A 72,089-nucleotide genomic window follows, 5' to 3' on the forward strand; every position below is an offset into this window, starting at 1 on the left:
TGTTTTTCTATCTTTAAAGTCATTAAATATTTGTTGTTAATATATTAATTTAACTTGTTTGATTCAACCTGTCATTAATTAATAAATTAATATACATAAATACAAACTTTTATTTTGCTCTGATATCATTTGAAAGCTTAAAAACGAAAAGTCACAAAATATAAAATAATTATGAAAATTATAATTTTGAAAGATTGAAAAGAATGGGAATCCTTGTTATATTCAAATAAACATGCTGCAAAGTTTAGTCTTTGATTTCAATGTTAAGTAAAAAACATTTACTATGACATCATATTGAGAGAGAGAGAGTCATATTGTTGACTTTTATTATTTGTACATGGTTGATGCAATTCAATTGTCTTATTTAATATATTTATTTTGACTAATAAAAAATTAAAAATTTAGACAACTTCGCATAAAATTTTAGAATTAACCTTCCACTAAAGCTTATTTTCTAAAATTAGTAACGTTTAATTTTCAATTAGAGATTATTTTCAATTAAGTTATAAATTTTCAGTTTTATCTTCTTTTGTCAAATATCCATATATTTCTTTCAGCACATTTCTATCAGAAAAAACTTTAGTCAAGTCATCGGAACCCTAGCTATATCCAAAGAAAATGTTACGAAACTGCCTATAAAAGGGTACTGATATCATCTCAATTGAGGCAGAACAGAACACATTCTCAAACTACTTGGGAAAGGATTGAAGTTCACATTACCAAATACCACAATTAATTCCGTAATATGGAGAACAAAATGAGCGCAGTGTTTGTGATGGGGCTTGTCTTCATAAGCCTTATCTCAGTTACATCTGCTATTTCTGGAACTGCAACTTACTACACAGTTTACAAACGTAAGTAGCAGCAGCTATTCCTTATGCATTCTGCAGAATTCCTTCGTTTTACTGTCATATAAAATGCATCTTTACCATGAACTTCACTTTGCAGCTTCTGCATGCTACGGGTACCAAGATCAGGGAACGATGATAGCTGCTGCAAGCGACGCAATATATGCGAACGGAGCTGCATGTGGTCAAATGTACAAGATCTCGTGCACAGGTGCCACCAACCAAGGTGTGCCTCAGCCATGCAAGGGTGGCAGTGTTACTGTGAAGATTGTTGATCGTTGTCCTTCCCCAGGTTGCCAAGCCACCATTGATCTCTCCCAAGAAGCTTTCTCTGCAATCGCTGACCTCAATGCTGGAAAAATTCAAATTGAATACAACAAGTAATTAATAGCAACTTAAGTGATTTGCATCTCCTTCAATTTGCTTTTTTTATGCATACTACTAACTTTGCTTCTTTATCGTTTCTTAATTATGTTCAGGGTCTGACACTCCTAGAAGATCGAGATCAATAAGTGCATGAATTGACATTCTAATGTCTATCACTGAATAAATTTCAATATATATATATATATATATATATGGATAGGAATAACTTGCATCAGAATGAGATGTACATTCCTGTGTGACATTTCAGTTGCTGTATCAGTAAAGTAGTACCATAATATTATTTCTCTAATTGTAAAAGCAACCGGTAAGATGAAATGGAGATAAAATGCTGCAGAAAATGAGTTTTGTTTTGATTGATTGTGTGTTGAAATTGAAGTGTAAGATCTATTCGTATTTTGAAAATCAGAAAGGAATCTCTTAACCATGTTTTTCTACCATAACTGCTTAAAAAGTGACTTTTGAAGCCGTTTTAGTACATTTACTCATGTTTCGGCTAAATTGGCAATTGAATTCGGCTAATTGGGGCGACTTGGGGGCATTTTTCTGATCGCCAATTCGCCGCCGGTAACTTCTCCTAATAAATTGTCGGATTATGAATACGAATAGCTAAAACATTTCACCCTGTGAAATTCGCATTACATATAAAATAGGTATTTTTAAATCAATATATTCTAATAGCGTATATTATTGGGAAAGGTATAATAGCGTCTATATTTATGAATATATGCTACGTATTGGTAGTATTTTTTTTAAAATATTCATTTAAGAATTAAATTATCAAAGCAAAAATTACAGTTGAAAAAAAAATAATAAAAGTAGAAGAATTGTTTAGAATTTAATTTTATAAATTTATATTTTTTATTTACACTTATAAATTAAAATCATTCTTGTTTAAATTTACATTTTCAACGAAACTTATTTACATTTATTTTCTAAAAAGATTAATGTTGTTTATTAGTAAAAAATGTAGAATACGCCAACAATCTCTTCCGTTTTGGTAGTGAGTGGAGTTTTGTCATGTAGGATAAAACAAAATAGACTTTACATAGGTGGTCCTAAATTCATTAAATATAAAAAATTATTATGGAAAAAATGTATATTATATATATTAAAATATTAGGTGATAGGTGATAGAAAACAATTTCTGTCTCATTCTAACGCAATAAGTATAACAAACAACTCTAATATAAAATGTTGATCATGAATTTTTTAACATATTTATGATGGATGAGGTCAAACGTTACATGCTCAGGAAAAATGATTTTTGATGTATGTTATTTTCAATTTTTTATTTCAGAAGAAATTCTAACATTTTAACTGAAGACATCAAATTAATATCAGTCTTGAAAATAGGTAATCCAATAACATTGATTATTTGGAAGTCCAAAACATTGGTTGTGTTACTTTGAAGGTGATTTCCTGTTTATGGTGATTAGCGCGGATGGATTTATGAGAGAAGTAAAGTTCGCTTGCACTGATTTGCGGTGATTTGCAAAGAGAGAAAAACATGCGATTTGCGATGATTTAGTTGCCTTGTATTATTTGATCAATTCCATGACAATATTCAGTCATCTTAGAATACCGTATCTGATTCCAACATTTGGAAGAAGTTGCAAAGCAGGCGTATTCGGTTACGGACTTGGCGTATCCGATTCCAGGCAACGTTTGATTCTGCAGCTTGGTCAAGATGCCTCTGCAGCTGCTGCAGCTCGTCAATTGGCCACGCAAAACAAGAATTTGAAGATTATTGAATCAATTGGAGCTGCAGGAAAATCTGATCCCAACAGGGTGAAGAAGTACTTCAGACTAGAGTTTTTGGACAAAGAGCAGGAAGAAGGAGACGAAGATCTTGATTACAGAGCACTTGAAAAGAAAATGGATATATTTGGGCGCGGAATGAAGATTTAATTGTTCCAATGGTGATATATTCAAGTGGAAGCATCTTTGGAAGGTGTTGGCTGAACATTAGTGGGAGTCGAAGATGTCCAAGCTTTCTGGTGTAGAAAGTGTAGCAAGCCTTTTGTTGTGAGAGGGGATCGGACACATGAGAAAAATTGTGGAGAAAAGAAGAAACCCTAGGTTTGTAATCTGAAGGTAAAGTGACTTTGGGCTTGCACCAAGAATATTGTATGTCACCCATGGCTTTCATTCATACACCCCATGTTGCATGTTTTGGTATTGTTAGAAATTAAATCAACATATTTTTCATGCACCTTTTTTTTTTCCGTCCATACATCTCCATTACCTATGTCAATCTTACTTTCATAACAAATAAATTCATACTATTTGGTAATAAATTATATTACAAACAAATATTACATTTAAAAATAAATTTATTTTATTAAATTATAATTTTTTTTACCTTTTAAAAATTAATTTTAATAATTATTTTAAAATTTTTACTCTTTATAAACATTTTTACAATTAAATATAACATTAACAAATATTATTTTATATTACTTTAATAATTAGGGACATTTTGGTAATCTTTAATTTCTATCAATTAAACAAATTTTTTAAATCTGTCACATCAATCAAATCCTACACTAATTTTCACAAACTTTACTTCCAAATCCATTCAAAAAAACAACAAACAAAATTACCCTCAAATCCATTCAAATCATCTCTCCCAAATCATTAGAAAAGAACAAAGCCTTAGTCACGGGTATTACCATAGATGTTCAATTCACATTATTTCTAACTAAAAATTGGAAGCACTTTATGTGTATTAGTGCGCGTCAAAGAATGTCAGACTATGATATAATTCAATCTCCTTTATGTATGTCACTAACATATGTCAAATGCTGTTTTTTTTATATTTACAATTTACCTAAATTTGAAAAGAAAAAAATATTCCATCATAGTTCAAAAAAATTTCACCATAGATTATATTTATCAAATTCAAGCTATTGGCACAAATAACTACTAACACTAAAATTAGCTAAAACTATTAAACCAAAACTAAGACTTTCATAATAAAAACTTATTCTAGATAGTTTTCAAGCAAAATACTATTACTATTGTGGATCCTAACTCCATCTTTTCACGAGATACATTATTCATTTTTTTCTTATTTTCTTTATTGTGTCATCCGTTATAGGTGATGTATTCTTAATTTACTGAAAAAATAACATAACTTTATTATGTATGGATACTAATGTTTAAAGTTTGATGTGATTTGTAATATGTGAAAGGTATATACTTTTAACTTAATCCATTCTTTTCTAATTCATGCTTGAATGATGATTTTTATCCAATACATGACATAATAGTCACATACACGTGAACTTAGTTGTTTGTTACACAAAACATGTGAAAGAAAATAATGACATATCAAGGTCATAAATTGACATGCGAAATTAGTAACTTTAAGATGAATGAGTTTCAACATGTGCTTTGGACTTTGCCACAACTCTAATTAAGATGGAAACATTTGAAACATAGGTTAGTATTAATATAACTAAGTAGATGATATGAAGAAAAAAAAAGCAACACTTACGTTTGTAATAACATGGATTTCAACTCAGGTTTCATCTTCTTGTCTAGGGAACAAAAACATATAATTGTGCATTGTCTTGGTATGATGATCATTAGTTGTCAATGAGCCCTACCATGAATCACAAATTGTTAATCGATTAATTACTATTACTTCATAAAATATTACATTTAGTAACACCTACTCATTAATGTATGGCGCAAGGTACATCCTTTTTATTCACATTCATGTTTGGAAATAAGTTTGTTTGTACTCAAGTGTGTTTCCTGGAGATTGAATGGTCTGAAGTTCAATAAATCCATAAATGGAAGTTCGATTTTAGTCTACAATGATTGTGTCCATGTATCTATAACAAGACAATTAGTATATAATAAAAAGTATCAATTCCAAGATTTAAATATGGATGACAATGAAAAATATTACATGCACATAGTTGTATGATTGAAATATTGAACATTTTGTCTCCTCCAATGACCTCTAGTGCCTCATTTAAAGTAATGTATAATGACACATAACATTAGAGGCCAAATACTCTTAACTCCTAGTTATATCAATCCTTTTATTCAACTTGTTTAATTTTTTTATGAGCTTTCCTAGAGGATCATACTATGCTTCAGTCGTGTCATCATCTTCATGGATAATAGGTTGACACATGACCTGCTTCGTAGGACGAGGGAACTGAAATATATATTTTTAAAGATATGAATCATTTCTTTATAACATGTTACATAAAAATACTAAGAATAACAATATAATATTTATGATGGGTCAAAGTATGACATGATCAATGGTCGCACACAAGTAGTGGAATAGTAAAGGAGCACCATAACTAGTTTGTCCTCCTTCAAGTTGACGTCCACTAGTGCAAAAAAGACCTTTAACGTCACCCTTTAGACGTCTGACCCTCGAATATCCAACATTAAAAATGACCGGTGGCATTTTTCGTAAATAAAACAACTATTTAGACGTCGGTTATGGAAGGGCCCGACGTCTAAATATTCATATACGTCGGCTCCCCCGAATAGACGCCAAAACTAAACGAAAAAGTTAAAAAAAATTAATTTTTTATTCTATTTAGACGTCTGTTATGGAGGGAACCGACTTCTGAAGCACTTTAGACGTCTGTTAATTGGGGATCAGACGTCTAAACCCTCAATCCAAAAATTAAAAAAGTCACTTTTTGACTCTACTTAGACGTCTGATCCCGCCACTCCGACTTCTGAAGCACTTTAGACGTCTGTTATTGGGGGAACCGACGTCTAAACCCTCAATCCAGAAATTTAAAAAGTCACTTTTTGACTCCATTTAGACGTCTGATCCCGCCACTCCGACTTCTGAAGCACTTTAGACGTCTGTTAATTGGGGGAACCGACGTCTAAACCCTCAATCCAGAAATTTAAAAAGTCACTTTTTGACTCCATTTAGACGTCTGATCCCGCCACTCCGACTTCTGAAGCACTTTAGACGTCTGTTAATTGGGGGAACCGACGTCTAAAACCTCAATCCAGAAATTGAAAAAGTCACTTTTTGACTCCATTTAGACGTCTGATCCCGCCACTCCGACTTCTGAAGCACTTTAGACGTCTGTTAATTGGGGGAACCGACGTCTAAACCCTCAATCCAGAAATTGAAAAAGTCACTTTTTGACTCTATTTAAACGTCTGATCCCGCCAATCTGACTTCTAAAGCCTTTAGACGTCTGTTAATTGGGAGAACCGACGTCTAAATTTTGGCATTAAAACACCGTGAACGCGAGACAGTTGTTACGCGCACTCATTGTTCATCATTTTTGTCGTGTTTTCTCTCTACGGGTTATACTTTTCAGGTTCGTTTTCTCACTTTTGCACCGTTTTAAATTAATTTTACTCCGATTACATCACTCTTTGATGCATTATCTTTCATTTGAACCGATTAAAATGCGTTTTCGTTGGGTTTTGGTGCAGTTATTCACGTGTCTTTAGGCGGCGTTCTATGGTGGCGTTCTATGGCGGTGATTTCTTGCGTTTTGTACTCCTCCAATTCCCTCCACTACGTTTTTAAAACCATCCAATAAAAAAAAATGTACAATACATTCTCTTCAACTAAAATATAAAGTTGTAAACTCGAATCACCATGAGTTAGGAACAACCTGAGAGACGTCGAACCTATATGGATCGAACGTCTATATAGAAGTCGGACCTATATAGGTCGGACGTCTATAGAGACGTCGGACCTATATAGGTCGGACGTCTATAGAGACGTCTGACCTAAAGGGCCCGACGTCTCATTAACGTCACCCATATAGACGTCGGACAGAGATTAGACGTTAAAAGCCCAAAATAACAGACGTCTAAAGTCCTTTTTGCACTAGGTGGCCACTCTACGTAAGGGATCTCCGTAAACCAAAAGTTCATATTAACAAGTGTAGTCAGTATGATCTACAACAAAGCATGAGCCTTTTGTGTTCACACGACATCCTGTTGGAGCTTCAGTAGGTAATTTTCACATTCTATTGCGTCATGGACATAAGCTTTTCTTCAAGTACTCTTTGTATTGGTTGTTGTTGTTGAAATTGTTCCATTAAGCGTTGCTTCATAACTATCATGTGTTGGTTGATTCTTTCCTTCATTTGAAGCTCCATCTTCCTCAAGACCTCCTGACTAAAGGATTCATTACTTCTCCATGGAGGACCAAAGTAATCTCAAAGACCAATTGCACCTCCATGGCCACACACACTACCTGATTACATCCAATCTCGATACGATAGAGTTTAGCTACTCTAAAATATTGCAATACAATGAAAGCATCTTTCTCGAGTGTCACAAACGCATTCCTACTCTACTACTACATATTTGATCCTCCACTCAATGAGGTATGTATTTATAAATTGTCTAGGGTGGTGCCCATCTCCAACTTTGGCGCTTGAGCCATAGAGTTTTTATTCCAGATCTTTCTAAACCACCTTTCTTACGGATTAAGCTGTAAAAGTTACATTCCATATCTTTTCAAAGGTGGGTAATTAAGGTTTTCCTTTCATGCTCTTACGGCCTAAGCCTCATGCTTTAGTGCTCTTGTCTTGGAGATAACTTCTTAAAAAGAAGTCTTCATAGCTTAGCCTTAAATTTAATGTTTGAGGTTTTCCTTTGCAATGAGTTTGCTTATCTGACTCAAGTTCCAACTTTATTGCTTAGCTACATGAATGTTAGTTTGATCCAAAATTGCTTGAATTTTATCAATTTTCTTTATTTTTTCAATGTAACTCTATGTGAATATTATTAACGGCAAAACAACTATACAATGGTGAATTAAACATAATCTAAACAAAATAAAAGTGTCAAAATCATCACTTAAATTGAGCACTTATCATGTACACTAATAAAAAAATATAATACATTATTTAAACAAAATTATGAAAAAAATATTAAACCAATAACAATTTAAATTTAACGTCACGTCTTTTAAATTTCAATATATATTATACTGTGATAAACAAAATTCATTTATGATATGCAATAACTAAATTTAATAATTAAGTTAGACAGTAGGAAAAAGGCTGATGTGGTGATGAGCTTATTTGCATTGATTTCTTCATGATCTTACAAACATCTGATTTCAAATTATTCCATCTTATTCCACGCACTCAGAATCGATCAACTGTCTACAGACCCGTACACTACAATTGGGCTTCTAACTTGATGATTTCCATCATCCCAAATCAAAGAAGCAGAGAGTATTTCCACATTGATTATCCCTTCAATTATCACATAAAATGACTTTTTCTGCCCTATAGATGTGAAGGAAAGAGTCCTGGGTTTCACTTGAATATTTAACAAAGATGGAGCAATTACTCTGGCTTTATACGTAGATGTTTTGGATCCCACATTTGTAACAGTTCTTCGATAAGCACTACTAAAATCTGAACTATTTACAAAAAGTGCAAATGATGGGAGGTTTAATTCATATACAGCTTTCTTGCTCTCTTGTCCTTTGCAACTACTATGATCTTCAGTTAGGACTCGAAGCTCTTTATCTGTGTATCCTTCTCCACACAAGAACTTTACGTAATCTGCTTCACTAATATCATACACTAAACCAGGATTTGCGGCCTTAGCAGGATTAATAAGCCCAGCTCCATATGCAAATTCAGCTTCAGGATTAAGAGTGCGACTCATTGGAATAGCTGTCAACATAGTACAAAACAGATGGTAAATTTGGCCAACTAAAGAAAATCATACTCTTTGTATTGATTACATAACCACACTTATATCTTACAAGAATTATGTGGTATTTTTATTTTTATTTATTTTTTCTCAGAAATTTAAGTATGAGTTCAGATTTTTATATTCGGGAGTTGTTGTATCATGTTTTCTTATTAGAATCAGAGGTGGTCAATCTTCTTATATATTATTTCAATAAAAGATTATAACAATAATATAAAGAGCGAATGATTTATTTTAGTGTCCGAGTCAAATATAAACAAGTATTTTTCATTTTTATGGTAAAACACAACCCAACCTTAATTAAGTTAAAAAGAAGTATGTTAAAATAAATAGATAGAAAACATATATATGTCATGTCACCTGACGTAAAACTTAATTCACAATTGGTTGTTAAAATATTAAGTATCAATTAGTCTCACATTAATATAAATAAAAGAGTTAGGTGGTATATAGAAAAATAAACATATAAATATTAAATTTTAATAATTTATATAATAAAAATAGTGTCATACTCAACTCATTGCTAATTAAAAATAATCTATATATATTTCCCCACAAAAAAATTCCAAACAATTTTTGTTTTTAATTTTTTCAAAAACACTTGAAATTGCATATTGTTAGTAGCAAAGTGATTACCAGTGGTCATCAGTGCAGACTTGATCATGGCAGGAGACCAATTGGGATGAAATGATTTGACATATGCAGCTGCTGCAGTAGCATGAGGGCATGCCATGGAAGTGCCTGAGATTACATTATATAGTACTTTTCTTTTGTCACCTTTAACATCTGAAATTGGGTCAATTGGAGACCACGCAGCTATAACTTCAACTCCAGGAGCAGCAATGTCAGGCTACAATATCAGTAATTAATTCCAATGAGAAATTGATATTGGAAAATGATAGATCGATCGGGATTATATAGCACACAATACGTAAGGTTATACCTTTAGCGTATTTGGTGTGATTGGATTCGGACCTCTTGAGGAGAATGAAGATATGAAAGGGATTAGTCCATCGTTTACTTCTTCACTCTTAAATATTGTGGCTGTTGCATTTCTAGTAATTGGTAGAACAATAAATAAGAAAAGGTTGAATTTAATATTTTGAACTTAATAAATAAATAAAAAATGATTTCGAATCAGTGCTACTAATTGTAAGAAGGAAAGGGAAAGAAAAAAAATTCTTCAATTAAAGTATATATATTTTATTACAAGGACAAAAGTGATCTTATTTAGAGTTTTACTTTACTATTATAAAACTTTAAATGTTATGTATATATATAACTACATCTTTTTTTATCTAATAACGAGAGAAAGAAAGTTGAAGATAAAAGTGGATACAATCATTTTAGCATAGAAAAGTGTATGTCTATATAGTTGTGACCATAATAATATAGTGAAGACAAAAGTGGATGCAACCAGAAAAATGATTAGCATGTGGTCACAGTACATTTTTTTCAAAAGCATAAAGGGTTGAGTTTGTGTCTGTCGGTAAGAATTTAAACATGTTTGTATAAACATACCTGTTTTTATTTAAATAAGAATGTATGAGTCTTTGATCCCACTGAGTAACCTCCAAAGCAGGCAAGGCATATGCTCCGGGCAAATCTTTAGGGTAATTATTTCCAAATATAACACCGGCCGCCCCAGACAAAAACCCTACATCAACAGAACTCTGAATGCTTTCACACAGAACAATCTTTCCCTTTACTGAATGTTTATCCAAAGAGTCCTTTACGCAAAACCTGACCAATAACCAACGTATAAAAATTCATTTTTTTCCATTTTCCTTAAAGAAACATAGAATTCATTTGCTGATGATACCTAGATGTCGAGCTGTTATGTCCACCACCAATATCAGGTACATCTCCACCATATACAAGTGGATAAGGTTTTCCCTTAAGATCAAATGTGTTGATTGAAACCCCCTGCACATATATAAATACTCACACTAATCAATAAAAGTAGAGCCTTTATTTGAATATTTCGAGTTAAGATCATTCAAATGATACCTCATATACCGCGCCATTGCCCAGCTTCACCTTGGTGACAATCTTTCTGTCGAAAGCGCTTGCAGCAACAGAAAGTAACCATGGTGGATAGTTTGTCATTGAGGAAAGACCTGGACCCAAATTATTGGCAGAATTTGAGGTTAATATCCCTTTTTTCATTGCATGAAAACTTCCTATATTATTTGAATCTTTGAAATACGGAACGTAGACTACTGCTCCGAGTCCAGTTGAAATAGAAATTACGTCTACTCCATCACTGATAGCTTCATCAAATGCTGAAAGGGTGTCAGCCTCGCCACAACTTCCTGTCTTCCAACATACTTTGTACACAGCGATTCGGGCAGACGGAACTCCTCCACGGGCAGTCCCTGAGGCTAAGCCAAATACACTCACTGAGTTAACCGAGTTTCCAGCAACTGTGGATGCACAATGTGATCCATGACCTTCTGCGTCTCTTGGAGATATTATATCATCTTTTGCAAACTCTTTCTCCAGATTGAAGTACTTTGCGCCAATTATTTTGCTGCATAAAAGTAATCACTGACTTTAATAAAGAATCTACCTTTTACCAAGCAAACATATCCAACTACTGTACGCCATTCATGTCGGAATATGAGATTGTAATGAAAGTGATATGCATTAGGAATTAAAAATTAACTGATGTTAGATAAATATGATAAGTGAGATATAAAGAAAAGAGAGAAAATATAGTAGAAAATGAGAAAAAGAAGAGGAAGTGAGTCTGATTACTTGTTGCAGGTAAAGTTATGACATGATCCTTTCCACTTGGCCGGTGGAGGACCAAACCCTTTGTCACTGAAGCTCTCAGACTCGGGCCAAATACCACTGTCTATTACTCCCACAATTATGTCACTCTCTGAGGTTTCTCTATTAACATTCTGGGGAAAGCTTAAGAAGTTCCACGACCTTGTCGTGTGAAGACGATTCTTGCCGTTTGGGAAAACAGAGACAACGTTCTCCATTTCTGTTGCAATTCCAAAGTAACAACACTGTGCTTTATCTTCCATGAACATATTAATCATGAATTTAACAGGGGTAGAAAGGAGATTATATAGCACCTGCCATTCTTTTAGCCTCCTCTTCTGTTAACTTCATGACGAACGCATTGAAGTTCTTGTAGCTGTGCATTACAGCTTCGGGTTTGAAATCGCTGGAAGCAAGAACGTTTGCATAGTTAATCTTTCCGTATATGACCAACAAAATCAATCTAACTATATTCCATTATTTCAGTGAAGTTACTTTATTATGTAGCAAAGATTATTAAACTGTGCAATTTTCAGAACCTGCGAACTAAGGTGCCAACATAAATTCCACGTTAACGTTGGTTATTATTGGAGCAGGACTTGTCATGAACGAGAATATGATCATCAAACATGAATTAGAAAATAGACATATGTGTGTGTGTTGAACCTGCCAAGGACATTTTGAGCCATGGTGGTATGAAGAGAAGGTACGGAAGTGAGGTCCATGCCCTTAGGGTGATCACCCATGTAGACAATGTAAGTCTGTGCGGAGAAAAATGATATATCATATTAAAGGAGTTGAATTCATGCACCATTATCGTCTAAATAAGCTAGTTAGATACTAAAACAAGGAGAGAGAAATATAAGATATAAGAGGATATTTGCCTTCCTATCATTGTTGGAATGTGCATGTTCAATCATTGCAATGCAGAGAAGAATGAAAAGAAGGCGTGGCCTTAAAGAGACCATATTTGTCACTCCTATGAGATGAAATGCGTAGCAGAATTTGAAGGGGCTAACATAAATTTGTGTAGATGACTGTTCCAGCAAAGAGTATTTATGGTAGAAGAAAGTGAAGCATTGGGTCATGGCTACTTTAACAAAAATCCAATACCACACTGCGCACACTTCATCATTTTCACTCAAGAAGCATTCCCACCACTATTTTACCAACCTTGGTGGATGTTTACTTTAATCACATGTACACATTGTTATGTGGTGGAAAAAGATAGCACCAAAGGAAACAGAAAGCTATTTTTTTATTTTAAGAAAAGATATAAGATATTTATTCTAAAAATTAAAATCTTCTTTTGCATATATTATTTATTGATATTGTAGTATAGACGGAAATGAGTATATTTGAAATCATCATAACCTTTATATGTGTTAATAAATGAGTATATTGTATTAGTGAAAATAAAAAATAAATAAAACTTTAATATTTTAAGGATGAAAATTAAAATAAAATATTTATATCAATTAAACTTTAATATCAATCTATTTTCATGTGATATTAAATTTCTAATTATAGAGAAAAAAATAAGTAAGCTAATACTACTAGTATATGATACTTGACAATAAAAATCTTAACCAAGTTGTATTGACTTGATCGTGTTATACCTTGAGTGAATTGTCTAGTTATATTAATCTAAGACAGTATAGGTTAAGTTTCATTCTTTATAAATAAGTGTTTCTTTTTCTTTTTAAGTCAGTCGTTCACTCGTTCTTCTTTTTTTTCCTATCCTCGTTTTCCATTCTTAAGAGTTTGCTTCCGTGTGATTTTCGGTAGTACCGAAAAATTACTATTGTATCCTGATATTTACACAATACCGTGGATAAATTTTAATAAAATTACGGAAAAATCCTAATTTTTGACAGGTATCAAAACACTAAATTGTGTTAACAAAGTATTTTACTAATTATCATTTTTCTTAGTTACATAGTAAATGAGTTTGATTTGATCTTTATTAATTACGTTTTTTTTTTTAAATAACATGTAAATGATAGACATACTTTTAGATTTTATTCTACTTAATTAAGATGTCAGTACAAAGGTCGAACTTAACTAACTATTGTTCGTGACAAGCCATTATTACTTTAGATAGTCATTAAGACCCTGTTCTTTTTTGAGTGGATATTTGAGGGAGTGGATTTGAGAGGATTTGAAGATAATTTTTTTTGTCATTTATTTGAGTGAATTTGGAGGTAAATGGGATTGAATTTGGAAATAAAATTTGTGAGAATTAGTATAGAATTGTATTGACGTGACAAATTAAAAAAATTTATTTCCAAATTCACTCTCATTTACCTCCAAATTCATTCAAATAAACGACAAAAAAAATTTATCTTCAAATCCTCACAAATCCCTCAAATCCACTCAAAAGAACATGGCGTAAAAGATAAAAACAGCGAAATAATCTTACATGTTCTTAAACATTAATTTATTTATTTTTTTTACAAATCTAAGAAAGTGTGAAAACCCCCATGTTCTACTTTTGCTTTTTGGACAAAAAGAAAAGTTCAAACTTTGAAATCTTATCTGTATTATTTATGTTTTTGTTTCTATTCAAAAAGTATATTCGAAATCAATGTTAACTATATAAAATTAAATATTATCATTAATTTGATAAAATAATTGTCCAAAACTTTATTACTATTATACTTTTAAAATAATTGTCCAAAACTTCATGTCCCACTAACGATACATCATTGAATATAAAACATGAAAGTGAGATCGAAATGATCATTTTTTGGCTGTATATTACATCTATCGTTACAATAATGAAAAAAGAAAATTAATTAATTGAATTTAATATAAAAAAATAACAGTATTTCATTATAGGTTAACTATTATACATTTTATTTATTTAAATTTACTTAATTATAAAATCATATTAAAAAAATTTATAATTTAAACAATTTTAATTTTTTTTAAAACCTTCTGTCTTTGAATATCTAATAAAATAAAAAATTCTTAAATAAATATCTTGTTAATACAAATAATATTTTAATATGAATCTCGTAAATATAAAATTCTTAAAATTAAAACAACATTTTATATAAATATTTTTCTTTAATTTTAGATAACTTATTTTATAATAACTATGTAAAATATTACTTGTTTGATAGAAAATCATAATTTCTTCCATTAAATATATTTGAAGTCTTAGAAAACAAAATTTGTAAATTTATTACAAACATTATTTATATTAAAATATAAGAGAGTTGAATAGTAAGTGACATATAAATCTTGAACCATATTAAAATAGTGTTAGAACTTAATACTTGTTATATCTTGTTAGGATTTAATATCTTGTTTGTTATTATTTCTGTTTTGTATTATTTTATTGATATAATTGATAGATTAGATAGAATTATAACTAATTTTGTTATAATCTTAATGTATAAATATCTGTATCTGCATTATGCAGATTTGGGATAATACACAAACTATTTTTGTTTCTCTATTTTTCTTCCTCTGTATTATAATCTCAATACTTGGTTTGAATGGTGATTCTCATTATTTAAGATGGTATCAGAGGCATGGTTAGAGCATATCCTAGCGATATTTGTTGTTTGCTGAACATATTGTTCCATCCGCTATCGGGCCGCTATTGGACCACCCATTAAAAATGTTTAATCCCACGTTTGAGATGTATATAACTCAGCGTGAATGGGTTGGAAGTTTTACATCAACTAGAGATAAGGCCAATTCAATTAACAATTTATGCATTTTTTTTTTCAAGAATCACATTTTTTGTGTTTTTTTTTATTTGTCAACAAGTGGGATGATGGATAAAAACAAAAGATAAAATGAAAAATGAAAAATGATAAGTGAAGAAGAAAATGCTGATGAGTTAATCAATAAAGTCGGTAATCTAAATTGCTATAACTAATATTAAATTTATCATTTCTTTCTATTTATAACAATTTCAGAATTTGAAATTATATTCACAATATGTCACTTTTTTATTATATTTGAACTATTTATTTATATTTTTTTCATTTTCTAACATTTACTTAATTAAAATAAAAGAAAATACATAAATTAGAATAATTACCTTAAACTACCCAGTATCAAATGTTCTATTAATTATCAAATATTCTATTAACTTAATGTTCTATAACTTTTCTTGATTAATAGCTTCAGTTTTTAACTTGGTTATCTTGATCAGGTTTTCCTTTATATCTTTTATCTCAATCAAATTTTTTTAGATATATTATAACTACTTTGTAGTAGTGAGGCTAGCTGGAACTTTTTTCCTACCAACCAAAACAGAAAAAGATGTCTGCATAGATTACGTAAGATAGATTAGCAAAATGTTACGTCACTTGGATAAAAATAGAAAAATAATACATTATTTCTTTATTCAACTTGTGGAAACTACATTAAATTATGATTCATGAGAAAATAAAAATCTTAGTTTATAAATTAATTTTACAAAATTAAGTTAAATATATATATATATATATATATATATATATATATATTAAAAATAATTTTAAAATCTTAAATTGAGATAATTATTTTAATTTTAAATTCTTATAATTAAAAGAAATAATTCAAAACTCAAAATAAAATAATAGCTCATTAAACTACCACGTTTTGTCACCCTATGTATAAATATATAAACTTAAAATTTGAATTATAAAAGTAAAAAAAAATAACTTTCTATTTTAAAAATATATATATATCATTTTCAATAATTAAATAAATATTAATTATTGTATGTGCTTTGTAAATAATAGTTGGAAAACATCTTAAAAAATTATGAATCATAAATAAATTCACAAAAGTTGAATTAACATATCCTATGACTTTATAACATTAATTTTATAAAATTATAAACGTTCTTTTATATTATAAAATTTTTAATATTGCTTTATGTAAAATTACATATTTTTAAATTATGTTATTTTAATGCAATAAAAAAATATAAATAAATAAGGTTTTTCTAATTGATATAAAATGTGATTTTACCCCGTAAATATAATTCGCATAAACAACTTTCTCACACACTTATAAAACTACCACTGTTTTTCTTTTACAAAATTATTTTTAAATAAGCATTATAAATTGCATTTTTCTTTTTACCAAATGTGAGTAAAAGTAAAAATGTTTAACGAAGACAATTTTTTTTTTTCAAACTGAATTGTTCTTATTATTTCTTAAAAAGTAAAAATCTAAAAAATTGTGTCTATTTTATATTAAATATAGTTGATTAATGGTCTCTTCCATCCCTTTCCAAACTTAATTATCATCATATGTTAGTTAAAAACGTTTGTTTGTATTTTAAATCTTAAGAACTCACCAAATATTATTGTGTCATGAAGTTGTCATATTATTTAATTTTTCTATTACTGTTATATATTATAAAATATAATTTGACAGTAACTACCAACTGAAATTTAACTAATATTTGGAATAGTCAAAGGACATATGAAAATGCAGAAAATAAAAACAGTTTTTCTATTAATTCTTTCACTATATTTAAAATAAATAAAATGACACTTGTGTAATCAACAACAGATGGTCTCTACAAAAATAAATAAAATCATTGGATACTTAATCATTGCTATACATATACATGTGATCACAAACATGTTATGTCGGAAAGTATATATGCTGGTTTTCTTGTTTTCTTCTTCTTATTGGTTGCAGTACTTGATAGTGTATATGAAGTAGACCCTTGACCTACAAGCAATACAAGACGAGTGACTCTTGGATTTGATGGTAAACATAAATGATTATTTGAGCAAAAATCAACACAAAAATGAAAAATATTTGAGCAACAATCAATTCACTAATAACTATGTGTGTAGAAAAAAAATTATAGTATGTCTATATAATTTTGATCCAGTATCATACTGTAAAGAATTATTAGGCATTAAAAAAGATGTACTTATTTCATATATTTATTCAGATAAAAGATAAAAGAAATTTATACTGTGTAGGAGAAAGATAAATTATCACACCAAACATGTAAAAAATAATATCACAAGCTTATATGAATATTAAAGATTAAAATTATACTTACTTTAAATATATTTTCAAAATATTGAGATACTTAATTATTTATTGTAAGTTACATGAGTGAATATAATAAATTCAATATTATTAAATACAATAACTAATTTTATAATATTAGTGGGTTAGTTAATTTAATCTGAGGCAAGAATAATACTTTAAAAACCAAGTGAAATAAAATATAAAAAACATTTGATATTTTAAAAAAATATTACTTCTGAAAAAATACTATATATAAACTCTTCAAACATTAAATATATTTTACTAATTCATGGCAATCAAATCACATTATGTAACTAATCGTGTTGGTAACTGTTAGATGGAAAATGACAACCCTAAATGAGGCACATTTGTTAACCAGGAACTAGTGTGGTAAAAACATTAATTTTAGCATATTCAATTATGAAAACTTAACAAACATATCGTTTAATTAAAACACTAAAATATCAATTTTAAGTTTAGAAGATCAAAACAAATTTATATTGTAACACAAATAATATATTCACTATAAAATAAATCACAAATCAATCAAACCTACGAATTAATATTTATTTTTTATTTAAAATAAATATTTAAATTATCCATTAAAGAGATAAGAAGAAGAAAAAGATTTCTTTTTCCATTTTATCAAAGAAATTTTTATTTGAGAAATTGGGTAAAATATTAGAATTAAGTTGTAATACTATTTTTAGTCGACTAAAAACCATTTATTTAAGCAAAAAGAAGGTCGAGAGCAAACATTGATTTTTGTTCTATTTTCATTTAAACGAACATCTCCACTTCAGCACAAATATTAAAAATCATGCAGTAGATTCAATTATTTTTGCAAAAATTTTATCCGGAATTCAAGTGAATCTAATTCTTGTATTAGACGAAAATGAGAAAATTAAACAACAGTACAACTGATACACTTGTCATTAGTTTTCCGATTAATAGTATACTAATGAAAAGAAACTCATTTTTGAGAGAAAGATTGTTGAAAATTTGAGTATAAATCTAAGTCCCATATTGAATAAAAATGAGAAAGTTAAGTGATATATAAAATAAAAACCTATAAACATATTACCTTAGTTAAAGTTTTGGATTGCAAATAATGTCTTAATCTTTTATATAAACTTGTTCAAACTTAATTGATGTTGAATATCAAAGTATGCCCTTCAGAAAAAACAAATAAGAAGCTTAGTCAAAAAATCATTTGGACAATACAATTTTTAAACAATTTAAAATTATCAATATAATACATAAATTACTAAAACATAATTTTTTCACTCATTTCAATTTTATCTCAATAATTCAAACTGATAATATATAATTCAATTCTCATTAAGTGATTACAAAAAATTTATGAAATTACTAACAAATTTTACCTACAAACTAAATTTATTTAGAAATTTAAATTATTAATAAATTTTAAAACTTTACTTATCAACAAATTTATTATTGACAAAATATCCATCGATAAATTTATCAAAAACTACATATAACTTAGATTTTTTTTACAAACAAATCCATCGGAAAAGAAATTTCTGTCACATTCAATTTCATCATATACCACTACTAAGGAAAGCTTCCTCCATCGTCATGCAATCTTGCATTTAGAGGCTTCACCCAAGAGTGTCTTCCATCCCATATCATCTTTTCACTCAAACTTGTCAGCTTTTCATAGCCAAATATGGTGTATTTACATTCAATGAATATTGTTTCGGTAGGGATTTTTAGGACCGAGAGACTAACCTTTTCTGACGTGGCTCTACTCTCCTTCTCGACCGCTTGTCTTCAATATGATAACTAGCTCTGATCGGCTATCAGCTAGCTCCGATCGGCTGTATTCCTGGCCACTCGGTTATCACCTTGGACCGCTCGGTTGCCTTCAGTCTGGATCAAAGGAGGAGGTATCTGCAAAAGGCGCTCTGACGCTCAAGTTAGGCATGTGTTGGAAGAGCTTCTGCTCACAAGTGAATTATTATCATTGTTTGGATATAATATAATGAGAGTTCTACGTAAGTATAATGTAAGTGGAACGTCCTTGGCTTTTAGCCCCGACCTTAAATTTATAAGTGTCTCATAGACGAAATAATAACAAACTTACCTGGAGATTCGGTTAGTTATTCATCAACAGCTTTATCAATATCTCTAATCAGATATCTTTCGTTATTTTAACCGTCTGCTGGACTTTTGGCCCAATAATAAAATAAGCGCTGACCCAATTGTGGCCCAGCATTAATAGAACCGCTTGCCCTGGTTGGCCATAGTGGTGACCGAACGGTGGTGAGTGGATGACCGTTCGGTCTCTACTAGGTACAATACATATGCTTTATCTTGCCCTGGTTGACGAGAGGGTTTTACCTCTCGGCCGAGAGGGATTTACCTCTCGGTCTTTATCATCAGCTTTTTGGCTGATGAGAGGGATTTACCTCTCGGTCTTTGTCATCAGCTTTCTGGCTGACGAGAGGGGTCTACCTCTCGGGCGAGAGGGATTTACCTCTTGGTCTTTGACATCAGAGTCTTTTGGTGGATGAGAGGGATTTACCTCTCGGTCTTCAACATCATCGAGAGGGATTTACCTCTCGGTCTTCAACATCATCGAGAGAGATTTACCTCTCGACCGAGAGGGATTTACCTCTCGGTCTTTGACATCAGAGCCTTTTGGTGGACGAGAGGGATTTACCTCTCGGTCTTCAACATCATCTTTCTGGTTGACGAGAGGGATTTACCTCTCGGTTTTTGACATCAGAGCTACCTGGGGGACTTCCTTGTGCACGGGCTTTACCGTTCGACTTTGACCTAGGAGTTCCTGGAGAACACCCTTGTGAGAGGGCTTTACCTCTCGGCTCTGTGACTTTGACCTAGGAGTTCTTCCTAGGGAACGACACCGTTCGGCTTTGCACTAGGAGTTCCTGGAAAACTTCCTAGTGAGAGGGCTTTACCTCTCGGCGTTGTGACTTTGACCTAGGAGTTCTTCCTAGGGAACAGGCTTTACCGTTCGACTTTGCACTAGGAGTTCCTTGAGAACTTCCTAGTGAGAGGGCTTTACCTCTTAGCATTGTGATTTGCAGGATCCTATCACCTGCAGAAATATAACAACTCGAATTTTACATGGTGAGAAAAAGAGTAGCCAAACAAACAATGCATTAATGTCAAAATAGGTTGTTATAAGGTCGATCGGCCAAGCAAATAAGATCGTTCGGTCTTTTGTTGAATGTTTGACGGTCAACGACGAGGAATCCGTATTAAGATGTCTTGAATAAGCTATGGGTGCTTTATGCTTTGTGACCGAACGGGAGAGAGAGAGACAAAGACCAAGGTTTGCTCGAGCTATACCTTGAGGTCATGGAAGGCCGAGCGGTTTGAAGCCGAATGACTAAATACCTGATGGCCGAATGGCCGAATACCTGTGAGGCCGAATGGCCGAGCACCTGGAAGGCTGAATGGCCGAATACTTGTAAGGCCGAATGGTCGAATACCTGCAAGGCCGAATACTTGTAAGGCCGAATACTTGTAAGTTAAATTTTAAAATTAATTCACATAGCCCACATGCATATCACAATTTAATTAAATTTTAAGTATAAATTAAATTAAATTTCCTTTTTAATTAATTTACTCAATTAGAATATTAATTTAAGAACATAATCCTTGCACCTTTTCCAAACAAAAGGAAAAAAAAGGTGATGGTAATTTTCTTTATGAAATGTAAAAGAATCGAATATTGGTAAAATGACATATATATTGTCCCAAAGCATTCAACTTGTGGGAAAGTGAAAGCAAAAGAGTATAAAGGGGTGGTTTCAAGTGTAGCTAGAAAGGAATAATAATGAATGTAATATATGTGGGTGCCAATCATGGTGTTTGCTTATTGGTATTATTACATAATGGATGTCATGTCTTAATTGTTGATAAGTCTCTTCCACTAGAGTTCACATCTTAGAAGGAAGCCAAACAATAATGGAAGATGAATAGTGGGTGGAATTCCAAATAGTTTTCCCATTAAGAAAGTGATTGCGAATGAAAATTTTGGTTAAACGTAGAGGGACATCACCTTTTTTAGCCAATTGTGACTTTTCATTTCACTATTGTATGACTTTTAATTTTACCATAAGAGAATTTTTGTTATAACTTTTCATTTTCATTAATCATTTTAGTGATTATTCTTTTGATGCAGAGCACTTTTTGTCATTAATAAGGAGAGTTGTATAACTTTCCTGTAATTATTTAATACTTAATAAACAAAATTAATATTTTTATTTTTGTTTATTTCTTTTTAAATTATTTATATTTTAAAATAAAAACATACTTATATTAGTGTTACGTAAATGTAGAATAAAAAATGGATACATATATCATTCACTCCAAACCTATTTGGTTGTTATAAAAGTGACACTTTGTTTCCTCGTACATGTTTTTGGAAAACAATCATCTTCAAAATATAGTCTAATACTATGAACACGTCTAAAGGAGGATTCAAACAATATATAAAAGCATAGTAAATTATCCTTTCAGTATATTATGTAAAAATATTTGTCATTTTTTTAAAAGTATGAAGAATTAAAAAAAAAATATTTCATTGACAGGTTGGTCCATCAGACCCAGTTTGTTTTGTCACTCCTATATATAAATATATAAGCTTAAAATCTTTAATTATAAAATTAAAAAAATAATTTCTATTTTAAAAATATATTTAATTGTTAGATTAAATAAATATTAATTATGATAGTTCTTTTATAAATACAAGTTACCAAAATATATTAAAAAAATAAGGGTAAATATGTTTTTAGTCCCTCAACTATCAAACGTTTTTGGGTTTAGTCCCTCTTTCAAAGTTTGTTTTATTTTCATCCATCTCCTTAATGAAACTCTAATATTTAGTCCTCCAAAAACAACGACGTTAAATTTTGTCTGAGGTGGCTAACGGTATACCACGTTTCATACCACGTTAGATATTGAAAATTTGCACAGTTTCCTACTTTTGAATGGAAACTCAGAATAGAGGTTGACCTTTTGACTTGGCTTTTTTGATATGGAGAAAGTATATGGTTGATGAAAGGGGAAAAGGTTGAAATAAAAAAAATGCTACAAAGGGGGCACACATGATTCATCCCGGGGGACACTCTCCCCTTTATCCTGACCAGAACCACCGTTCTCCCAACTGACATTCTCCTTCACCATTCATGGCGTAAAACAATCTTGCTCCATCATAACTCTCATCTTTCCCCTCCATCATCCTGTTCATTACTTGAAAAATAGAAAAAACAGGAAAGGAACCATTTCACCATAATCATCTTCGTCTTCCCTCACATCCCAACATCAATGCCTCTTTGACCTGCACAAAAAAAATTAAATAAAATTTCCCTAATCTAATTCTAAATTCCTTTTCACTAAAAATAGATTTAAGAGAAGAAGGGAAATCGTGGCGCCAACACCTACTCCATTTGCAAGCTCGGTGATGGCCACGGGTGGCAATTAGGGGTGTCAACGGCGGCAACATGATGGTGGTGGAGAGAACTCAACGGAGATCGAGCCATGGTGGTGATGTGATTTTGGAGTTGAAGCTGCGGCGGTCAATGCAGATTGCAGAAGGAGACACTAAGGTTGGCGACACCCCGACGACTCCATACGCCACCTGCAGTGAACCTGGTTGGAGTGGGCCGCGCCTCTATCATTCCTGATGAGCGTTGTGGAGATTGAAAAAGGAAGGAAGAAACCTTAACACTTGGAAGAAAAGGAAGGGGAACTCTAGTGGCCTCCCCGGCGACAAAAGCATCGGGGAGGTGCGGTGGCGTTCACGTGACCAGCGAAGGAAAAGATGTTGCAGACACCAATGTAGGAGTGCTCTGCGCAAAGCAAAGTAAAGGGGTGTGTCATCACCAACGAAGCTCGCGGCGGTTTCAGGTGTCGCGATCGGCAGCCCATGGTGGCTGTGAATGTGTGACCTAGAGTCAGAAGTGTGTTGTGTTGGCGTCGAGGAAAATAGGTGGAAGGGACGAGGAGAAACTCTCGTAGTTTGCTTATTTGAACAAAAGTAGAAAACTTTGATTTACATATTTTCAATATCTGGCATGAAATGTGGCACACCGTTAGCCACTTCAGACAAAATTTAATGTCGTTACTTTTGGAGGACTAAATATTACAGTTTCATTAAGGAGAGAGATGAAAATTAAGCAAACTTTGAAAGAGAGACTAAACCCAAAAACACTTGATAGTTGAGGGACTAAAAAAAAATTAAACCAAAAAAATATGAAACATAATTAAATTTGTAACGAACCAAAAGTATTAATTTTTTGTTTTTAATTTGATCCTTGTTTGATTAATATAAATATGATGTATGTTCAATCCTCCGATAAGTGTATATCTTATTTTAAAAAAGAAATATAAATATTACATTAATAAGAGAGTCTTTGATATACATATATGGTAATCTCGATACTCATATTTGAAGTTTTCCATTTCCTCTTCACTATCATCTATAAGATCTTTTACAAAGACATCATTGATCCTCTCTACTCATGTATATAATTTGAACAGATATAGGATCATTACATATAAACACCAAAACACCACAAAAGAAATGAAGGGTAAGTTTATTTATATCATAAAATTTTTATATAGATTTAAATAATTTTTATAACTAATTAGGATAATTGAGTTTCATCCATTAATATACCACATTGTACCAATCATGCACTTGTCATGAATTTTTCTTTGGATTAAATTTAACATCAACAACAACATTTCCCTTATACAAAGTTCATTGTTCTTTTATCACAAACCACCATGACAGGATTAATTATTTTTCGTCCTTTAACTCACGATATTATTTAATACCAATTCCGTGGACTAGGAAACCCTTCGACTCTCACTACTTAAACCTCATTCTTTACATGAGTATAAGAATTTAGTAAAATCAAGATGACTTCACTCTCTGGATTCAAACTTAATGCATCCATACCTTATTGAATATGACATTTCTCCTTAAGAATAACCATATTAATAAAATTGTCACAATTCTAATATATTTATATCACATGATCACATATGTTCTTGGCATTCAAGCCTAAATTCTATTCATTCTCATGCATACCTTCATCCCAAGAATTTTCATACCATCCATTCTCATTAAGTCATAAAAAGTCATCATAGAAAATTTCAATTCATATCAATCAAGTTGTAATCAAATATTAATTATTCAACTCATCATTTAACATTAGACACAAATAAACCTATAATAATCTAGTTTTAAAAATGTATACATATGGTGTTGATGTCCTTCGACTCTCATCACCTAAATCTCCTTCTCTATATGAGTACGAGAATTTAGTAGAATCAAGACGACTTCATGCCGAAATTTCTACACAAATGTATACATTACACTATACAATATGAATATTTCTATTTAGAAATATTCATATTCATCCAACATATATAAAAAATTATAGGTATTTCTTAGTCACACAACACACTTCAATTTCAAAGCAACTAATTTATATCTTATTTTCCAAAAATAAAAAGTTTTATTTGTGTATTACACCTCCTAACATCTGTCTACTAGTCTTTACTTTGAGTTACCACTTTCACCTAAGAGTTTTAGAACTTCTAAATTATGTCCTTCTGATTCTTCAAATTAAGATTAAAGTTTTTCTTTCGAATTAAAACTATTATCACCATGAACATAGTAGCAATGTTGTTACGTTCTAGGATAAATGAAAAATTCTTCATTATTTTTAAAATTAAAACAAAAGTTCATTATTTTTAAAATTAGAAGGAAAATTCTTTATTTTAAAAAAAAATAGAACAAAAATTCATCATTATTTTTAAAGTTAGAAGAAAATCTCTTTATTTTTTAAAATTAGAAGGAAAGTTCTTCATTAATTTTAAAACTATAAGAAAAATTCTTCATTATTTTTAAAATTAGAAGGAAAATTTTATATTATTTTTAAAATTGAAAGAAAAATTCTTCATTACATGTAGAAAAAGTAAAACACAAATCTAATAATTTTATTCCAATAATAAATATTTAATAAAAATGTGAATCTTAATAAAAATTAAATTTGGTCTCAATTTAGAGAGGGACAAAATTAAGACTAAATTGAAAAAAATTAACAAAATTTGAAACTAAATTGAACAAAATTAACAAAAATTAAGACGAAATTGAATACAAGATACTGACACGTTGCATTGATACTCATTTGACACGTTGCATTGATACTCATTTGACATGTCACATTGACTTGACATGTAGCACTAACATTGTCAAATGACATAATGTTGAGTTGACACTTGGACAACTTTTTAAAAATTAAGAAACATATTTTAAAATATTAATCAAAATTTTAATAATTAAAAAAAATTATAAATTGACACGTGGTACACATTATTCATCTTTGATTAACCATTTAAATAGTGTTACCTAAAATGACAAAATTAAACAAAAATTATCAAAATAGAAATCACATTAAAGATAAAAAAATAAGTTTCACTTTGAACAAAATAGATGAAAATAAATAAAAATAATATTTAATCATATTTTTCTGTATTATAATATTTTAACATTTCTAATATTTATTTTTTCAAATTATATTTTTTAAAATTAGGTTATTTTAATGCAATAAAAAATATAAATAGGTAGGATTTTTATAATTGATATAAAATGTGATTTTACACACAAATATAATTGGCATAAACAACTTTCCGACACACTTATAAAACTACCACTGATGAGTAAAAGTAAAAATGTTTAACAAGACAATTTTTTTTTCTTATTATTTCTTAAAAAGTAAAAATCTAAAACATTTTGTCTATTTTATATAAAATATAGTTGATTAATGGTCCCTTCTGTCTATTTCCAAACATAATTATTATCATATGTTTGCTATGAATGTTTGTTTGTATTTTAAATTCTAAGAACTCACGAAATATTATTGTGTTATAAAGTTGTCATATTATTTAATTTTTCTATTATTGTCATTATAAAATATAGTTTGACAGTAAGTACTAATTGAAATTTAATGAATATTTTGAATAGTGGAAGAATTTATGAAAATGCAGAAAATAAAACAGTTTTTTTATTAATTCTTTCTTTACATCTAAAATAAATAAAATGACACTTTTGTATAATCAACTGCAGATAGTGTCTACTAAAATAAATAAAAGCTTGGGTACTTAATCATTGTTATACATATATGTCACGAAAACTGGGGTTTTCTTTCTTATTGGTTGCATTCTTTGATACTGTATATGAACTAGACCCTTGACCTACAAGCAATACAGCGCGAGTGACTCTTGCACTTGATGGAAAACATGAATGATTATTTGGACAAAAATCAACACAAACATGAAAAACTAATAACACAATCTAAATCACCCAATAATTCTTTAAAAACTAAGTTATAAACCTGTAATGCATTTTGTACCGTCCGGTCCTCCCATCCATGAACCGAGTGACCCTCCAAGGTCGGTCATTCATGAACCGAACGTCCACCCAGGTGAGCAATCAGGACCGAGCGTCCGGTGTGACCAGACAGTAGAATCAGATGGTCGCCTACCCAGGTTGACATCCCTGGCCGACCATCCTTCCCAACTGACCCGCACTTGGTCGACTACACAGTTAAACGCTAATGACTCATTAAAGCCCTTAACGAAGATTAAGGTATGATTGGGCCGTTATCAGGCCCACGAAAGGTAAAAGCTCATTACAATCAGTATAAATAAAGGTTCCAGGTATGAGTTCTGGACAGATTGCTTACAATGCAATATACATATGCATTACAGACCACTTGGTCATGTTACTGACTTAAGCGTCGGGGTGCCTTTGACAGATACACGATCAGGACTTGAAGACGAGAGCCCGTTCGGCCCTTCCCAGCGCGTCCAGCCCTCAGCCAAGAGCTTGTGAGAAGACGTCCGTCACCAAGCGTCCGTCCGATCCGTTGCATGCGATATCATCCATCCGCCAGTCTTCATCCTTTGTGAGTGTTTTAATAGGGTCCTACCAGATCCGGTCGAAACACATTTAATACTTATACTTATTCTATACAAAGAAAGATATAACTTAGAATCACGCAGAATTAGTAATTCTTCCTATTGCACAGTATAGTAGATTAATTAGGAAGAATAAGTATAAAATTTAAAAGGTTAACAGTTGTATACAATAAAGAAGACTCATGAGTCACTTACGAGAGTTTATAGCCATTGTTGATTGCTCCTGTGCAACGATTTTGAAAGCCGCAGGCAAAGTTCACTATCCTCCACCATAAATAATCTTTGCTCGAACCGCCATGAACACATTCATCAACTCCTCAAAAAATTCTAAGCTTCTCACCTTGATCTTCTGTGAGAACATGATTTCTCTAAGGCTTAGCCTTCTTTTAACACTCATCTTCAGTCTGATAATTAAGCAGACATATTCCAACAAAGATAGGAAGGCAAATATATACACGCATTCTTTCGTTATATACTTTTTCACTTGTGCTTTTTAGCTTTTCAATTACTATATATGGCTACCAAAACGACTATGGCGCTCAAAAGTTTCTCTCTCTAATTTCACATTTTCATTTTCTGAATCCAGACTTACATTGTCTACTTGGGTGACCACCCTAAAGGCATGGACTCAACATCCTTACCTTCCCTTCATATGACCATGGCACAAAAAGTTCTTGGCAGGTTGAACATTTTATAATTTATGTTCATAGTTTAATCCTGGTTTCATGATAAACTCATTTTCAGTGAAAGTCGTCTTTGGGGTAGTTCCAGCATTACCTAAGGATCTTGATTGGTAACTTTAGACTATACACATAAGTTTTGGAAATGCTTCTCAAATTTTGTCTTTATCACTGAATAAACTAACTGCAACATGAAGCCAATTTTAGTAGCTAAATATTAAGATCATAGTTCTTTGTTCCTCGTTCAAAACAAAAAGAAAAAATTAACTATCTGAAGGTACATTTATCCAGAGACTTTGAACCAAAAGCTATACTTCATAGTTACAAGAAGAGCTTTAATGGATTTGTTATCAAGTTAACGCAAGAGGAAGCGGGAAGAATGGCAGGTACTATAATATCCCTTTTAATCGCGAATGTTACCTCTATGTTTTAGGACGAAAAAACAAAAACAATGTGCTATAATACTAACTTACTGTAACAGAAATGGACAGTGTTGTCTCTGTTTTCCCAAACAAGAAGAATCATCCGCACACAACTAGATCATGGGACTTCATAGGCTTTTCACAGCAAATCCTAAGAACAAATTTAGAGAGTGATATAATTGTCGGAGTAATAGACTCGGGAGTTTGGCCAGAGTCTAAGAGCTTCAGTGACGAAGGATTTGGTCCTCCACCAACTAGATGGAAGGGATCATGCCACAACTTTACCTGTAACAAGTAAGTCTTGCCAATGATTTCACTAGTCTTATAAATAAATGCATTTTTTACTGTATCAGCAAATTGAAAAAGAAAAACGGATTCATTCTTGTTGGCACTTGTATGCAGAAAAATAATTGGAGCAAAGTATATCAATATTGAAGGTGTCTATGACAAAGACGATATCATATCTCCTAGAGATGCACAAGGCCACGGGTCACACACTGCATCCACAATTGCTGGAAATTTGGTTAAGTCTGCGAGTCTACTAGGTTTTGCCTCAGGGACAGCCCGTGGAGGAGTTCCATCAGCACGCATTGCCATATACAAAGCATGTTGGCTCAAAATAGGTTGTCCTGAGGCTGAAACCCTTGCAGCATTTGATGAAGCAATTGCTGATGGAGTTGATATAATCTCGATTTCGACCGGGTACAACAACACAGTAATCTTTCCCTATTTCCAAAGTGCGTATGATATAGGAAGTTTCCATGCAATGAAGAGAGGCATATTAACGTCAAATTCAGCCAATAATTTGGGTCCTCGATTTTCCTCTATGACCACTTACCCACCCTGGATACTCTCTGTGGCTGCTACCACTATTGACAGAAAGTTCCTCACCAAAGTGCAATTGGACAACGGCGTAGTTCTTGAGGTATCCTTATTTTAACAATACTCCATCCTTCTTGTTACTGTTTTTCTATATGAAATTATAGTGTTCAATGTTTATGAATGGCTCTGTTTTGTGTACAGGGGGTTACAATTAACACTTTTGATCTAAAAAAGAAAATGTTTCCACTGATATACGCTGGAGATGTACCCAACACTGCGGACGGATATAATAGTTCCATATCCAGGTATCAGAATATTAATCTATACGTGATTTTTCATCGTCTATTTATTTTCTTTAGAAAAAAAAATATGGATTTGAATTTTGAATTTTACTGGTCAGGTTTTGCTACGACAACTCTGTGGATAAACATTTAGTAAAGGGAAAGATCGTTCTGTGTGACAGAATTGGGTCTCCTAGCGATGTTGGGGTTTTGTCTGGGGCCGCTGGGATGCTTGTTGGAGCTACTGATGCAAAAGATGCGCCGACAACATATGCACTACCCGCAGCTTTCATTAGTCTAAGGAAATTTAACCTCGTACATTCTTACATGATTTCATCGAGGTATAGTTTCATGTGTTCTTATTTATAATTGTTTTTTTTTTCTTCTTCTGATATCACTAGCTTCAATCCTTATATAACTTGAGGTCTTTTCCAATCTCATTAAAAAAAATGGAATAACTTGTTTAAAGGAATAAAGTTCTTTTCCCATCTTTAACGTAAGTTATTTTCATTTATATATAGAGTTATTGAGCATTTTCTCTTAAAAACATTATTGAGTTCAGCTTATTCGGTATATGCTTCCCAATTTTCAGAAATTCAACTGCTACAATATTCAGGAGTGACGAAGACAATGATTCACAAACCCCTTTCATAGTTTCGTTTTCATCAAGAGGTCCAAATCCAATTACCCCAAACACTCTCAAGGTAAATATAAAATCTATGTGAAATTGTCGTCTTCAACCTGAAAATGGTGATACATATTATTTCATGATATTGTAGCCTGATCTTGCTGCACCGGGAGTTAACATTCTAGCTGCATGGTCTCCAGTGTATCCAATTTCAACATCTAGAGGTGACAAAAGAGCAGTGCAATACAACATAGACTCTGGCACTTCAATGGCTTGCCCTCATGCAGCTGCAGCGGCTGCATATGTCAAATCATTTCACCCCAATTGGTCCCCTGCTATGATCAAGTCTGCATTAATGACCACAGGTAAAGTTTGTTCTGCATCTTTAGGATATTTTTCAATATAATTTTGTTACAAAAAACGTATATCTGTTTGAAAAAAAAAGAAGTATTTCTTTACCATTTGATCTTGTTATGCTTCAAATTAAACGACAGAGTATGTATGACTCTATCTGTTACACCCCCGATTAACAGCTACACCAATGAGTCCTACTCTTAATCCTGAAGCTGAATTCGCGTATGGGGCAGGGCAAGTTAATCCTGTTAAAGCAGCAAATCCTGGTTTAGTGTACGATATTAATGAAGTAGATTATGTGAAGTTCTTGTGTGGGGAGGGTTATACAGATAAAATGCTTCGGATACTCACTAAAGATCATAGTAGATGTAGTAAACATGCAAAGGAAGAAGCTGTGTATGACCTCAATCTTCCATCATTTGCTCTGTACGTAAATGTCTCATCTTTCGGTCGTGTTTATCATAGAACGGTTACAAATGTGGGATCAGAAAGGTCTCGTTATAAAGCCAAAGTGGTATCACCATCTTTGCTGGATATTCAGGTCAAACCAAATGTTCTATCCTTCACAGAAATTGGGCAGAAGAAGTCATTCTCAGTCATAATTGAAGGGAGTATTAATGCAGATATACTCTCTGCTTCTCTGGTTTGGGATGATGGCACTTTTCAAGTTAGAACACCGATTGTATATACTGATCGAAAAGTTATTCCATGGTCTGATGAATAATATGTTTACCAAGGATCTCTAAAAAGCTTTTAGATAAACCTTCAATTGTGTCCCTCAATACTTTTTTCCATCAGGGTTTCCGATCCATTGTAACAAATTCGAATCCAAAAGCTTCAAATAACACAAGAAAACGTCCATCTACACATATTGGCTGCTTCAAAAAATTCTTAAAAGTATTCTCTTTTGGAGTAAGATATATTAGGTTGTCAACGATTAGTTTAAAATATATGTTATCAACCTTCTTTTTGTCATCATATTTGTATACCTTTGTGCTACATTCAACTAGAGTTTATAAGGATTGGAATCATTCATTTCAAAGTTGTTCAAAATTTCTCCTACATATTTCTTTCGAGTTGGAAAAATCCTATATTATAATTAAATCATTCTTATGCCCAAAAACAATACAACAAATCCATATAAGACCTTTCAAATTCATTCATTATAAACTTCTTGAATTCTCTAAAGATAATGGTATAATTTGTAGTGAGCATAATATCACTAACATATAAGTACTATTAGCATGTGTCATTTGTGCTCGTGAGAAATTTTCACAAACTCAATATGTGGAAAATAAGTTTGTGCACTGTATCAAGTCTCGGGGTCTTGCTTTGGCCCATAAAAAACTTTCTTTAATATATAAATTTATTGAAAATAATATAAGTGTAAGTTTAAGTTTTACACTAGATAAAAATAACAAAATTAAACATTATATAAAGATAGAAATTCATAAACTCATTATTTTAAGGTTTTGGATTAAAACTGATATAAATTCTTTATATAGATTGAATATTTATATGATTTCTTTCTATTGAATAATTTTAAAAAATATACCTATAAGTAGTATCAAAATTGATGGTTCATCTTAACAAATAGTTTAGACAGTTGTAACAACAATAATTACACCACAATCCCAAAACAGAATTAAAAAAAATTATTGTACACTTAAAAAAAATGTATTCGTAAGAAAATAATTCACTTTTGAAGAGAGATAGTTGAAAATAATACAAATATGAATCTAAGTATCACAATAAATAGAAATAATAGAGTTAAATACTATATAAAAGAAATTCATAATTCCATTATCTTAAAATTTTAAATTAAAATTGGTCCTATATCTTGTGTAAATTGAGTTTATATCATATTTATATAATATCTTTCTAATAAATACCCTGAAACATACTCTCATCAAAACCTTATTTTCATGTTCAGTTTTAACATATCCATAAGGTTGATAAATAAATACTCGTTTGGGGGATTTTAATTTGATTCACGAGAATAATTGTGTTGATATTAGTATAGGGTGAAGATCAACTACGAGTGTTATGGTCTGTCCTAATTAATGTTGTGGGAATAACTTAAAAACAGGAGAGGAACATATATCCTACAAATTTAGTATTCCTTTCTCTTTTTGTCCCAATTATCTGTTCAAATATATTAGACTTCATAAAAATCGAGTCTAACGTGTAAGGTTTAATTTAACATTCATGATAACTTATTTTTAAAAATAGTATTTTTGTAGCAAACCTTTAAATAAGACATAAATTTATATTTCAATACAATTATAAGTTTAAGTTCTACTCTGTATATAAATTAACATACTTAAAATTTAAATAATTATAATAATTTAAATATTTTAGTGTACTGTAATAAATTTAATACATACTACTATTAATAATAATAATAATAATAATAATAATAATACTTATATGTTTTAAAAAAATTGGTCTTTGATATCTAAAATAAATTTTTCAACAAACTAAAGTCTAAATTTTAAAAAAAAAGTTTGAACTGGTTATATGTTTTTTAAAGTAATGTGGGTGTACTCAAGTTCTTTCAGTAAAAGCATTTTAAACCTAGATAAGGACACTTTGCCAGAAGTCGAATCCGGGTCGTCCACGTGTCAGAAATACAAACTCTTCACGGAACAATTCAACGAATACAATGTTGCTTGAACAATTCTGGAATAAATTATATTTTTATTAAAGTTTAAAATTCTTCTGTTTTAAAAGAAATAGTATGTTCATCATCAAATTGAAATTGTTTTCTCCATTTCGACATATATTTATAAGATGAGTATATGCAGAAAAAACAAAAACAGCAAGAGGTAAAAATGGCGATACAGTGCGTCAAAAAAAAATTATATAGCATGTATAAATTACGTCCGTTATTCAAATCATAGAATACCTTCGAAAAATCAGTATAAAAGACAATAATTTGCTTGAAAGAAAACTGTTAAGTTTCTAAAAATGAATATTTTACGAAATATTGAACACCAAATTAATAAAAATTGGACTGATAAAAACAAATTGGGATGAAAAATTCAGGCATGATCTCAGATGGGAAAAAAACCATGTCCTCTAAATACATTAGATAAATGATCTACACTAAATACAATCTTCTAATCGATACAATTGGTCCTGAACTTACCCTTGTCAGATTTCAGCTGAAGACTGCAAATAATAATCCCAACAACTTCACACTTCTATTCTCAACTAACAACACAACAAACAACAGATGCTACCAATAAATGATACAAGGATATGGTTGTTTTACTGTAAAGCCCCACCAGTCATTTTGTCTTGCCATTCATGGCATGTGGCTTCTTGTGATGTTCTGCCTGTTCTCTTTTATTGCAGCTTGGGTTAGAACCATTCACCACAACAGTTGAACTGCTAAAATTCTTTGTTTCTTTTGATTCTGCACCAAGATAATTCGACAATACTCTTCTCACCCCAAAGCCACGACGTTGAGGTTTGATGTTGTTGTTGTTGTTATTGTTGATGTTGTTGTTGAGGAAAGGAGATCTCTCTCCCCTTGCAGGACTAATGAGTGATGGAGCAGGTGAAAAGCTTGGTGTTCCAACTGCTTTGTGAGGAGTGCCTGAGACAGACACTGTCATTGGAACCAACGGAAACCTATCTGAATGTTTAGTCAAGTCATCCACATATAGCAAATCGTCTATGCGAGCTACAATGTTAAATGCCATGCTCTCCAAAACTCTTGAATAGCTCTCAAGTATGGATTTTCCAACATCCTGAATGTTTTAAACGAAATAAGATGTGTTAATGTGAAAGGGTTTGAGAGCAAAGATTGCAAAAACTAGATGAAAATAAGGAAATAGAAGCATGGAACCTTGTTGCACTGGATCTTGCTGGTATCCAAGGTAGTTTGAGTTAGACCAGGATACTTCTGCTTCAATGAAAGTAGAACATTTTCGGCTCTTTCTGCTAGTACTTCTCTCTTGTCTCCATCAGCCATGAAGTCCTTCACAATTTCCCACGATGACTTTGTAGTTGAACGGTTAGGATTAGGTGGGGGTTTAGAGTGAGCTCTTCTACGCCACACATATATTGAGGCTTCAACACGGTTTGCAATCTCTAGTGCCACATGCTCCGAGGAGAGGTCTAGGCAATCCAGCAGACACTCTGGAGAGAATTTCTCTGATGTAATGTAATGGTAAACAAAATCCCCCAAGCAAGTTCTTCCATTCTGAAAGTTTAACGATGAATCAACTATGTTAGAAAAACCCTTTGTGAAAACCAATTTAAGTTTCACCGCAAGGTCATATAAGTCAGCAGAGAACTTGAACAAGATATTAGCAATGCATATAGTATACTATATTTTAGATGAATGATGCATGTTGCTTCTTTAAGCTCATGATCAAACGAAGCTGATTACACGTTCTATGAACGTTTACTTGCAGTGGAATTTCATTTAGAATATCGTGACAGAGTGATTGTCTAAAAGTTATTTAGGTTCTCATTTAATCATAGATGTGTGATAACTACTTTGATTTTAATATCCAAGATGATTTCTGTTTGGTTGACGCTAAAAAAACTTACTTTTTCATCATTTGTCTTCATCATATACTACATCAACTTCTATTTATGTGGAAGATACTCATACCTTGGGAAGAGTTTCCAAGTATGACTCAGGAACTTCCATTTCAGCTAAAGCACCATTGTTGATAGCCATGGCAGCTTTTAGAATTTGGCTTGCACATTCTCTTGTGTGATTCAACTGCTTTCTCGAGTTCTCACTGAGGCCAGCAGGGGGCACACGAGGTACAGGGAGCCACCACTTATCCTCTTGTCTCTGAATTCTTTTGCAAAATGAAGCTGAACCCTCTGCATCTTGGGCTACAATTCCTTGGTCAACATACCAAAATTCCATATCTTTGCAACCATCTAAAATTTCCTGTGATAAAGATAAGTTTACATGAGAATGTCAGAGCAGTTTCTCTACCAGCAACTACTCTACTAGCACGCCATGAAAGAATAAGATTCAGCACTCACAAGAAGCATGTTGTCGAGTTTGCGCAGAGCTGGAAGATTCATAAAAAGATCTGACCTTGGTCTGCAAGTCATTACCTGCACAATATATAAACATCACAATCGAAAAACTTGTTTTTAGTATTAATTACTTACAAAGTAGAGAGCTCTTCATTGAAAAGAAAATTGAAGTCGTATATGAGAATTCAATCCAATTATACCTCTAGCTTACTTCCATCCGGAAATGTCTGCCAAGAAGGTATTAACTCAACAATGTGATCACTAACACTTACAAGCCATTCCATCTCCCTCCGCCACATTTCTTTCTTTTCACATGGAACAGGTTCTAGTCTCCATAATTGCCCAAATACAGTGGCTACAAGTTGCATTAAATTCGAATTAAAAACATTATCTTAACAACATTTAAATTCAAACCATTAAAGGAAAAATTGAAAATTTTGTCAATCCAGCCTGCGTTGCAGACAAAGCATACCACACAGATTTGTAATGGCATTTGAGATAGCCAAAGCACTGCAGACTCCTTTCCCAGATCCTGACATATCTTCCCCAAGCAGTAATTTTGCAAACTTTTCCTTCATTGCATCGATTCCTGATCCAAAATTATTTCCCATAGTTAGAAAAAGGCCAAATAAATACTAACAACAAAACCCACCAAAGTTGAAATGATAATCTTTCAATCTTTTCCCAGCCTTCACAGAATCATCAAAATTCAAAAATTGAGAGTGAATTTTTCAACTTTTTCCAGTCTTTCAGTACAGAAAATATTATAGTCCCGACTTACCTGGCATTTTTGAACTGATGCTGGTAAATTTCGTGTCTTCCAAGTGAGTAACAGGTTCATTTTCTTTCTCATCTGATTTGCGGCATTTGGAGAATGTAGCCTTCCGAATAGGCCAACCAAGAGGGGGAGAAGCACATCCTTTGAGTTCTCGAGTCGAATCAGTGGCAGAAGAAGGAAGCCCGTCTTTTTTCTTCTGAAAATTTTCATCCCTGTTGCATAAAGCCTCCATCTTGAACAACTTTCCCCCAGCAGAAAAGCCTTGCTTTTTGAATGAAAATCACCCCAGTGATGGCTCACTCTCCTCCAGCATGTCCCAACACAGCGACAGTAACAGTTTCTGCCGTAACAGTGAAGAAGTTTGAAAAACAAAGGAAGTTGGGAGGTGGGTTTTATAGATTATCGTGTCTGAAGGGACCGTTGAGGTTGCTGTGGACACAGCACCGTGGAAAAGACGATGAAACGAAGAACAATGTTAGCTTTTGGGGAAAAGGTTTGTGTTACTGAACAGTTGTTATGGTTTCTTCTCTCTTTCTCTCTCTGTGTTTTCCAAATTTGAAGTGTGAAGTGCCACATCACATGACATACCAACGTCTCTCTGGCTTTCGCTCTCTGAATAACTCAAATTTGTGCTTACGTTCAAAATAATACTAAATAATTTAAACTTGGAAAATGTTATTTGGACAACAAAAGTTTGACACAATTTTGACAACGGCGACGTGGCAGCTGTGCATTGGCTCAGTGAACCGGGGCGAGGGGTATTTTGGATTTTCTCTGGTTTGTTTTCAATTCACTGAGCCAATGCACAGCTGCCACGTCGCCGTTGTCAAAATTGTGTCAAACTTTTGTTGTCCAAATAACATTTTCCTTTAAACTTGTTGACCTTTTGTTTTACTCCCACTATATATTACACTTTCTAATTTCTGTTTAATAATAGTGAATAATACTATATGCTTCTCCATAGAAATTTTTTGTTTACCTTTTAGAATTTTAATAATTACTCTCTCTATGTTGTACTTTTAAAATTTTTATTAAATATGATTTATAAATTACCTCAACATCTTTATATTTTATCAACATTTATTTTTATGACATTGAAAATATAAAATATTCTTACAAACTTTCAATACTTTAAATTCTTTACGTTGATATAGTTTTCTATTCTTTTCCTTATCTATTACAAATAAAATATGTGTATATTATTTTCAAATTACTTAATTTATTATCTAATTAGTTTCTTACTCGTGTTCTTGTTTCATATTCATATCATTTATCGAACATAAATCTTCAGGAATAACTATAAAAATATCTTTTGTATCACATCAATTGTTTTAGGTAGCTTGTCGATTGCTTAAAAAATGGCTAGATTTTGTAAAATGGCTATATTTCATTTTTATTTTCTCTGTTTTCATATCAAATTCTTTTAAACAGATACTTATAACTTCTAATTTTTAATCTATTTTTTACTTTTATTATTAAAAACTAATTGTGAATATCTCTTATAATTTATAAACTTTTTTGCTATATATTTTTAATTCGTATTTTTGAATCTTATCTGCATCTTATAAACAATTGCAATGCACTTCAATTACAATTTTAAATAAAGCAAATTAATATCTAAATACACACGCAAGTACGCAAGAATACTTCAATAAACAAAATTGAATATCTTGATTTGTTGCATACAAATATAGAGTATCTAGATTAACAAGATTTTGTATGCTCTAGTTTTTATGTGTCGAAACCGGATAATTGTATCTTTGACACGCTTTTTAAATTTTTATTATTCTCTTTTAAACTATATAGTTATCGTCTTATTATTCTTTTATAGTTGTTTTCTTTCTTTCCTCCTATCCTTATATTTGATTTACATTTATATAATCTTCAACTATTTTATTTTTCTTCTTTTTTATTTCAAAAATAGAGAGACACTAAGTTATTGTCTCTGCCCTAGTATTAGTAAAATTCAGTACAATATTTCCATAAAAGGGCATATCATTAATTGAAAGGAAGGGTAGAAGTTTCCTGTGTAATGAATGAAACAGATGAATTAGGTATATATATTTGAATATAAATAGAATTGTGAATTGATAGTTCTTTGTTTAAATTTAAATTGAAATGGAATACATTTTTAACTGCACTAAGCAATGTAACTATTACATATAAACTTTCTATTTTTCTCAACAAATGCTTATGATTTCTTATTATATATTCATTCAATTTATTGCCAAAAGAGAAGTAAATATTCATCAAAAAATCACCATTTTTCAATAATTGAAGATTCATATTAACAAAAAAAATAAGATGAATAAGGTTAATTTATAATTATAAAAGTAAATCTATATTGTATGAATTAGTTTTGTAAGATTAAAGTAGATATACTATAATATTTTCTTACGAGTCAAATTTGTGATAATGAATTATCTGTTAATGTTCAAAATTTTCATGATGGTTAGAGTGATATAAATACACATATTACCTATTTGAGTTATTAAGCTTACTCTCTTCTTTAGGTAAAAGTTGAAAGTACAACGAGTAATGGTTTTACGTATTCAGATTATCAGATTATTAGAACTTTTTTTTATCGTATTGAACAGTAACTCTTCTATCACACGTTAAGGAATGTTTAGTATTGAAATATTATAGTCTGTATTTTTTAGGTGGTGCAGTAGAATATGGCAAGTTTTTCAATATATTGTGGTTTATATAGTTTAAACATTCAAATGTGTTTCTCCCTCGTTTACATCCATGCATAATCATCCCAAGAACAAAAGGTAAACGACTTTTTTGTCTGTAAGCTACCAACAACGGCTAGCACATTGTTTGATGGATGGAACAGACATAAACAAAGTGAAAAACAAAAAAACAAGAAACAAAGGCCAACGTTATTATATCCGTTTGGGAAAGAAGAGTTACTGTTAGCTTTGAAGTTTGGTGTACGTATGTGGTAGATTGTTACATTAATTTTCCAAAATGTAATATTCCATCAGTACCTTGGTTTTTTTTCTTGACCTAATGGTTCTAGCGCTTGCTCTCGAACACAATATTAAAATAATGATTAATTAATGAAAATCATATTTCATGTTCGAAGTTCTACATCAAATCAGTTTAAAATATAAAAATAAATATACATCTTATTTTACAAATTCTATTTTTTAAAATTAAGTTTAAAATCTATTTCTTAATAATCATCTTTTTAATGTTAAAAATGTAGAAAATATAAGGTATTAGATGTAGTTTTAGTTTGAATACTAATTAAATTCAAAATACTAGTTTTGTAGGTCACACCATATTCCTGGTAGCATTGCTTGTGCATTTAAAGAATGAGTTTGGGGAGTAGTAGTTGGGGTTGAATCCATGCTCTTGAAGCAATAATTAGCTTTACTTACCAATTGGCACTATGTAAGGAAGGTTTTTCTCCTACTTTTTGTAGCTGTTCTATAGTAGTTTGAATTTTAAATCAGAATAAAGAATAAGTCTTTTCCTTTCAAGTGGTGAATTTCAAACCCAATCACCATAGCAACACGTGATGTTCTCCAAATCCATTGTTTTTCCATGGCTATACAACAATGCTAATAATTTTCGTTATGAGGTTGTCTTCTTCATGCAATGCAATTGCCAATATTTTGTCTTACTTTTTTTAAGGAAACAATTTTTATAAAAAAAAAGGATAAAACAGAAAATATAACTAAAAGGGATTTTTTTTTCTCATTAAAAAGTTAAAAATAAATAAAATAATTTTCTTGAAACGAAATGTGATGTAACTGTGATACTATTAAATTGTATTTTATATTTCGTTTTAATCGATGATATCTGTTTAAAAAATGTCAACATTAACTGCACACTATTCTTCATGTGAATTCGGGCAAACTATTTATTTGTTTGAAATAGCAGCGTTGGGCAATTTATGAAATGAATATTCACTGTATGAAATGGTCCCCTAAGCATTAATTAAAAATTTTGTTTTTGTGGTTTGGCTGGTGACAAAACTCAACTTTGTCTATTTTTTGCCATTGCATTTAACTAGAACACCCTAGAAGAGGAAAATAAAAAACTTTAAAACTGTTTTTTTGTGGTTGATAAGATTTTTAACAGCAACAACTATAGCCAATTTGGTAATTTTCGGTGAAGCTAAGGTTTGGGTTTTTTTAGTGTTTCATTTCCAAGTTGTTACTTGAAATGTTAGGTTTAGTTGGTGTAAGAGGTTTCCACTGTAACATTAACAAGCATAGTTGTTGAAAGTGGTCCTTTTACCCTTTATAACGGTGATTTCTGGATTATTTGTTCTAAAAATCTTTAGAAATAAATTTTTGGAAATAAGATTTTTGGAAAAACAAATAGATTTGAGTCATAGCTAAAATAAACTCTGAACAAGTTCAAACAGTTCCACCTAGACTGGATTTAATATAACATGATTTGACTTTATATGAAATTATTCAACTTAGTTGACACAACTCTACGAGGTAAAATTGAAACTCTATTTGGGTTAATGTGACTAAACTATTTTTAAAAAATTATAAAAAAAGTAATAAAACTTAAAAATATTTTTAAATGTTTTTTACTTTTTGTCTTCTAAATTTTAATTAGATCATTTTTATATACTATTAATTAAATTAATAATAATTTAATTTTAGACATTGATTTTTTATCTTTTCAAGCATTAAATAATTTTGCAAACATAAATGAAACATAGTTAACGAAATAAAAAATTATTTTTTGAAAATATTAAAATTAATAAAAAATCAAATTTAAAAATATTTCAATTGTCTTTATATTTTCTTTTACAATTAAACTTGTGACAAGACGACCAAAAAGACAACAAAAATTTGGAAGTCGGTACAATAGTTAATTTTGAAAAATTATAGAAAAACCATACAAATAAAAATTGTGCTTTTAAGTACGAAAATTGATTACATGTAAAAAAAATTATCTTTTACAACAGGGTTAAATATGTTTTTAGTCTTTAAACTATTGGCCGTTTCTGGTTTTCGTCCCTCTTTCTTTCAAAGTAAGGTACAATTTGGTCCTCATTCTTTTCGAAACGTTCATTTTAGTCCTCGGAACTTTGGTTTTAGTCCTCATTTTGTTGCTAAATGATGACCAAATTTTTAAACGGTGTTAGTTTTCGAGGACTAAAACGAACGTTTTCGAAAAGAATGAAGACCAAATTGTACTTTACTTTGAAAGAGAGACGAAAACCAGAAACGGCCAATAGTTTAGGGACTAAAAACATATTTAACCCTTACAACAGTTTTTAATTAAATATCGAAATATGTGATTTTTCAAAATGTTTATTTTCCAGAAAATGTTAGAAAAAAACATTCTACAAAATATTTTTATTTTAATTTTAGACCCGCGAAAAATTAGCTTACTTTTTTTTATTCTTAATGAAAAATAGAAAATTACGTAATTCTTGGAAACTATTTGATTGTTGATATTTTTAATTTTGAAAATTATATATTTTGGTATTTTATATTAGAAACTCTGATATCATACAGGACACTAATTATCATACAAGTAATTATACCATTATTTTTTCATATCTACACTCAAAAAGAAATGTGAAAAAAAAAAATTTCAAAAACAAGTATCGGTCGGACATAAGACAATGCAGAGGCATGTAAATTCACTTCTTTCTTTCTTGAAAGATTTCATATAATACAATGCGACAACCATACAGATGCCCGGAAAAAGCATGAGAAAAATATTTTTTTCCAGATTTTATTTTGTACGTTTTTTATTATTTTTATTTATTATTATTATTATTATTAATTTATTTAAAATTTTATATATATATATATATATATATATATATATATCTGTGTGTGTGTGTGTAGATATGCAAAACACGGGTGCCTAACAATAAGAGGGGTAAGGTTATGAAAATTAAAACAAATGTTACAAAAGTAAAAGAGAAAACCCAAAATACAATTAAAATAAAGTGGAGTATAAGAGAAAAGTGGGGTGCAGAAAGATAAAGCCCAAATAAAATAAATAAGGAGGTGGGAATACAAATAGAAAACGTGTGAGGTGCAGGCAGTGAAAGCCTAAAGATAAAATAAGGAACCGTGGCATGAAGAAATAAAGAGTGTTGTTCCCTCCACCACGTCCTACTTCCTCCACCTCCCTAAATTCTTTTAATTCCAATTCTAGTCTTAGATTAAAACTTTTTTACTTTTACCATTTAGGATATTTTAATTTATTAGAAACCTACTTCTTTTTATTTTACTTCTTCTTATTTTAATTTGCAGCTTGTTTTCGTCTCCAAGTTGGTTTTCTTCACATTCTTTTGTAGCTTGGTTTGTATGTTAAGTAGTTTAATTTAGGGTGTATTATTGTTTGTGTGTTTTGAATATGTGTTGTTTTGTCGTTGCTTATGCATTGTTGTTGTTGGTGGTTGGATTGTTTGTTGCCTAAACAGAGTCCGTGAAGGCCAAAACGGATGTGAGATATTCGTTTGGCCTTTAACAGATATTCGACTTCCTTCAACAGATGTGGAATATCTGTTGAAGGCCAAACGGATATCCACATCTGTTTTGGCCTTTGGGGTTTTGTATTTATTTTTCCTTTAGTATTTTAATTTTTTTAGAATTTATAATTTGAATATATATATATATATATATATATATATATATATATATATATTTGATATATTTTTATTAATTATTTTAAACACTAATATAATTATAATATATAGAGTTATTTCATATATTTTTAGAATTTTTTAACGTTTTAGATTATTAATTTAATATTTTATAAATTTTTCTATTTATAGTTTTTGAATGAATGGATTAAGTTTTAATTAGTTACGTAATTTTTTTATATATTTAAATTATTTTTATTTGTTGAAATAAATATTATTAATTTAATTCTAGTTAATGTTAGTAAATTTGTATTTGTATTTAATTTATTTATAGTAAATTTGTATTTGTAATTAATAATTAAATGGAAATGTATTTAATTTTTTTTAATTAATTAGTGTAATTGTTCATTTTATTTAATTCTTTTTGTAGTTAATAAATTAATTATTATTACTTAAATTATTTTGAATTGTATTTTTTTTATAGTTTATTAATGATATTTAAAATAATAATTTATTTCATTTCTAAAAAGAAACAATTAATTTTTTGTCAAAAATGGCAAGAACACGCGGTGCATCTTTTAGTTCTCAAGGTGAGAGTTCTCGAGGAGAGATTTTGACATAGGGCGAAGCTCGGAGAAGACCTACCGCTTTCGCTCGTAGAAGGCGTGTAGCTCCTATTGAGGATGACCTTATAGCGAGGAGCGAGCCTTTGAGGAGCAGACATATGAGGCCTATGAGACTCGTGGTCAGGTGGAGGCATTTGAGGCCACTAACGATGATGATGAGGAGAGGAGCATGCGGATGTTCCTCACTAGAGCTGTCAAAATGGATCACAACAACTCGTAGGCCAACCCGGTCCACCATAGGTTTGAGCCGGGTTGGGTTTGAAAAAATTATATTTTTTTTATGCGGGTCAGATTTCAACCCGGCTCATTTAAGCCCGGCTCATTTAAACTCGGCTCATGAGGGTTGAACCTGTGGTGGGCCGGCCCACCAACCCACCTACCTAATTTTATTTTATTAAATTTTAATTTTAATTTTATAAAAAAATATTTATTATTATTTTTTTGCTTGAAAAAGTTATTTAAATTTCTTATTTTCAAAATTAATTAAACACCCATGTTGGGAGTGAAATTTGTTTACATTTAAATTATAGAAAATTTGTAATTTTTTTTATTTAAAAAAAGTTATAATTAAGTGAGCCAGTAAACCAACCCGTTTACCCACCAACCCGTGGTGGGTCGGACCGGGTTCGAATTTTTCTGGCTCGCTAGTAAATGAGTCGGATTGAGTTGACTCACTAAGTGACCAACCCGTGGTGGGTTGGGTCGGGTCGGGCCGGATGACCTGTTTTGACAGCTTTATTCCTCACCCTCATATGTTAAAAATAAACCTTTTAGCTTTTCCAAAGCCCATGTGAAATTACTTTGTGTTTCAGTAGACAAGAAAACAAATGCGGCTGAGAAGGTTAACCCTATAAAAGTCATGCCCACAATCTCAAGTAACAGTGTCTATATTTGTTTGTTTTATATGTGGAATCCATAAAAAATATAACATTAAATGAGTTTAACAATTTCACCACATCAGGATGTGTCCAAAACAAGTCAGTAACAACCTCTGAATCGTCAGCACACCTACTCCAATGAATGTACTTATCCTGGTCCAACAACATCATAAGTTGTTGTAATTTAGTTTTGGACCCTCTCAATGATCGTTTATAAGCTTGCCTTGGGTTGTAGATTTGTTTAATTGTTGTGACATTTCGATCATTATTTTCTTTGAGGGTTAAAATATTTGCAGGTGTAACTTTACTCTTTGTTATATCAACTAGTAATGACTGCTCACTCATATTTAACTTGTCAGCATAAGGGTGACCAATTAAAATTTCAGCCAACTCATGGTTGTGATGTCCACATATCACCTTCAACAATTCGTCCCCATGTGAACATGGTTTACCGTTTAATCTAAATGAACACTCACATTTACGAGTGTCATATACACTAGTCACCGCTTTGGCTTTGTCTTTTCGATATTTCCCCCTCTTTCACATCCAAGTATGACGAACTTTTTTCTTCCCCGTTGATAAGTGATATTTATGCCCACATTTATGGTTTAAAATTCAAATTTTTGATGAATTCATGTGCTTGAATGAGTGATTTAAAGAGGATTTGTTATGATTGGATATATTGGGTTTGGAAATAAAAAGTGATTTTTAGTTGCATAAATTATTCTTGGAAATTCTTACGTTTATTTGTGCAGTTGAGAATATAAGTTTTATTGGTCCAAATGGCAATTCAAGGCCCAAAATCAGATTTTGTTTGGAAAATAATATACAAATGGGCCAAGCAGACAGACTTTACCTTTGCACCTCCTAAAATCCCTACATACACCCCTCTTCTCTTAATCAGGCTCAATACTAAGCCAAACAGTAACTCTATACACCTACTAAATTTCCCTACCCATACCCCTCCTAAGCCAAACTCCACAAGATCATGCCACGTTTCCAAATCCTCCCCACACAGATTTAGCCCCAACCACATGCCACATCACCTCCCTCTGCCACGTCATCATCATCGTCTTCCCAGAAACCCTAATTCCCAAATCCAAACCCTAGGACACGCACAGCCGCCGTCACACCGCCTCTCCATCGTGCCACCATCCTTTCCAACGCGCCGCCACCAAACCCAGGCCGTCATCAACCTTCGAGCCACCGTCACGAAACCCCACCATTGACGCGAGTCCTCATTCGTCAATCGCGAGACCTACCCGCGCTACTTCCTCCATGCTGCCACCACCAAATCGTCCTCCTTTCTCGCCGAACAGCCACCATCAACCATCACCACCGTTCATCTTCTCCACTCGCGAAACACAATCGCACCATCTCGCTCTTCCAGTAATGCGAGCCCTATCCTGACCGCGACTCCCTCTTCTTCATCACCCCAGCCATCGAGAGAAGCCTTCACGCATCAGACCGTCAACACGCATCTCCCATGACAGCTATCATCGCGCCATCACGCCGCAGATACAAACCACCCTCGTCGCGAGAATCTTCCACGGCCACCAACATCTTCCTCGCGTGCCAATGTCGCCGGAGCACAGGCCGTCATCTCCAACCCCAAACCTGCAAACAGAAAACCAATATGCATAACCCTAATTTTGGGTGGAAAGGGAGCGGACACGTGGCGAGCACTCATTGGCGCGTCCTTTCTCTGGTCAAAAGTGGTCAATGTTGTTTGAATCTAGTCAAGGGGGGTCAAATGATGGGCTTTCTTGCAATTTCAGAAATTCAGAAGGGGCTAAAGTGCAGATAGAGAAAATTTCAGGGTATTTGTGCAATTTTGGAAAGTCAAAAAAGATAAAAAATAAAATTCAGTTGTTGAATTAATTTAATTTGGGAATATCAACAAAAATATCTTCCAAATAATGTTATAATTATTTAAATCTTTTAGTTATTTGAAAGATATAAGATAAAAGATTCTATCAACTGAATATTCAGAGTTCAAGCCCAATCAAGCCTATAAAAAGAGACCTAGGGGACTTGACTTCAATTCATTCATTCTCTCATACTCCTCTCACTTTTCTTTCATCTTGTATTCAACTTCATTCATGGAGAGCTAAGCATCTAAGGCTATTCTGCTGTAATTCCATGATGGATTCTGAGGTTACGTTCAGTTAATGCAATTGTTTATTTTGATTATTGATTTAAGTTGTTTTCTCTATGTCTTTCATCTCTCTATCTTGTTAAAAGTAAAGATTTTTGCATCATAATGTGTTTGAATCTACACATATTGATTATATGAGTTCTAGGGTTTCTAGGTTTAATTAAGAATCTACTTTGATTTAATTTAGGAACTTTCATATGATTAAATGGTTTTTACTATCAATTGAGAATGTACTTTGGTTGGTAGTAATAATTTCAACTATAATTAATTGAGAATTTACTTTGATTGATTAACTTTTAACTTGGTTAGGGGATTTAAGAATAGATATGATTAAACACAATAGAATTTGATTGAGAATGTACTTTGGTTGAATTTATTGTGAATAATCTAGAAAGGTTTTGCATTTGATTGAGAATTTACTTTGGTTAAATGCATAATCGCCCTCAAATTAATTAAAAATGTACTTTAATTAATTTGAAACTTAAACAATGATCAATTGAACAATTATCCGTGAATAACTGATGATGAATCTATCTTGGAAAAGCAGTGGAACTAGCCTATTTAATCATAACTGTTTTTAAGTTTCTTATTTATTCTTTAAACATTCTTCAACCATTACTTTTATTCATAAGCATTGCATAACATTCATAAGAGTCAGATATTCGAAAGCAATTCCGTGTTCGTAGGGAGACGACTCAGGGTTACTTTAGCCTTATCTACTTTCTTGGATACTACTTGACAATACTGAAGTTGCCTTGAAAAGTATTATTAATTTGATAGCTTCAATGACAGCGTATCACCCGTACTTTAGTAGCTATGTCAAATCTTACTATTATCACAACAAATCCTAAATCATAAGTCATCCCTCTTACCCATTCAATTAAGTGCTTCCTTGAACGAAATATTTCATTTCTGGTAAATTTATTTGTCAAATCTCCCTTTACAACTTCGTTGATAAATGAAGAGAAATCGGATATGAAACTAGAATTAATTTGAGAATCCATATGAAGATATTCATCCATTTTAAACAATAATCACCTATAAAATTATAATGAGTCTCATTAACATAATTAATAATTAATCAAACAAATATAAAAATGTTAATATAATTAAATTATATATTTCATATAATTAAACTAATAAGTAACTTTTTATATAATTATAAAATTGTTAAACAATTAAAAAATACAAAAATCATATATAAAAAATATATCTACATTATTAAAATATCATCATAAATAAAAATAAACTAATATTTTATAAAAAAACATTAAATTTATAAACTAATTATATATAATGTACTAAATACAAAAATATAAATATAAACTAATAACAATAAAAATCTTCAAAAATACATTATTAAAATATATCAAAAATATATTCAAAAATAATACATCAAAAACATGTAAATTACGTTATTAAAATATCTTCAAAAATAATATAAAAGTAATAACAATAAACTAATAAAAACAAAAGTTTAAAAAATATTACCCTTAAACGGATGTGAGCATCGGTCAGCTGAGCCGTTGAAGGTAAAACGAATATCCACATTAATTACCCCTCAACCTAAACTTAATCCTCTCCTTTTGGTTTATCCCTCAACCTAAATGGACACTCAATTTTTTTGTGTCGGATTCACTAGGTTGAACATCTAGTTTGTACTTCTTATACTTCTTACTTCTTTCACAATCTAATAAAACAAATGTCTTTCTTTCAGCTTCACGTTAGATCTTATAATCACGATAATAAATCCAAGGTCGAATGCAATCTTTCGAACTCATTCAATTGAATCGTCGCATGAAGAAAAAATTTCATTAGTGAAAAATTTATCTCTATAGTCACCTTCAACCATTTCATTTAGAAAAAAAAGAAAATTCAAACACAAAACCCAAATTTATTTAAGAATCGACAAATAAATACTTATCCATCTTATAATATTAATTACAACCTACAATAAACATACTTACCAGTGCATATTACTCCATGGAATAATAACAACAACAACAACCTAAATTGTAAATTAAATAATACATTAAGAAAAGCAACATCACATATTAAAAAACATAAATATTTTATAAATTAAATAGAAAATTAAAAGCATTAAAACATATTCAAAATTAACTAATAAATAAAAGCAACATATCATATTAAACATTATATAATAAATAAAAAACATACAAATATTATAAATTAAATAAAAAATTAAAAACATTGAGACATAAATTCAAAATTAAATAAAAAACAACAAAATTTAAGATAGATTATATTATAAATAAAAAAATTAACTTAGTCTAAAAAACATTAAATGATAAAAAAATTATTTCATATTACAAGTTAAATTATAAATAACAAATAACATAACATTTTAAAATTTAAGTAATAATTACAAAATATAAACATATTATATATGAAATAAAAAGTTAAAAAGATTACAACAAAAAAACATTAACTAATAAAACAAAATTACAAAAAATATTGCAAACTGAATACTAAATAAAAAAACCAAAAAATTATTTAAAATTAAATACAACTAAACACGTATAAATAAAAAAAAATATTCAAAACTAAATAACAAATAAAAATAGAAATATATTAACAAATAATAAATATTAACACATAATAAATCAACTATTAAATAAATACTAAAAATAACTATATAATATAAATATTATAAATTAAAAAAAACTCATAATAATTAATCAAACAAAATAAAAAAATATAAAAGTAAAATCTAAAAAAGAAATAAAAGGGTCACCGCATCTCGAATTATGGTAGAACTTTAACCAGCTTTCTAGATACGATGAACTCTTAATCTGTCTTTGAAATGCAATTAAGAGCTCGCCGACATTCGAACATTGATTAAAGTTCTGCCGTAATTCGAAGTTTGATTTCTAACTGACGTTAGAAAACGGACGAGTCCTTAACTTAACTGCATTTCGAACGTTGTTCCTTAACTTAACTTAACTGAATTAAAAAACTTCAATTATTTACAGTAAAAAGTTAAATGTATTATATTATAGTTTAATTTTTTATTGAGACTGACTCAACCGAATTTTAGTTCAAATAGACTTGGCTGAGTATTGTATATAGCCTTCAGAATTTAATTTAGTCGATTTTAGTCTAAGACTGACTTGACCGAGGTTCAACTGTGCCTGATATTATTTAAATATTATTACATTGCATAATTAAAAAATACATAAGTACAATTTAAATATTATTAGTAACCCCCATTTTATTTATTTATTATATATAAACACTACATTGCATAAAATATTACAATCATTCTTGTTGCACTGGAACCACAGCAATGGATTGCTGTCTTCTCTTACATATTGCAATACAAAAATATATTATAACAATTATAACAATTACTAACAGAAAACAACTTACAAAAATAATATTTTCTTTGGGAGTGGTTTTGAATTGCATTGCGAAATTATAACTGCTGTCGTCGTTCATGTTCATATGCAAACTAGGAGTGATCCCCTGCACTTCCAAGAGTTCTGGCTGGACATCCAAATTTCCACAATACCTTTTATTAAATGAAGTTGAACAAATTTTGTGCACAGATGATAAAGTAACGATGCTATCCAAAATGTGGTTTAATATACAAATATAAAAAACAGAACAAATTAAAAATAAATAAATAAGTCAAAAAATATAACAAATGATTAAATAAAAATTAATATATCAATAATTAAAAAATTTAAAAAGTATTACAAATTATAAATAAATTACAAATCAAATGAAAAGTTAAAAATAACAAGATTTATTTCGATGATAACTAATATTTAAATAAATACAAATATAATAAAATCTTACAAATTAAAAATAAATTAACAAAACAAATAAAAATGTTAAAAGTAAAAAAATAATTACGTCAGAAATAATATTTAAATAAACATGTTCAGGCTTGTCTGCTTCAGGTGAACGAAGATCACCCAAAACGAACTCAATCTTGCTTTTTGGCGTTGAGAGCTGTCATCATTGAGCGACTCCAAAAATGATAGTTGGGATAGTAAAAAACGGGCGAGAGAAAAGCAGTTGCAGGGTTTTCACTTGTAGAGGTAACTGCTATCGTCTGCCATGACAAAGAGAACAGAGCAAAAGAAAGAGAAAAAAAAAGAAAAAGAAGAGAGTAGAGAAACAGGCAGCAGAGCCCTTCAAAGGAAAAGCTCTGATACCATATTAGAATGGTATATGCAGTACTAAAAAGATGCACAATCAAGGTAAAAGCAATGTGATCCATGATGAAGAAGATGCAAATAATTGAAGAAGAAGAAGCAAAGAAGGAAAGATTCATAAACTTACTCGTGCAAGAAGAAATATGAACACTATATTGGTGCAGGGAAAAACCCCTCTCGTCAGTCTTGAATGTTCCAGAGAAGAAGCAAAAACAAAAAGAAAAAAGTGTTGTGCGGAGAAAGTAAACCAGAGATAAATAAAAAGCTAAAGGAAGTGGGCAGACTTCTAAAACAGGCCCGATATGAGACAACTTTCAGTGTAGTGTGGGAAATTTGGAGGTGCAATGCTATGGTTTTTTATCAGTGCTCTGACCTTCTCAACTTTCTGAGTTTTAGGTTAGAGTTTTACATGGTTAGATGTAAAATCTGACTTTCTCTAAGTACATGGTTAGATTCAATTTGCAAGTTATATTATGGAGAATGCAAAATATCTACCGATCATGGAAATCTGGAGTGACAGTGAATCCCATTTTACTTTTGGAGAAAAACTTTATATGGAAAGAGAATTAACCTCGTGCAGGAAGAGCTCGGATACTTATACACTTTCATTTGAATAGTTAAGGATTTTTTTTTGTTTGTCTTTTAGTAACTGCAAGAATGTGAACAAGCTTTATATATTATTGAATAACTAAGCATACGTGATAACTAAAATCATTGAAAACTTTATATATTATTGAATAACTATATTGCTTTAAATTGTTTTATTTTACATATTATGAAGTTTAGCTAAATTTGAGTTCACTTTTATAGTTGTACTACGGTGACAATGGGAAATAATATTATTCTTTGTTGTCTCGTTCCTTGAATCAAAAATTTGCCTAAAAATTTCCGTTGGTTTTCCTCAAACACTTTCCTTTCAAGGATGAATGACAGAAGGACAAATTTACAATTACATGTTTCTATTCTTTCCAATGACATTACTTCTTGAATAAGATGCTCTGTGAACAAAAATAGAAATAAGATTTCATTTTAGCTGTGAAGAAAACGAATGAGATGTTCCTAAAAAGTGATGCTTGAGCAAATGATGATTATGATTATTGAAATAAGTGCATAAGTGTTTTAATTTTGGATCGCGATATTCTAACAACGCAATTTTGACAAAAATTTAACAACGTCATGTGTCAGCGTTTTATTGGATGATTTTAAATATATTTTTTTAAAAAAATCTGTTTTTGAAAAGGGGTCAGACTTCTTTTTTCAAAATCCCGAAATCATCCTTCTTCATTCAGCACTATCTCCTCTCTCTAATTTAGGATTTTCATTCTTCTTTTGACATTCTCACTCTCGGTGAAGTTTTCTCTGGACCCGTTAAAGAATCTATGTCGACCAGTTCAAGAATCTTTCTCTCTCGACCCGTTCAACAATCTCTGTTGACCCGTTCAACAATCTCTGTCGATCCGTTCAACAATCTTCGTCGACGTTCAACAAGTTCCGTCGTCGGTGGCCCTCTTCGAAGGCTATTTTTGTCCCTGAAGTTCGCGATTTGGGCGACTTACGTTCAACGATCTTTGTGGTTGGTTTGTTCGAAGGCTATCTTTGTCGATTGTGTCGGTATGTAGTTTTTCCGTTTTCCATATTCGTATTTTGGGATTGGGTTATTGTTTTTGGCTTTTGTTGGTCATTTTGGTGGTTATTGGTTTTGGGTTTTGAGTTGTGTTGGTTAATGTTAACAAATATATATTATTTTTTTGTGCAGTTGTTTGTTTGTCATTCATTGAAAACCAAGTTTGTTGCTCGGTTGAATGAAATTTTGAGTGAGGAGCACAAGTCCATTATTTTGAAGACGCAATTTGGATGGTTTTTAGAACTACATGATAACCTTAAGATTGGTAGGAATATTTTGAGCGATTTATTGATTAGATGGGTTGATGAGAGAGGTGGTTTTAGTTTTGGAGAAAAGTTTGTTGAATTCAAGGAAGTAGATGTTACCTTAAGCTTACGGTTGGGTTTAGTTGGTGACCAGATTAAATTTAATGAAAACAAACTTAGAAAAATTCATTGTCGGAAGTACTTTGGTAATGGAAAATATGAATTGGATTTGATATACGATTTTATTTTGAAACAACACAAAAAGTTGCCTTCAATATATGTTTGTAGGCTGTACGTTTTGGTAGGAATTACTGAGGTATTGTTACCTAATCGCACCAAAACTATAGTCCCAATTTTGTTTGAAATTGTTGATAGAATAAGTGATTTGGGAACTTTTTGTTGGGGTCGTATTGTGTACCATTATCTACTTAGTAGTTTATGCAAAGCTTGTATAGAGTGGAATAGAGGAAATGGTGTAACCATTGTCTATGTGGATGGTTGTGTATACGTGTTGCAGGTAAATTATTTACATGGATTGTTTGTTGGTAGTTAAATCGAATGACTAATTATGATGTGTTTGATGTATTTTAGGTTTGGTTTTGTGATCGTTTTCTTCCTTCTAATGTTTGTGTACATAAATACCCAAGAATTTTGCATTGGATGAATATAAATTTAGGAGACAAGTTCATCAAACGTGCAATGGAGACGGGTGTGGTATGTACTTCATTGTTTTATTAATTTTGGTTGAATGAATGGTTCTATACAATGTTAATTGTGATTAAATTGTAGATGCTTGATGATTATGGTGCATCAAGGAAAGAAATGAGTGAGGCATCTGTGGAAGCATCAATTAATCCAAGTGCAGAGGTTTTGAAGAAACAAAAAAAGTCAACAACTAATAAGAAACACAAAAAAGCTATTAATGCGGCTTTAGAGGAACAAGATGCTTTAATTGAAGAACTTCAAGAAGAGTTATCTGCATTGCAGGCTGAGCTGCTTGAAGAGAAGAGTAAAGATGAGTGTGGTTGCACTATGCCTTATGACGGAGGAATTTACAATGACTTTGCATGTGAGGGACAAATTTACTGCCATGAAATTGTTATGAAGGAAGGAGTATGCCGAAAGCGTTACAAAAGCAAACATTGTAGAACTCCCTACACTGGATATAGTCCAAAACTTGAGTGACTTATGTAATTTCTGAATATTGCAGTATTTAGTACATGCCCAAGAATGGATAATTGTATTTGGAACAATTGATTTGATTGTTAATAAAGAAAGTGCCTATTCTAATTGTGATTGTTATTTTCATTCCATTTGTTGTTTGATATTATTATTTAATATTCATCCTTTGTGATTGTTCTAAAAAATTTGTAGTTCTGTTACCCCTATGTGGATGAAAGACCAAGTGGAAGTGTTTTTAGGTTGAGAGGTTAGTTCATGTAGTGGCCTTTTAATTGACAGGTGCACGTGTAATCGATTAAAGGGGCCTCGTGATCGCTTACCAGTGGAAAAATCCTCATTTGTACCGAAAGTTGAGGTGTGCTACCCAGTCATGGTTGAAGCACTCCCCAAAGGTCTACAAGACTGTGTTTTGAATGTTTTGAGGATTAATTAACCCTGTAGGCCACGATTGATAGTGTCCACAACAAGAAATTTCAAGTTAGGTCAGTCCTACGTGGATGGAAGACCAAGTAAAGGTGTTCCTAGGTTGAGAGGGGAGGTCCTACACCATTGACACATGTCTGATGCACGTGTAATCGATTAAAGGAGAAGCTTGTGCTTAGTGTGTCTATGGGCTTGAAGCCCAACTAAGAAAAGGAAAAAGAAAAGGGAAGGGTGTTACTCCCTCCACCACCACAACTTGCTTCCTCCACCACCCCATTCCCTTTTACCCTTTTCTTTACTTTTTCATTCCTATTTTACCCTTATTAAAATTTTAGGGTTAATATTATTTAAAATCTCATGTGAAAATTCATTCTCTTTATTATTCTTCCCTTTTTCTCTTTCTTATTTTTCTCAGGTTGTCTCTTACGTTCCACTACTCTTGGGTTGTCTCTCATGTTCCACCTCTTCTTCTCTTTTATAGAATTGTGACGTGAGAGTGTGGTGGACTTTGTGTTTAGTAAGATTGAAAGTGGGGAAAGCAATTCATCTTCAGCCGTGAGTGTGGTGGTGCTTCAAGGTGCTGGTTCAGAGACGTGAAGGTACGTAATAAAATCCTAAAATATAAACCCTATAATCTTTAAACGGATGTTGACATCCGCTGACGGATGCTCACATCCGTTTAAAGATTATACGGTTATATTTTACAGTTTTTTTTATATTAATTTTGAAGATATTTAAATAATATAATTTATATTTTTTGATATATTATTTTTGAATATATTTTGATGTATTTTAATAATGTGTTTTTGAAAATCTTTATTGTTATTAGTATACACCGCCAAACCGCTGAAGGAGGAAGAAAACGGATATGGAAAAAAAATGGAAGATGAGAAACGGATGTGATGGAGTTTGGGTGAGAATATGAGAGGGTTGGGAGGTGGGTGAGAAGGGATAGAAAGATAGATTTTAGGGTTAAAGTAAATAATTAGGATTAAAAAGTAAAAAGGTTATTTTTGTAATTATAAAAAGTTAGTTTTATAATTCAAAAAATATGTAATAGAATTCGGAGGTGGAGGGAGAAAATGTAATGGTGGAGGGAGTAACACCCAAAAGAAAAAGGCGGGTGCCAGGATGAGAAGCGGAGGTGTGCTGGGAAGGATAGAGTGTTTTTGTTTTAAAAAAAATCTGGATCTGGCCCAAGGGTTTTTCCCAAAAGCAGAAGCGTTAGGGGTTCTGCCACTTCTCTCATTCTTCCATCTCGACAACCACAGGACTCAAGTCTCTCTTCTCCCGGTCGTCTTCCCTGCACGCACACTGCCGCCTCTGCCAAACCGGCCACTGCATGTCGCCGCCCAAGCCGTCGCCAGCTCCACCGCTCACCGTCGAGACCATCGTCGGCCGTCGCTCCAACTCTTCCCCTCTTCCTTTTTCGCGTGCGAGGGAGGAACTCGCCTTTCACCCTGCAACGTCGCCGCCGCTGCCTCCTCCGAAGTCGGCCGCCGCGAGTAGCAAGCTGGGACGCCACCAGTCGCGGCCAAAGTCGCCAACGACCACCGTCGGCGTCCTCTATCGTCTTTCGCTCGCAAGCAGGGAAACTCTTTTCCTCTTCTCTTCTTCCCGCGTTAGAGAAACTCTCACGTTCCTCCGTCAATCGCCGTTTGAGAGATCCCGGCTGCCTCGAACCAGGGCACCACCAGCGCACGGCCAAGGTTGCCGCCGGTCATCGCCTCGACGTCCTTTACTCCCACGACCGAATCCATCTCTACCTCTAAAACTGCCATCGTCACTGCCACCACTGAAAATGCTACCGCATCCTCACCTCTGGGAGGTCTCATTGTCTAATTAACAGAGAATACAAAACCTTTGGGGGGTCTCATTGTTTAATCAACAGAGAACACGGCCACAGAAGGCTTGCCAAGACGATGTTTGGGGATTCTATGTGATGGGTTTTCTGGTTTCGGTTGTGTATGTGTTTCTTGCTCAAGGATTCAACTCCTTCGTTGGTGATTGGAGATGAAAGGAGGCATGAAGGCTTAGTATCAATATCTGGTTTGGCTCTTGGGATTCTTGGTGGTTGGTGGATGGATATGGGCCGTGGGCGTTGACAGAGAATGGAGGAATCAGCTGAAGCAAATTTGGGTTTCTGTTTGTTGGGATGAATGAATAACGTGCAGAAGCAAATCATGTATACTCAATATAATTGCAAGTTCAATACGATGCAAGTTCAAGTTCAATACGAGCAGACAAAGCCAGGCGTTATCAAGTAAAAACAGAAGCAGAAACCCAATTAAGAGTAGATTGTAATCATCTAACATTCATAACTTTTGCGAGCGATGAAGCGAAGGAGAACTTACCTTCTATGTTTGCGTTTTTCTCTCGTAAGTCCTTGTTATCCTTTTTCTTGTGATTCAACTTCACTTCTTTTCTTCAGTCCCCTCGCATTAGACACAGGGAGGCACTTTAAAAAAACACTATTTTTCTGCTTCGTAAGTACCAGGGAGAATGGTCATGAGAGTGAACTCCAGTTGATGGTGATATCCAACGAGTGAATGGAGGAGGATTTTGTTTTTGCAGTTAATGGTGTGGGTTGAGGGAATAGTGGTTCCTGTGATGTGCGTGATGAGGAAATAGAGAAGAGGGTGAGAGGTGAATGATGGATGTAATGGAGGAGAAAGTGGGTTCATCAGAAGTTCATATATATATATATATATATATCTATGCTTCTCTGTGTTGAGGCCTTGGCAATGGCATGCAAGATACATATTTTCTAGTTTAGTCTCATATTCTCACATCTTATACTTCTAGCATTATCTGATAAAGAAACTTCCTTAACCAAAAGAATAGGAAACAGTTCCTAATGAAAATGAAATTATTCACAAAGTAAAAATAAGTTTGTGTCAACAATTACACCATTTAGTTTGTGTCAACAATTACTGTATCTAATCCAAAGAATCAAGGGGACAAACAAATCTTAAAATGGTTGAAACTGGGATTTTACTTATATGAAAATTGGAAGATAGTCATTCATCAAAGACAACTTCACTCATGAATACAATGTTTCTATCTTGAAAAGCTAGATGACAAGTTAAAACTAAAGTACTTATTCCCAAGTGCACAGCAAAGTTAGTAAATTATATTACCTAGGGTGTGGGAGTCAAGACGGTGGGTGATGATGATTCGGTGAAACCACGATCAGTTTTTTTATTTTCTTGATCTTGACCTTAATGCTTAATGGCACACTCCTACACTCTTTAATAAGAACGGAACAAATTCATATTAATATTTAATACCAGCAAGTCCAAAAATCGAATGGAAAATGCTACTACTATCTATTCTTGTAATAAATACATTTCCTCATTCATCAGTGATTTTTTCGGTGCATTTTTCCTCATTCTCTATTGATGTTTACGTTATTTCTATTTTATTATTTATTTTCATTTTACCTATTTCTCATCTCACCAAAAAATTCTTATGAAACTATTACTTATTCTATAAACAGCATAACAAAACATGAGATAAGTCGAGAGAGAGCTCAAGATCTCACCTTAATTTAACAAGACACTTCTTTCACTGATCATTTATTCTTTAAAAGAGGCAACATTGTCCCTGGAAAAAGCTAAGGGAGAAGATAGTTGTAGAAGATGGCAATTAGAAACAGTGTAAACACCAATAAGAACATGTAACTTATAGTTACAAATGAACATCATGAAATTACAATTAATTCAAAGTCAAATGAACAAAACAGAATTTAAAACAGTAGCAAATAGTTGGAACTGATAACTAAAACTAACAAATTAAAACCAAAAGCAAGTGCACAACAACAGGTTATCACAACAGGTTAGAACTAAAATGGAAATCTAAATATTTATGCACAACTACCACCTACTCAAGTTACAACTTTCCATGTCAAATGACTTTCCCATATTCAAGACTTCAAGTCCTTCTAACAGGTTATCACATGTCAGTCTCTCAAAACTTTAGGTGGTTCCTTTTTCTTCAACTGGCAGCACGAAATTTCATGCACATGTTCATCTACTAACTTGAACAATCTTGATGGATCAATACAACTTGTGTTTGGAAAATAAAACTCATCCAATGCAAGAAGAATGTACAACTTACAAAAATTCTCTACATCATCGGTACTACAAAATTCATCAACTTTGTGAACAAAATCATCTAACCGAACACTGCCAGTCCTAATACTAAAGCTAAACATACATCTAAAATAGTAAAGCTTAAAATTATGACTTGTACATTTCTTCTCTTTACTCACTTGAAATTATAAAAAATTTCAGGTGGGGCAATAAGATGTCAGCATCAATACCGAGGACATATTCTACACAGTTGGATTTTTGCATTCAAGTGGATTTGATATTTGGAAGGCCTATCATACTCAAAATAAAGAAATTTAGCAGTTTCGTAATGATGTTGGGTTAAAGATTAAGCAAACTACTGAGGAAGAAGATATAGCTTAATCTTGATCCAGAAAATGACAACTGATAAAGCCTTTAGCCACATTAAACTTTAGTCCATATAAATTTCTCCTAAAATATAGCATAGGGACAACCTAAGTGTCAATCTTAAGAAACTCAATTTCTAGTAGCTTGTTTATTGTTTGTTAACCATGAAAAATTAATAAAACTATGGGGGTAATTATATACGATGAATCATTTATAAATTGGTGACAGCATAAACAGTAAAAAGAAATAGAAAGTTGGATAATTCCCTGTTTCCAATATGTGATACAATTCAATGCATCTATCATACTTTTAATGGATCTCTGTCAATCACAACAATAAAACCTTATTTATAGTTCTTTTCTTTGTGTAGTTATGAACTTTAATCCTTGTTAAATTTTGAATACAGATTAAAAATATAAAATTTTAGTAATTTCCAGAAAATGTGCGTACGTTTTCATATTGATAAATTTAACATACATAATTTAAAAATAAATAAATCTACATATTTTTCAGAGTAAAGACTAAAGTTATTAATATAAAGTATGGAGACCTCGGCTAGTTTGACCAAACAGATAATTTAAAATGCATTGTTTTTTATTAATTATAATGGAAAAATATCAGAAAATCCATATGAAAAAAAAATCATGATTGAAGATAACAATGGGAACCGATAATGCAAAAGAATGAAGACACATGGCAATGCATATTCCTTTGTAATTAAGTTAATATATTCATCACATACAAACTACAAACTAGTGGTAGCAAAATTATCTGATTACACGCTTTTATTATTTTTTGCAGAATCAAGTGAAATCCCACATATCTGTTACACTGACAGAATATTGAAGACAACCATTTTAATTTCTAAGATGTGTTTAGTGTAAATATTTTTTCCATTTTCGAATACTTTACAAACCTCAGTTTTTATTAATTAAAGTTTATACAAAATGCATATCTCTATACACAGCAATAACTACTCCGCAGCTGCAAGGAACCAAGAAAATTTTGTATTTATGCAAAATTTAAGACCTAAATTTATCCCTGTGACTACCACACATTTTTTAGTATGTATTGATAATTAATTATAGATTCCTCTATTCCCAATCCACAATGGAAAACTTGTCATTCATGCAAATCCTCCTGAATTATCTATTGATTTCTGACAACTCATCAATTATAGGCCTTAGGAGACTTTACTTCATGGAGACTTTACTTAGGAGACTTCTACCAGATAATTTTGTCACACTTATTTTTTCAATTGGTCTTTGAAAGTTAGGTTTTCCCTGCAATTAAACAACACAAATAAATATTAAAATTACAAGTGCATTGAAAGAAATATTGAAAGTTTTTACCGATTTAAAATTATTAATTATATACCTGAAGTTTATGATTCTTAAGCAAAGGATGATCAGAGGCAGGTTGTTTGTTAATATCAATACAATTAATCATGTCTCTCCGTGTTCTGTCTATAAAATATAAAAAAAAATACATATAATATGAAAAAGAAATTATTAGTCAATATATAATGAGATTGGATTCAGTAAACGAAATTGTAAAGTTAATGTATAATTGTATGAATAACAATTTTAACTTTATTATGAGTACAACAGGCTTGTTATTTTAACACATGTGATTTGTTTGTAAAATATATATTTCTCATAATTATTTTAAGCGTATGCCATTATACTTTAATAAAATATATAGTAGTTGTTCTTTAATTATTACAAATGTTGAGAAGATGGGTAAGAGATCATTTAAATTATATAATTTTAAGGTATAAAATCAATTAGAAAGAAAATTAGGACTTTTTGTTCTAATAAAGGTGATGAATATATGTCTATAGAAATGAATAATTTTTATGAAATTCATGATACTGTTCATTTGTAATATTTCATATAGTAAATGTTATGCTTGTAAGTTTTGGTTTTCCTAAAAATGTGTCGGGTGAAGATTTATATTTTGCTTGCTATATTCTTAATAAAATTCCTTACAAAGGTTGTAATAAAAATCTTTATGAATTATGGAAGAAAAGAGAACCACATTTAAAATATTCAAAAGTGTCATGTATTTTGCAAAGTTAATATATCTCTTAATAAGAAAAAAATATTGGTTATTTTGAGTAAAATTTTCTTACAGTACTATTATGGAATTCAGAGGTGTTTCTTTAATGAATAAATTGACTAAAATGATTTTGTGATACCTCTGTTTTGCCTTCTATTAATAATATTATTTGTGATTCTTTTAGTTATAACATTCAATATGTAAATTTTTTTTAAGATTATTGAAGGATATATTAATGCAAATTGGATTTTGATTCAACTATTTCTTATGTTTTTACTTTGGGTGGAGGTGTAGTATCATGAGAATATACAACAAAATGTTTCATGATCTACCATGAAAACAAAGATTATTGTTTTAGATACTACTACTGAGACATGATTTCTTAATAAATTTTTATATTATTTACCATTATTAAATAAGTATACTCCTCCTATGTCAATGCATTATGATAGTCAAGTTGTTATGTATAAAATTTATAGCAAAAATGTTAATAAAAAAGAAGACATAAGATTAAGACACAAGTCTATTAAAAACTTAATTACTCATGATATTATTTCTTTTCACTTTGTCATATCAGAAAGAAATATTGTAGATCCGCTTAAAAAAAGGTTGATGCATCAACACGTAGTTAAGTCATTGAGAGGAATAAGACTAAAGCTTATACATTAATTCCAACAATAGACACTCATCTCCACATGAATGACAATCTCATAGAATGAGTTCATTGGCTAATAGTGAAGTTGTTGTTGATTAAAGAATATCAATTAATTTAACTAAATTTTACATTTAATTTCTATGATAAGGTGTATTATAAATTATGACAATAATTTGGTTGAGGTACGTGTATTATTATGCTTATTTTTTTTAAATATCTAATAATATATTCGATGACAATTATTGTTGGGGCTTGAGTCATAAACCACCTTTGAGAGTTTACTAGTGAATGTGATGGTGGGGCAACCATTGTGTGAGTTGAACAAGTCTCCAAGTGACACTAATGATGTTGAGATTGGTATCGCATAGCGGAAAGGATTTAAAGAGCATGTTACGATCAATAACCAAGAGGGGAGGGGTGAATTGGTTCTTTTTAGAAATTATGAGTTCTTTAAGACTTTTATCAAACAGTTTAAATGCTAAAGAGATAGAGTTAAATAAAATCAACACAAAGGATTTTATCTTGGTTTAAATCAAAAGATTTTACGTCCAGTCGATTAAAGACAGGGTACATCTTCCTTCGACACACGATGAAAGAAACTTCAGCTCAATCAACTTGAGGAGAACCGCTTTGACTTTAGAAACACTAAGCACAAGCTTTTCCTTTTCACAAGACTTGATTTGAGCCCACTAACACTTGAAAACTTGCCGTGAATAAATTATTCCAATTACAATAGTAATAAAAAACAAGATATATCTTTTATTGAGTATTGAAAATTTGAATTAAAATTTCATGATAGCATATTCATATACTTCAATATATTAATTTATCTTAAAACAAATAAAGAAAAATGCCGGATGAATTGATTGTAAATTTGTATATATTTTATGATTTCTAATTCTTTTAAGAAAGAGTTAAATATTAGTAAAGAAAATAGAATTATTGTTTCTTTTTAGTTTTGACTCAACGTGGACAAACTTGTTTATTGGTCGAATTCATTGTAACAAATTTATTTTTACTCAGTTAAACTTTATGTAAGATTAACTTAAAATTAAAGTCCAGATGATGTGGCAGGTGTAGAAATCTGTAGTAATCTCAATGTATGGAGTTATTAGATGATATTATTATTTGAAAATAGTAAAAATGGCTACATGGAAAATTAGTGGTATAGTGATAAAAGTGGTAAAAACTAAAAGAAGTGGTATAGTGGGATAAAACGTGTTGGGGCAATTAGTCCATTATGGAAGGAGTAGTAAAAATGGAAAACAGAGGATGAAAGTTTTAGATAGAAATATGGGGTGCAAACAGAAACAAAATAATGATAATAATATTTTCTATTTTTATTTTTTTAATTTTCTATTAATCTTTTTATTTTTATTTTTTTAGGGTGATTGGGCCAAACAGTAGAAAATGACCTACCTATGCTTTTGACAGTTACTTCCTCCACCATCACAGGTTGCTCTATGCACCTCTCTATTCTCATTTTGTCCTGTAGTTAAAGGTTTTTTTCTTATAAGGGTTGACGTAAATCAAGATCTGTTGAACAACGCATCTCCCATCCCCTCACTTTTTTAAAACCCTAATTCTCCAGTTCCCACCCTGTCATTTTTCTCTTTGAACAATTTGTTTTATTTTTTAACAATTTTTTATTGAAAAAATATTACAAAAATTATTAAATTATGTAAAATCTACACAAATAAACATTTACCATGTTCAGAAATTAAAATCTACAAAAAAAAATTCAATAAACTAAAAAAAATATTAAAAGAGTCGATACGCGAAAGGCTTGAACGGATGTGGAAAATCCGTTCAAGTCTTCATGTTTTTCTTCTTCTTCCTCCTCTTACACAACACACCACATACATTCATTTACAAAAGGAACAAAAAGAAGGAAGCTTTAACCAAAAAAATGTGCAAGGTAAGAATAAACAAAGAGAAAGAGAGAAGAGGTGGGGGCTATGTGTGTGTGAAGAAGAGAGGAAGAGAGAAAGTGAGGGGGTGAGATTTGTGTGTAATTAGAGAAAGAGAAAAGTGAGGGGCTAGAGGCTGCAAAATTAGGTTTTAAAAAAGGTAGATAAATTTAAGGCTTAAATGCTTACTTTGTCCCCATGTTAAGAGCTGATTTTCAGTTTAGTACCCGGTTTTAAAAATGAAGACATTGGGTCCCTATGTTACGAAAATGGTATGACTTCAGTCATATCCATTAAGTTGGTAGGAACGACGTTAAATCTTAATTGATGTGGCAAAAACACATTCTTTAGCAAGGACATATATGAAAATATCCTTTAATTTGGAAAACCAAATGCATGAAAAATCTCCTTCGACACTATCTTGCAATTCAACGAATGAAAAAATCGGATTGACACCGCAAAGAAGTACAAATTGGAGAAGGTTAAGATCGTCGTCGATGCCATCAACAAGTGGTCGTTCTTTGACCATTTGGACAAATTAATCGGTCCAAGCGCCTAGATCCCCGGCGCCGGAGGCTCTGTTAGTTGCAAAACCAACGGCAAGTGTACCGGTCGCAGCGTAGCAAGTGATAAATATCGTTCTGTCCCAAGGGACTTATGCAACACATGACAACTCTTCCTTCCATAACTCAATTAGACATCAAAGTGTACAAAAAACACAAGAAACTCTTTTTGGTATTTTTATCAAACAGTTTGTGTGCAAGGAATTTAACATAGAGTATTTACAATTTGTTAAGACTAGAATTCATCCATTTCTTTCTCATGCATTCACAAACATCTCAATTCCATCCAATAGGTGTTCAATTTCAGTTATAGGTTCAATTCATATTTCTCAATACATCAAGAACCAAAGTTCATGCATGGGTGATCAATCCAAAGCAAGAATTAAGCATAGAAATCGAATGTTAACATGAATTCGAAAAGCATATAGCATTAACATCACACAAAACATAAGAATTTCATGTTTTACAACTAATCTCAACAAATAGGAAAAGCCCTCCATGGTGGAGAACTTAGGGTTCTACAAAATTGAAGAGATAGGGAAGAAATTGGAACCAAAGAGAGGATGCACAGCCTTTCCCAAGGTTTTTGGCAGTTGCTCCATGCTCCATTTGCGCCTCCCCTTCGCATCTCCATCTCCAATTTATGACCCATCTTCTTCCTCAACCCAAAAGGGGAAAAATCACCATTGATGAAGCTTGAGGACCCAAGGAGGAGTGGGAGAACTTCCTAACACCCCAAACACCCTCCAAGGGCCTCTCCCAATCTCTCTAGGAGAAGAATGAAGTGTAGGAGGAGAAGAGTGCCCAAAAAATTGTGAGACTCATGTTTAAATAACCTATTTTGACACATCAGCACCGTTCGCGCTCAGCCCCCTTCTTGGGGCGCCCGGCTCGAGCACACCAGAAATCAGCTTCTGTGCAGGTGGTTGATAACTTTTTGGCAAGTATACCAAATCGTTTCAAGTAATACAGTGAATAAGTAAAAGAGTATCGTTCTCCCAAGGGAATTTGAGTTACGTTATTCAATTATAATTATTTATCAAGATCAATTACTGATGAGAACATTTATGATTTCAATTTGGAATTAAGCATGAAATTAACAACGTAAAAAATTAAGATTGAAAAATGCAATAAAAGATCATTGGAATTGGTCTTTGATTAATATTACAGTAAAATCTTTAACAACATATATTCTCTGTTCAAGCATTCACATGAGAGTATCTTAGTTTAATTTCTTAAAACAAGTTCTAAAATTATCTATTGAATTATTAATTTATTAATTAATTCATCAGATAATTTTGCATTAAATTCAGATGTTGAAAATATTATTGTATGTATAGTATAATTTTATTGCTAAAAGGCAAATCTAGAGGAAGGAAATAATGTTCGAAAGTCGGTCCAAACATTTGAGATGACGTTCTTGGACCAACTTGAGAGTTTGAGAAGATAATCATGGAAAATAATTATGGGTTTCGGAATGGTCTAAACCTTTTTATCCAAAGATTAAAGATAAATTTTCTATGATTTAGAAAATTGTTTAACAAAGAGAAAGAGATTATATCTTTTGTTGTTTTATTATCTCTTCAAAGGTTTAGATATAAAATTTAACGTCCTTGTAGTTATAAATAAGAAAGTAAGCCATACATTTAAGCACTTGAATTCTCTCGTCTAAAATCATACTATTTAATTCATTTTTTGCTCTTTAATTTTGAACCAACTTTATATTGTGTGCTACACATTAACACTGTGTAACATTTCATTTCTTCATGTGGCCAGTGTTCTCGAACGATATTTTTTTTTAACTATGAATTTATTAAATTTATAGAAAGAATGGTAGAAATATAAATTATTGAAAACATTATTATAATAAAATTTAATTTTGAAGTTTATAATGATATATTAAGCAATCAATCGCCACAATTACCACCAGGTCCTCCAAATTGAAGAGCACATCCTACGTTTTGATGAAGATTACCAAAATACTTAAGACCATAACATTTAGGTTTGTCAAGGTAGTGTTCTGTTTGATACTTTTCAGGTCCATAATTTCTTCTTGAAGCATTCTGAACAAAGATCAAGTCAAAGAAACTTGAATGAAAAAAATTTCCAGGAAAATGTCCAGATCCCATTGGAGGACTAGGAGAGCCAGGGGCAGTTGATGTCCTTCCGCCCAATCCTACTTTATCTGCTGAACCCAAATTGGAAAACAATTCTGCTGGATAATATCCAATATAAAAATCTTGTATACCTACCCACCAGTTTTTAGTCAATGGATCCTGAAAATGAATGTAGACGAATTTTTGTTAAGAAATATTCCCTAATTCCATCTATATTACAATATTACATGAAAATTTATAGCAAGAACATCACCTGACTGATAGAACTACGAAAAGAATAAAGTGGTCCACCGTAGAATGATACATTTGTGAAACGTTTACCAAGATGCAATCCACTATGAGTTTGAACAAAACCTGGACATCTTAGGTTGAAGCATCCCGTCCTATGATAATTATCTGACTGCATATTTTTTAACATCACACTAACTTTCTCTTAGAAGTGAAGGATTCATGTTTCTTTTGCTTTTTTATACAAATGCTGTCTATGTTAACATAAAGTAAAAACGAATTATGTGAAATGGAAACATTTGATTTTCATATAAATAAGTTTATTATGTAGTTCATTTCTACAAGATAAGTAAATATATATGTATATATACAAAGGAAGTTACTATTTATTTTCATACCGTCCATGTTGCATACTCGTGGGTATCATAGTCACCATACAATTCCGGAGACACCTGTACCAAAACTTTATATTAAATAAATAATTTTTGTATATCATTACACTAATAAAGATTACATAATTTTTTTTGCATACTTTTATAAATAAAAGTATAATTTCATAAATTAAAACTTACATGCCATCCCATACTAATTTTATTATTTGTATTTATTGGTCCATTTTGAACCCATATATGAGAAAGAGACATTTGACCCTTAGTGACAGTTGGATTATAAACAATATTATTTGCATTAATGCTGAAGTATGGACCAAATTTTGATGAGACAGCTATCTCTGCAAGCTACAAAAGTTCAATAGATTCAAATAGATGTTAAACATGATGTAATTTATAAAAATAAATCATGAAAATTTGAAATTCAATAGAAGAAGACAACATACATGAACACCGGAAATATCTTTAACGAAAATACTATTATTTAATAAATTTTTTTCTCTAATGAGATCTTCTTTTGTTGTTCTGAGAATAGGAACTGTCCCTTTATAACAATGGTGTTTATCAAATCCAAACATAGATCTATCCGATAATTTTTTCCCACTTATTTTTCCAATTGGTCTTTGAAAGTTAGGTTTTTCCTGCAATTAAACAACACAAATAAATATTAAAATTACAAGTGCATTGAAAAAAATGTTGAAAATTTCTACATATTTAAAATTATTAATTATACACCTGAAGTTTATGATTCTTAAGCAAAGGATGATCAAAGGCAGGTTGTTTGTTAATATCAATACAATCAACAATGTCTCCATGTTCTGTCTATAAAATATAATAAAAAAAGAAATTATTAGTCAATATAATGAGATTGGATTCAGTAAACGAAATTGTAAGTTAATGTATATAAGAAGAATATAAATACATGAATAGTTTTGACAGGAGGTTTGTTAATGAGCTTTAGTTGTCGGTCTAGCTCCAAATCTTCTTTGAATATATTTTCGATACCATAAACTATAGGACTAACACCGCTGCTCACCAAACACAAAACAAAGATCAATGTATTAATCATCTCTTCAGGATTCTGTCAATTTCTTGCTAATAGTTCACCTTGCACTCCAGTATTTGATGTTCAATAAAAATTATATTCAGTAGGGCGTTAACTGCTATGAATAAATGTATTAAATGTAAAGTTAAGAATAGTATTAATTGTTATATTTATTATATTATTTAAAGGTAGATATAAAGTATAAATGTATTAAATGTAAAGTTAAGAATACTATTAATTGTTAGATTTATTATATTAGTTAAAGGTAGATATAAAATATGAAATTATCCTAACATTACTAATATTTTTGAACTAATAATTCTATATAAAAAAAAATTTATTTATAGATTAAATATTTTAACTTTATTATGAATTATTATTTTAATTAATCATATTTATTTTTTATAAGAAAAATCCAATTTATATGTCCTTATTTTAATGTGTTTTACTTCTTAATTTCAAGATAACTTTTGTTGGGAAGATAGAAAAACTAGCAAATAATAAATGGAAGCAAAATCTGGATAATTCTTTCTTATATAAATAATATATAAAAACAATGAGATGTACAAAATAGAAAAGATTGAACTTAATAGACATAAAAACTTGTTATGGAAAAAACTCAATATGAAGGAAAAATCCAAGGGATCTAGTAATTAAGGACTCACAAATTATCTTAGAGTTTTGAAGAATCAACAGTCAAATATTCTCTTTACTAATAAAATGAATAACAACATAAAAGAAACTTCAATGTATACTTATTTTTTTCTTCTTTTTTAAGACACCCAATACTTTTGTTTATCTATTTCTCGTTTTATATATATATATATATATATATATATATATATATATATATATTCTTATAATAATATGATGTAAAAGGTTACATTATTTTTAAATTACGTAATTAACTATAAATCCATAAAAAAAAGTAAATTTTTCGTGAAATCGGTGTGAATTCAATAAGTTGATGGTGATTTGTATGACATTTTTGTCAAGTGAATTAAATATGAGGAATTTTTCTTTCCATCACTTCTGGATTTATATCCTAAATGATCCGTTCATTTTAATTAATAAATATTTTTCATATATAAAAGAATATTTTTCTACCATTAGCTGTTGATTTTATTTATTTTTTCAAATATTTCTTTTTAAAAAGGGTTATCGACAAGATAAGCAACAATTTTGGTGTTGCCAATTACACTTGTCAGAACACTTAAATTCTGTAGAGAAAATGGAAGTCAGATGAAAGGGTGAAAATTTAGAAATTCATAAAGTGAAAGACAGGTGAGAGCAGCAGAGTGGACCGATCGGTTTTGACGGTAGTATTTAAGTAAAAGTTTTAAATCTGGTGCCACTTTCTACATGCATTTTCTTTCCCAACTTTCTGAACTCTCATTTTCTCATCCTTCTCTCTCTAACTTCTCTCTAAACTATCATCTTTTCCTCCACTGATTCTCACGTTTCCTTCAGCCGATCATTCATCAGATTGTGTTTGAAGTTGGCTGGTGGCAAAGGTTCTCTTTTCAATCGGTCAAGTGGTGGTTTGAGCTGGTAGGTCTTTCTACTTCTAAGAAAGTTTAGTTTTGAGCACATGCAAACTCAGTTTTTGTTTGCATGTGTTTATTTTCTTCTTCTTCTAAGATTTTGATCACGTTTCTGGCCTTGTGGTTGGTCTGTTTGCAGTGAATCTTAGCTTTTGAGAGTTTTGGTGTTGGGCAAATTTCTATGTGGTGAACGTTTCTTCTGTTAAGAGGTAAGGGAAGCTATTTAATTTAATTGTGTGTGTGATGATTCTGTTTATGTATGGAATGAATGGACTTGATGATTTATATATGATGGTATGAAATGTATGTTTCTGGGTTTTAGTGGTTCTGTATGAGTCTATAATAGTTCTACAGAATTATGCAGAAAAGCTGTGTGTTCGGTCTCGACCGTTTGGTCATGGTCAGTTAATAATTTATCAATAGAGTTAGCATTTTAGTCTTACCAGTGCATGACCGCTCGATTTTTAGGTGAGTGATTGGTATCTTAAGTGTTTATGATTATGTATTAATGATCAGTCTTACCGGATTGGGTACTCTTGTTAGTGATAGTTCCTATATTAGTGTTAGATCTCGTCCTTGTACTAGGCTTAAAATACGTTGGTTTATAATCGGATACAAGTTTTTGTGTATAATTCAGTCGTAATGTTTTAACGTTTGGTTTCCTTAAAAGTATTAGGTTTGAGGAATAGTTTGTAGAAGTAATCCTAAGTGTTCGGATTATGTTGTTATTATTCATCTTAGGTTATACCGTTCGGTTTCGTGGTAGTATCTTAGTTGGTTCTAGTAGTCAGATATTTCTCATTCTTACTTAGTGAAATATCGTTCGGTCTTGTTTTGTGGATAGTTGAATATCGTTCGGTCCTGATTTGTGAATAGCTAAATATTGTTCGGTCTTACACCAAGGGTTCAGTTAAATCATAAGTGTTCGGTCTAAGCTCTAGTGTTCGGTTTTGTAATAGTTAGTGAGTTTCCGTTCGGTCGTATTCAGGGGTTGTATTGTTACCGTTCGGTTTCCTTCTATGAATGATTATTTTATATTTAAATAATATTTTCAAAGTGTGGCTCTGATTATTTGAGATAATTATATGGAAGTAAGGTATTTGTTTCATGTAATGTGAAAGAGAATTCCAAGGAGGAATGTCTCAGTGAAATGTGTATTGATATAGTAAAGTATGAATATGGATAGTAAAATTCACAGAGTTCATCCTGATATTCTGATGATTACTAATTCTCAAGTAGAGATGGGTAATGCATTGTATGAGAATGGCAGGAGGTCCTAGCCCATAGGTTCTTGGGTGAGTCATAACGGAGTAACCTCGGGTGGAAGCTGATGGTTTTCCAGTTACTACACCACCCGAGTGCATGAACGACCTCAAGCTACACATTCATACAATCCGGATGGTCAAATCAGGTGTTCGGTTTGTGCGTGTATTATAGGGTTAAATTTGTATATGTCTATTTGCTTTGATTTTGGTATGCTATAGTGTTCGGCTTTGTATGGTTTGTAATTGAATGAATTGTATGTATGCATGTCTAATTAAATTTTAGTAGCTTACCCTTATTTCCTGTTTTGTCCATGTTACCGTTCGGTTTTCTCTTGCAATGATCATCCTTTTTTAATGTGAGTAGAAGGGGAATAGTTTACACTGGAACAGGAGATGGGCGACGAGACTCCTGCTAAATAGGTCATGACCGTTCGGTCATAATAGTGTGGATAGTTTTAGGTAAACCGTTCGATCACCAGTTTCGTTCTGAAAATATAACCGTTCGGTTATTTGTGTAGTTTTTGGAGCAGTATAGGAAGCTTTTGTAAAGTTTTAAAATTTTATGGTTATTTTATAATAACTATAAGTTTAACTTTATTAATACAGTAACTGTTCTATCATATTATTATTTGTTGACACCTGTATATAGTTGTTGACACCTGTATATAGTTTTAAGCTATATTTTTGGAATGTTACAACAGTAATAACACGTTATCATATATTACTTACAAAACTGTTTTTGGGTTTCTTTTCACTAAGAAGATAAAAATTGTTATCGTAAATCACTAAAACATATGTTGTCTCTGTGATAGAAACAAAAATTATTTTATTCGTATTGTCTTTTTGAAATAATTTGGAATATGAAGATAACTTACACAACTCTAAACTGATTTCATAATAGAACCATTTTCTTATAACACGCAAACACTACAATTTTTAAGTAATCTTGTTTATTTTACCAATTTTTCTAACATAATACCCATCTTTATCATTCTATAAAAGAGGATATACTTTTTTTGGTGTGATCTTTCTATCAGACAATTTTATCTTTTAATAAATAAAAAATAATTTATTTAATAAAATTAGTAAAATAAGTTTTCTTTATTTTAAAATAACTAAATAATTTTTTTGCATATTTTTATAAATAAAAGTATAATTTCATAAATTAAAACTCATGTGTCATCTCATAATAATTTTGTTATTTGTATTCATTGGTCCATTTTGAACCCATATATGAGAAAGAGACACTTGACCTTAGTAACGA

At 31.3% G+C, this 72,089-nt stretch overlaps 5 protein-coding genes across 5 annotated transcripts; 2 read left to right on the top strand and 3 right to left on the bottom strand.

Moving 5' to 3' along the window:
- Positions 1-679: 679 nt before the first annotated feature.
- Positions 680-1,599, top strand: LOC124828450 (EG45-like domain containing protein). Its single transcript, XM_047301737.2, has 3 exons — positions 680-854; positions 949-1,228; positions 1,328-1,599. The coding sequence occupies exons 1-3, from the start codon at positions 746-748 to the stop codon at positions 1,332-1,334; spliced, it is 396 nt and encodes a 131-aa protein (XP_047157693.2). The 5' UTR covers positions 680-745; the 3' UTR covers positions 1,335-1,599.
- Positions 1,600-8,264: 6,665 nt separating this feature from the next.
- LOC124828442 (cucumisin-like) lies at positions 8,265-12,808 on the bottom strand. The gene is made up of 10 exons (XM_047301730.2): positions 12,590-12,808; positions 12,372-12,466; positions 12,020-12,111; positions 11,691-11,925; positions 10,941-11,463; positions 10,753-10,856; positions 10,452-10,673; positions 9,874-9,985; positions 9,567-9,780; positions 8,265-8,890 (listed from the first exon to the last, which is right to left on the bottom strand). The coding sequence occupies exons 1-10, from the start codon at positions 12,791-12,793 to the stop codon at positions 8,361-8,363; spliced, it is 2,331 nt and encodes a 776-aa protein (XP_047157686.1). The 5' UTR covers positions 12,794-12,808; the 3' UTR covers positions 8,265-8,360.
- A 15,182-nt stretch (positions 12,809-27,990) lies between these two features.
- On the top strand, positions 27,991-31,766 carry LOC124828445 (cucumisin-like). The gene is made up of 10 exons (XM_088099434.1): positions 27,991-28,147; positions 28,291-28,385; positions 28,676-28,770; positions 28,866-29,100; positions 29,209-29,731; positions 29,830-29,933; positions 30,029-30,250; positions 30,502-30,613; positions 30,689-30,902; positions 31,071-31,766. The coding sequence occupies exons 1-10, from the start codon at positions 28,001-28,003 to the stop codon at positions 31,613-31,615; spliced, it is 2,292 nt and encodes a 763-aa protein (XP_087955560.1). The 5' UTR covers positions 27,991-28,000; the 3' UTR covers positions 31,616-31,766.
- Positions 31,767-33,954: 2,188 nt separating this feature from the next.
- Positions 33,955-37,262, bottom strand: LOC124828441 (rop guanine nucleotide exchange factor 5-like). The gene is made up of 7 exons (XM_047301729.2): positions 36,689-37,262; positions 36,380-36,496; positions 36,108-36,262; positions 35,911-35,985; positions 35,522-35,812; positions 34,748-35,104; positions 33,955-34,649 (listed from the first exon to the last, which is right to left on the bottom strand). Exons 1-7 carry the CDS (start codon positions 36,915-36,917, stop codon positions 34,185-34,187), a joined length of 1,689 nt encoding a protein of 562 aa, XP_047157685.1. The 5' UTR covers positions 36,918-37,262; the 3' UTR covers positions 33,955-34,184.
- A 28,811-nt stretch (positions 37,263-66,073) lies between these two features.
- LOC124828440 (protein neprosin-like) lies at positions 66,074-68,079 on the bottom strand. The gene is made up of 7 exons (XM_047301728.2): positions 67,894-68,079; positions 67,707-67,793; positions 67,418-67,612; positions 67,155-67,319; positions 66,981-67,034; positions 66,608-66,754; positions 66,074-66,513 (listed from the first exon to the last, which is right to left on the bottom strand). Exons 1-7 carry the CDS (start codon positions 68,038-68,040, stop codon positions 66,145-66,147), a joined length of 1,164 nt encoding a protein of 387 aa, XP_047157684.2. The 5' UTR covers positions 68,041-68,079; the 3' UTR covers positions 66,074-66,144.
- Between the last annotated feature and the right edge of the window lie 4,010 nt (positions 68,080-72,089).

This window comes from Vigna umbellata, chromosome 1 (genome assembly GCF_029865625.1).
Source record: "Vigna umbellata cultivar VRB3 chromosome 1, Vumbellata_1.0, whole genome shotgun sequence".
Classification (NCBI taxonomy): Eukaryota; Viridiplantae; Streptophyta; class Magnoliopsida; order Fabales; family Fabaceae; genus Vigna; species Vigna umbellata.

What these genes read in the sequence shown, in the direction of transcription:
- LOC124828441 (XM_047301729.2), bottom strand. Translation starts at nt 36,917, where the DNA reads ATGGAGGCTTTATGCAACAGGGATGAAAATTTTCAGAAGAAAAAAGAC. An exon ending in AACTCGACAACATGCTTCTT is followed by an intron (nt 35,813 to 35,910) that starts GTGAGTGCTGAA and finishes TCTTTATCACAG; the next exon opens with GAAATTTTAGATGGTTGCAA. An exon ending in GCAAGATCCAGTGCAACAAG is followed by an intron (nt 34,650 to 34,747) that starts GTTCCATGCTTC and finishes TAAAACATTCAG; the next exon opens with GATGTTGGAAAATCCATACT.
- LOC124828440 (XM_047301728.2), bottom strand. Translation starts at nt 68,040, where the DNA reads ATGATTAATACATTGATCTTTGTTTTGTGTTTGGTGAGCAGCGGTGTT. An exon ending in CTCCTGTCAAAACTATTCAT is followed by an intron (nt 67,794 to 67,893) that starts GTATTTATATTC and finishes TATATTTTATAG; the next exon opens with ACAGAACATGGAGACATTGT. An exon ending in TTAAGAATCATAAACTTCAG is followed by an intron (nt 67,613 to 67,706) that starts GTGTATAATTAA and finishes GTTTAATTGCAG; the next exon opens with GAAAAACCTAACTTTCAAAG.
- LOC124828450 (XM_047301737.2), top strand. Translation starts at nt 746, where the DNA reads ATGGAGAACAAAATGAGCGCAGTGTTTGTGATGGGGCTTGTCTTCATA. An exon ending in TTACTACACAGTTTACAAAC is followed by an intron (nt 855 to 948) that starts GTAAGTAGCAGC and finishes TTCACTTTGCAG; the next exon opens with CTTCTGCATGCTACGGGTAC.
- LOC124828442 (XM_047301730.2), bottom strand. Translation starts at nt 12,793, where the DNA reads ATGACCCAATGCTTCACTTTCTTCTACCATAAATACTCTTTGCTGGAA. An exon ending in TCTTATTTAAATAAAAACAG is followed by an intron (nt 9,986 to 10,451) that starts GTATGTTTATAC and finishes ACCAATTACTAG; the next exon opens with AAATGCAACAGCCACAATAT. An exon ending in GTCTGCACTGATGACCACTG is followed by an intron (nt 8,891 to 9,566) that starts GTAATCACTTTG and finishes CTATGTTGACAG; the next exon opens with CTATTCCAATGAGTCGCACT.
- LOC124828445 (XM_088099434.1), top strand. Translation starts at nt 28,001, where the DNA reads ATGAACACATTCATCAACTCCTCAAAAAATTCTAAGCTTCTCACCTTG. An exon ending in GCACAAAAAGTTCTTGGCAG is followed by an intron (nt 28,386 to 28,675) that starts GTTGAACATTTT and finishes ACATTTATCCAG; the next exon opens with AGACTTTGAACCAAAAGCTA. An exon ending in GTCTGCATTAATGACCACAG is followed by an intron (nt 30,903 to 31,070) that starts GTAAAGTTTGTT and finishes CCCGATTAACAG; the next exon opens with CTACACCAATGAGTCCTACT.